We start from the raw sequence: 72,089 nt of genomic DNA, 5'->3' as shown, positions 1-72,089 counted from the left end.
AGCTGTGTACCGTCTTCCCCGAGAGTAGAATTGAACACAACTGAAACGAGAGGTGCCAAATCATCTTCAGACTTTCGTCATTCAGGCAAAATACTCATCGCATTTCCATATCAGTAGTTCTCAAACCAGCGCCCGCAGCATCTGCTAGGAGCTCGTTAGACTTGCAAATTCTCAGGCCCCGCCCTAGAACTGCTTAAACAGAAAGCCCAGCGCGAGCCCAGCCACTGGTGTCTCTACAAGGCTCCCGGGAGATCTTGACGCTCCCGAATGTTTGAGAACTACTGATACGGTAGATACTTTGATTAGATGTGAGTGATTATTACTAATAATAAGCCCAATATATAATTCATAACAGTCTTTTAAAAGTTTGGTGTATATGTCGATATATAACTATGCTTACATTTGAGTATCTATTTATGTGAGACTTGTTGGTTAGCAGTTGGACACAAACGTCTGTGTAATTGAAATCTTTAACAGATGTAAATGAAGGTACCACCTCTGTCGAGGCACAACTGTTCAACACTGACAGTTTAGTTGTGCCTACCTGGGTTTATATAATACGTGTTCAACTTATACAAATAACAGAAGTATAGGTTGGAAAATAGAAAATAATGAGAAAGGAAAACTCTCTAAACAGACAACCATTTTTAATTTTTTTGTTATCTCTCAGACGTTTGTCTCCCATGTAAAAGATTGATGTGTTCTCCCAGGTGAAATCATACTATACGTATGGTCTTCTAATCTGCATTTTTTTTGTTGTTGTTTGTTTTTAGTAAATCTGCATTTTTAACTTAAGACTATGCCATGTATGCCAACAAGACCACACACATACACACACACACACACACACACACACGCACACACAGAGTCATTTTTAATACCTGCATGGCCAAATGCCTATTGGTAGAGCATTAGGTATTTTCAGTTTCTCTTTTTTTCTTTTTAACCATTGTAGAAAACGGAAGTCCCATTAAGCAATGAGTAAAGTGGTGAGGTAAACCTCAGATAAATATCAATATCCTCGGACTTGTGTGGTCAGGACCTCGCTGTTCTGTGTCAGTTTTGTAAAAGTTAGACAACCAGGTATTAGCTGGGCTTCTATCTCTTTACAGGGCCCTCCATTTTGGGAGGGGGGTAGTTTCTTTTAGGTATTCTTTGGGCTTATAATTAAACACGATAGGAAAGACTTTTCTTAGGGAGTACTGATGTGTGGTACATTCCACACAGTCTTGCTATTTTTAAGAGATGTATTTTCAAAATTTAATCAATTTATATTTAAGTTAATTTATTGGTATCTTTCCCTTGATTGGTTGTGATTGCAAACACATGGTTTTAGAAAGATTGTGGACCAGTTTATACCTGTGAGATATGGTAGAACTAACTAGAGAGCATAAGAATTGCACCGTTGGCTTTGGCTGCATGACTGTACAACTGGAGCAAGTCTAAGAATTTCATTTGTAGTACAACCTGTATAGAAGGGTTATGGCTAGAGGAATGTTTTGAGTTTCTCCCAATTTTAAATGCTATGCTACTGTAGCTGTGTAGTTTGTAGCATCTCCATTTTGAAACTTATCTTTTACAGAAACTTTTATGATACCACAATCAATAAAATGTTAAGCTGCCATTGTACCATGGGCACTGTCTTTTCCTTTAACTCTCAGTAAAATGGAGCTATGTTAAAGGATTCTGTCTTTGTTCTTCACTCCAGTTTAGCTTTGGGGAGCTTGGCTATGCTAAAGAGAGATGGATGCCTTGAAACATTACCCAAATCCCTTAACTAGAGTCTTGATTATTCAGATTGTGTTGCTCAGTCCAGATAACGCCTATTCGTGGAAAAGGTGAGAAAACACATCCAGATTGGAAGAATCGAGACAAAAAGCGTTCCCAACAATTTCACGTGGGGGTACATTAACCATCGTGAAAACTTTGCCAATCATATACTTTTGGGCGTGGCTTGTGTCTGCCTAGCCCAGGTAGAGAGTCAATAAATACTTGCTGAACGAGGGAACGGAAGAAAACATTTTCATGACCATTTCAATGGGGCAACCAGGAAAGCTGGTTTAAATGTCAGCTAGAAGGGTATAGAAGAAAGCTTGTAAAACACTTTACAAAAATGTTCACCCTGGCACATATCCTTATTTAAAAAAAAAAAAAAACCTACTAAAAATATTTGTTTTGGGATCTCAGCTCAGGTTGTTAAGATGTTCCAAAAATATGGCATTTATTTTCTGAGGTCCAACTTTTAGTAATAAATATTTGCCAAGGTACATGTAGCCTAAATATCCAACAGCTTATTTAACAAAATAACTTGCCTAGAATAATCAAAAGTTCTCAAAGAACTATTGGTTATGACTAAGGTACGCTATTAAGACTTGACACACATCATATCCCTTTCCAAATCCTTTGAACCCTTAAAGATCTACTTTTTGTATATTTCACATATTTGTAGTTCTTTGCTTTACGTATTCTTCCCTATTTTAAGCAGGAAAAAAAAACAACTCCACTATTTTATTTCTTTTCTTCCCATGCTGTCACCTTAAGATGTAATGTGTTTTTTCTTTGAATAAAGTAGAAAAAGAAAGATCTTATTTCAAACTAATTTGGAAAGGTGTAAATTTTTAAAAATCAAACATTCTTGTAGCAGACAGTGCTGTATTTTACAAATGTTAACTTATTTAATATTCATATGAATTGGGTATGACCATTAGCCTCATTTTGCAGGGGAAATTGAGGCACAGAGAGGTTATATAACTTTCCCAAGGTCACACAGCTCGAAAACAAAAAGTGGAATTCAAACATAGGTAGTTTGGCTATGGTCCATGCTCTTACCCATGCCCTGTACTGTGAAGCTTTTCTGGGATTACTGCTATGTTGGGTCATCCAAGGTCATTGCCTTCACCTTAAAGAATGGGGTGGGGAGGTTCATTTTTGAGTATTTATAGACTAAGAGCTGCAGCAACTGTCTTGATTTTTCATTTTTCTCATATTACAAGTGATGAGCTTAAAAACCTGACATTTGTAAAGAAATAATAATTTTGGAATCGGAGGGGGGTTTTTCTACTGTAAGTGGGAATTTTACAGAAATAAATACATTCACTGAGAGAAAAAGTAGTTTTGTATCTGAATTACAATTACTTTATTTTTCCTAATAGAGGTTGCATCTCAAAGGGACAGTTGGTGATGAACACTTGAACTAGAACTAGGATGGTTGCATACACCTCCCTCTTCTCGTTTTGTTCTTCCCCTTCACCCGACCCTGTGGAAAATACAACTGCCAGGAAGAAAAATATGGGAAAGCAATATTATTAAGTACAGCACAAGTGCTATTTTCATAGGTGCTCATGGTGTTGGGAAGTGTTAGCTTTCTTATTTTTTACATTCTCTATGAAGCATTATTGCCATTTTTCTGAGATGCACGTACTGCAACAGAGTCCAAGATTACTAGGGAAAGAGGTTTTAGTCCCTCCACTTGTTTGAGAGAGGACATTTTGAAAGAAGGGAAAAAGAGTGGGAGCCTCCTAGAGCAGGCCATATCTAAACCTGGTACTCAACCGAACAAAATTTTTTGAGTGAAAGAGTAGGAGTTTTCTGATTTCACTTATTTTTTTTTTTATAGTGAATCTTGTTTAACTTTATTATAGAAGAATGAATAAAAAAGATAACCACCATGAGTTACAGCTTCCCTAACACCAGAATTTGGCAGCTGCCCAAAAAATATCCCCCAAGAAAAAAATCTACCAATTCTATTTTCAAATAAAATCGGTAAGGAAAGATATCACAAAGTGTTGCAATCATAAGGATTTTTTTTTTCCAGAGGAAGTAAGGTTTTACGTAATTCAACTTGCAGACCTCAACACTTTGCAAATTAAGGCAGCAAGAAGTTGGAGGCTTGTCAGTGGGTCAAGTCTTGATCCTCAATATGTAATAAACATACACAAATAATGACAAATATTTTCCGACTACTGATTCTTTTGTCAAATGTTAACAACGATTGTTTCCCGGTTTCAAACTGATCATTGAAGTTAGTTTTGCTTCCTTTTCTTACCTTAGTAAAAATATTCTAAATTTGTATGTAAAATCCCCATATCCTTTTGGTTTCTGACTGAGTATTGACAAATATTGCAAACAAGCAGTTAAATCCTGGCCATTAAAACTTAACGCCGATACTATTTGTATACACATAACCTTCAAGGTTATGTGAGGGCGATTAATTATAATCTTCATTTTTTTCCCTTCACGCTTGAACATGAAGTTGATAAGGAATAAAAATGAGGACAGCCAGCACGATCTGGGACCAAATCACCTGGAGATCCTATTTGGTAATAATCTATTGAGGAGTCATTTACAGGGGAAGCCGATTGCTCCCGTTAATGGTCCTGTCGAGAAGTAGGGGGTCAGGAATGGGGAAGATAGGGGTGGGTGGAGTGGAGAGCAGTACAAAAAGAGACCACAGTGTGCTACGATGTGCTGCTGGTGTTTTCAGATTAAGATGGGGGATTAAGGAATTTTACTCAGCAATTTGAGATGCTTTGTTAGGGACTGAGGAGATTTGAGCTGCTTTGTTCTCAAACCACATGTTAGTGAAAAAGCAAACAGGCACTTAATCCTGACAGACAGCAGAACTTGACATCAATTTGCCCCTTGGGAGGTGACCAGGAGTTCTCTGTGACAGGCTGAAATGGCCAGCCCTTGTTTTCCTGGAGCCTAGTGCCAACATTCCATCCTAACCTGCATTTTTCAGCAGTGTGGCCATAACTTAGACAGTTGGGCTGACCAAGAGTTGTGAGAGATTAGAGACCCGTACATTTTTTTTTCCCCTGAAAACAAAACAAAAAACTGTTTAAATGCAAACAACCTACAAAGTGTCAAAAATTTAAACATATTTCAAACAGTTTTAATATTTTGGCCACTCAGTTTTGAAATGAAATCAAAAAGGCTGAGATTCTTTCCTTTTGAAAATACTGGATAGTTTCCTCTCACAATGAAATCACAGGGCAACATACCAATTTTTGAGCATATACGTGATTGTGAAATAAACATCAATTCTTATGTAGATCTTTGAGAGAAGTTCTGTTGAACAACCAGTTATACTTTAAGGTCATGTCCTTCAAAGTCACTGAAGTAGGACAAAAGCAAACAAAAGGAATAGGAAAGAAACTGACTTTTTGAATTGGATTTGGTACATTAGTAAACTTATGTGTACACAGTTATATAGTCTGGCATATAATGTCAAATTGTGGTAATAAAACTAATTTTGCCATCTTGAGTTTGTGCCACCCTTAATCCATTAACCTAAAATGTACTTTTTAGTAAGCTATTGATTTACTAAACTTTGGCATGTGTGAGAAAACCATTTTAAAATCAAAATTAAAGCTGAAAATTTATAATGCATATTTGAAAACAAATCGTATTACATTAAAAATATTTTTCTGGTTGAATATTTAGATAATCAATAGCTCCTGTACTCTGTAGGATGTAAAAATCTGCTACATCTTAATTAAAAAACAAGATTTGTCACCAGTGCAAGGTTGTTACATTTTCACACTATTTACACACAACAGCTTTGAGCCCAACCACACCTTTGCCTCTTGGGAGGTGACCAAGAGTTCTCTGTGATGGGTTAAATTGGCCAGCTCTTGTTTTCCTGGAACCTAGTGCCAACATTTCCATCCTAACCCGTCTTTCTCAACAGTGTGGCCATAACTTAGACAGTTGGGCTGACCAAGAGTTTTGAGATATTAGAGACCCATACATTTTTTTTTCTAAAAACAGAATAGAAAACCTTTTAAATGCAAACAACCTACAAGCTGCCAAATATTTAAACATATTTGAAACAGGTCTAATTAATATTTTGGCTTCAGACCGCAATATAAAAATCAGGAAAACCTATCTCTTCATTAGCTAGCTACTAACTACTAAACCTACCTCTACACTAACACTGTAGGTGATTTTCTCCATTTTCTATGAATTCAAAATTTTCTTCTTAAATAACCATAGAGTTATTTATTATTCAAATAATCATTCTTTCAGGATCAGCGAGACCCTCTCTATGTTTAGATAGCACCAAACTCATTTTCAAATGACCAGAAATACATGATGATAGAACATCTTGTATAAGAAAATCAGTATTACTTCAGATTACCAGAGAGATGGTTATCTTTGGTTTTGAAGCTTTAATTTGAAGGAAACATACCTTTGCATTGGCCCAAGCAATAAACACATGAAGGCATTTGTATGCTTAGTTGCCAATTCTGAAGACCAGAGGTCATTGCCAGTAATTTGTATGTCCTTAATTACTTATTACAGAAACCAGTGGGAGAGACATCTGAAATTTAAAATGCTTCAAAGAGACACACATTCATTCATTTCATTTAAAACAGTCTACGCTAGCCTGTAGATGCCCTTTGAGTTGTGTTGTTGCTCTGTTTTTATGAAGGTTTACCAAGCAGATTATAACGATCAAATGCAGGGTGAGCTAAAATCAGAAACACAGTATTCATTCATTTAACTCTGTACAGTAGAGCAAATTCAGGGCGACTCAAGGGACACAATGTCTTGTAAAACATATGTACTTAATATAAGGGTCATAAAACTTATTAAATTAAAAGCCAGGTTAAAAATAGGAAGAAAATTTATGCTGCTGTCTAAAATAGCAATAATTTCCCTTTGGCCTTTCCCTTTCAAAGTAATATAGATTCTGGTCAGGAGAAACAAAAAAGTCAACTTATGAAATCTTCATGTTGTCGGACCAAATGCAAATCGCTTTTAACTGCACCATGCATTTTATTGGGCAAGTGATATCGCTGAAAATAGAGGAGCAACAAGATAAGATGTTAAATTCTGAGAATTGTGTTTAGGCTTGAGGGTGGCATTGTTTCTGAGCCTCAACAACAAACCACATTAGTGTTAGCTGGTGTCCAGGAAGAATACAGCTTAATACAGTGTTAGCTGGTGTCCAGGAAGAATAATAGCTTAAGGGATATGAGGACAATAGAAAGAATATTTTTTAAATAGTTCATCTGGCTATGGACAGTAGTATGGTGGAAAGAGGGCACTGCCAGAACATAGACAATCCGTGGTTGTTCAGTGAGGGCGCACAAAATGTCCCTGAACAAAATCTTCTATCTTTGTTCAGGCTAGGTTTGGGTTGTACAAAATCTATGGAAACCAGAAAACTTGAAGTCCGAATTGACCTCCTATTTGTGCTTCACTCTGATGCTTCACTCTGGGCCATACTTGGGTAGAAAATGACGCATCACCCTCACAAACTACTTCAAGGATATGGGACTGAGGGTGGCCTCAGTTTTCTAAGCACTCATATCCCTTTTTAATCCACACAGCTAAACTATATTGAGTTTGCGCAACTGTTTATCCTCAACATGATAGCCATTTTTCTAGTTGGTGATCCTAGGTGTAGCACCTTAGGAATTTGAAACCAAATAAATATCAGTTTTCTTCTACTGTATTCACACAGGAATTTGTTTGGAATTTTGTCTTCACACAAAAGTCTTATGGCTGTTTGTTGAGAAGGAGCCTTGCTTGGTCATGTGTCTGTTTGCTCTAAGATACATTCCTGCCCTTTCCTCGCTCTTTTGTATTCTAGGAGGCTTACCCCTGCAAAGTACATTGCCATGTGTCTTCCACAAAGGTTCTGCAAAAAGAGCTACTGAGTAGGGAGGAGGGGAGAGGCCGATATATCCCAACCTGTAACCCCCTAACCTTCTTTGGAGGTAGTTCTGGTCATGGCTGTATCTCCTCTGAGGTCCCAGAACCTGCCCCCTTCTCTGCGTCCCTTCAATCTAGGAATGGCAGTGGCTTCCTGCTGTTGCCAAACTCTTGATGGTCTCCATTTGGCCTTTCAGTTCTTCTAACGCCTTTGTGACTACTTCCCTAGTTTAAATCCCTCAGTTGAATTGTCTGTTGATGATTCTATTCTCCTGACTGAATCCTGACTAATATAGCAACCAGTATAAGTGCTTTATCACTTACAGGTTATTTGTTCAAAATGTAAGAGATTCTGTTTGTAGTCTTTGGGGGCGGGTGTCTTTATTTGTCCATTGGCCAGTGGGTAAACTGCTGGCTCACAGTGGTCACTTTGGCAATTGGTACTCTTTGGTAGAAGTGGAACAAGCAGATTGGAAGGCAAATTAAGGAGGTGAGAATCATCCAAGGCCCTTACAGGATTTCAAGGGTATGAGAGAAGGCACATTGAAGGGGCCATGTGGACATGCTGTTGACCTTGGCTAACTCCCTTGAGGTGGATAGCACTAAAACTGGAGGCTTCCTACGGCCCTTGAAAAAACTCTTCTAAAACCCCATAATCCATTTTTCGTTTGTCCTTGAAGTCTTCTTTTTTTTTTTTTAAATTCTCAAGTAACTATCCTGCTAGTGTAAAAATAGCCTCATTTGAACAAAGATAGGCCGTATACACGTGCAACTCAGAAGTCCCACTGACTTCTTTCAATCAATAGAGGAATCTACAAAATCATAGAGCAAGTTCTCTCTCTCTCTCTCTCTCTCTCTCTCTCTCTCTCTCTCTCTCTCTCTCTCTCTCCTCTCCCTCTCTCTCCCCACACACCCTCTTTCTCTACTTGGTCATATTCCCTAACAAAGCAAAAAGTTGCTTTCCATGATAAAACTTCATAGGCTGATGTTTGGAATGCGTTTGCCCAAAAGAGTTCTAAATGCTAGGGAAGAAACATACCCAAGCCCCAAACCAAACACTTTGCCTTTCAAAATGCCATCTTGAAGGCTGACATTTGCAAAGACCTTGGGAATATAGCATGTGGGGACTTACATCCTGTTTTCCAGTGACAGCTGGGCCTGGTCCAAACAGCTCTGCCACTGACATTGTCATTGGGTGGCATGAGTGGTACTGGAGGAAAACATTATTTCTGCTTTCAGACTCAGAGCCTTTGGGCATCCATTCACTGTTCAAGGAGCTCACACTGATCTGAGCCATATTTTCATCAGGCTCTTGGTAAGGCTTGAAAGCATGAAAATGGAATGCTCATTTTATTTTATTTTTTTTGAAGTCTTTCTTTTGAACCCACTAATTTTATGAAATTTAAGCACATTGTTCATTGTGTAATTATAGATGAAATATTAGAGAAGTGGACTAATTATACACAATGCACTCAAGCCCAATTAAACTAGCATCTGTGGTGAATGTAAGGGTATTCTCTTTCACTAATAAGAAATACTTTCTGAACAACAGAGAATAAAATCGTTAAATTGGATATGCTGTAGAGATTATAAATATCCTATTAGCATATAAAATGAGGATTAACCTTATTTAATCACTGCATGCCAGATCATCAAAAGTCATATTTAACCCCTGTAATGTTCCTATATCCATTCTGTAAAATAATAATAAAAAACCCACTATTAATAAACATCGCTCACTAGCTACTATTCTCGTGTACTAAATTAAACTGTTGGAGAAACTCAAGTATTTCCTTAATTGCTTAACAAAACAGCAAAAGCATTTTTACCTATTCCTTGTGTTATTACAGTTGATTCAGATGTATGTCATTCTAGGTCATGTCATTATGTTGGAAAGGTGCATCTCCCTGGCTGGGCAAACTAGCCTACTTCAAAATAAGTAAAATATACAATCCATTCCAGCTAGCACCACAAGTGACCTTTTGAAAATGTAAATTAAGTGATTGCACACATCCAGGGTGTGTTCCCAATGAAAATGTATGTGCTTGAGACCTAGTGCCGCCATCGCTTGAGGTATTAATTGACAGACTATGAATCCAGGGATATTTGTGTTTTAATATGGGTCACAGGATGTTCCATTTGAAGATACTGGTGACTCTTGCTTTTGTGATAAATAATCAGGTCTGGGCAGAGCAACCTCTATAGTTCAGCAAGAACAAGAAGTTATCCAAATTCAAGTTGCAGCTGATGAAAAATATTGGTTACGTGCAGTAACAAGAAGTCAGTGACAGCACAGCTGAAGGCAGCAAGTTCATGTATCATTCTCACGGACTGTGGTCTTTCACAGCTGAAGGACAGAAATCAGGGAACAGGGATAGGCGCCTGCCTCACAAGCAACTTTTTGTTGAGATAGATTGAAAGAGTTGAAATCAATCTTGCTTCCTCTTTCTTCCCTCTCTTTTTCTTTGCCCTTCCTTCTTTTTTCCTTCCCTCCCTCCCTTCTTCCCTTGCTTCCCTCCTTCAAAAGTGTTCTTCTTCATATTCCTTCCAAGATTTGAAGGCTGTTTTCCTTTCATTCTTGTGACAATCTTAAGGAGCCTGGAATATAAACATATTTATAAATATTGAGGATGATTGTGGCTATTACAACTTCATATTCCTAAATAGGTACATTTGTTTAAAAAAAAAATCAACATGTATACTTTTTCTTTTAGTGGAGCCTTCTTACTTTGCCTCATTACTCCGAGCAAACATGTTCCACCCAAACTTCTGTGAAAACTCAGATGGAATTGAAAAGAAACTGAGAATAAGCTGGAGTAACAGGTCTGAAGGAGGCAGGGCCATGCACACTGTCCCAGCCCAGGATCAAGGACTGAATCCAGGAATGCAGAAAGGTCTGTGTGGGAAGTTGAAATATGAAAAAACCAACACATCATATACATGACATAATGCAAATTATTTCACAATGCCAAGAAATCAAAATGTATGTGTAAGAGAAACTATAGGGACCTCCTTTTGCGTTCTCAGACCACAGCTCGCTAAGCCAAGGTGTTTTCCTTTTGGCTCAATGCTATTTACTTGGTTCAATTTTTCTCCAGGTTCCTTGGCTTTTAAAGCCACTTGCACAATAAAAAATATATATATTTAGAAAATCTCCTATGGCTCCTTTCTGTTATAGAAAAAGCAATGTGAAGTATATATACCGTGTTACTAATAACAGCTGTCTTGGCCCATTTGAACAAACCAACAATTAAGAGTTTCAACTTTTATTTTTGTTCTCCTTAAACCCAATCGAAAGGTACTCTGCCTTTCAGGAGCCATTTTTACAATTCATGTGAAGAACTGGGTGAGTTAAAGAAAATCTTATGCCTTCAAATTTTCGATGAGGCTGTGGATTTGCCGTGACAATATCACTTTAAAGAGACCTATTTTTTTCTTTTCTTTTTCTTTTTTTTGTACTCCCCAGGTCTAGCTTGCGTAGCAATTTAGCCTGGCCTCAGAATCATTACATTATGGGTAAATGGTTTGGTTGTGACACAGGATCATTTTGACTTCAGAATAGCAGTAGACAGTGTCTAGAAGGGGGAAAAGAAAAGGTCTTTATTGAGATGATCAAAAGGGACATAAAGGCAAAAACTGACTTTCACTGCTACAGGACTGGGGACCAGGCCTCCAGTGTCCTGATTGTAATTCATTGCTTGTTTCTAGGCCCCATGACAGAATTCTTCCATAACAGACAGAAGACTTTGTGAAATTGTAAATGAGTATGACTTCAAGCACTCTGTGGAAATATATCCTCCCCGTACAGCCCGTACATTATTTCTGCTTAGTTATGGTGGCTCACATTTCCCGTAACTATCAGAAAGAACTTAATTCAACTCACACCACATCACTTTAAAATTGTGCAGCTCTCTTAATCAACCTTTTGTATCAGCCACAAATGTGCACTATGACCTAATTTGAAAATGTCTCAAAGTGCTGACTCAAACTGTTAGTGAATAAAGGCGAGTCATTACCATTATGACACTAATGCAATGCAAAATAAAATGAGTTGCATCAGCTGAACATTAGTTTGCAAAAATATTAGTGATTGAAGCCATTTTCTGTTCATATTTTATTTATACGTATATATGTATATATGCATACATATGCATATATTTATTTATTTATTTTGTTGGGTTTTTTTGAAACAGCCTTGCCACACATTTTTAAGTGCAGAGGAAGTCACATTTTTAACACTGACAAAGCTGCCAGATTAAAAGTAGATCATATGTACACCATGATCTCCCCTCTGTAAGATGAAGACATATTCTTTCTGAATTCTTATTAGAGCATTCATTCACATATAAGCAATAACATATGAAAATTATCATCTTCCCTGTACTTTGGTGCCAGATTCCAAGATTTCCAACAGCTCTGGTATTGTTTATTTCTTACTACTTTGTATCACTCACAAATTCTCTGACTTTTGTATTTTGGAATACCAGGATTTGAAATTTATTTCTTTTATGGACCCTCTTCCCCATTCTTTTCACTTGACCCAAAAAAATATATTTTTTGAGATAGGAATGCTGTTTAATAAACATTGGTCATTAATTACTTTTGAACGAAAGAAAGTAGGATACAGGACTAGAAATTATTTAGTCTCACACCAGGGATAATACTTTATGGAATGCAACATAATTTATCTTTTTCTTACACAGTTTAGGTGGTTTTGAAGAAAAATGTATGTGTTTATTTTATGCATATACATTCTAGAGATAGTGTTGGTTTCAACCTATAAACTGATAATTAATACTCGAAAATAATTTAGCATGAATCTTTCCTAAATTAGAGAAATTGTCCCAATGGTCAATCAGAAATACTGCCCTGTGTCACATACTGGGCCTCTTGAATTCTGAAAATTCTGAACATAAACAGTTATGTGTTAGAGATCAAGTTCTTCTGATTTTTATTTATTTAATAGTGAAAACAAGCCAAGCACACAAATACAGAGGAGCTAGGTTGCTCTTTAAAATTTTCAAGAACAAGAAGTTTTGGCTCTCAAGAAATTATTTATCCTGCTTTAGGATAGCTCTATCTCTACCTCTACCTCTACCTCTACGTCTACCTCTACCTCTACCTCTCTCTATATATCACTATAAGTGATAGGTAGAAAACACAGCTAAAAGAAAATGCTGGCTAGCTTAGTTTATTCACTTTTTTGAAAAACAAGTGAAACCTTAAAGCAAGATGTGTAGAAATTTGCTTTGTGATGATTTTAGTATTTTAGTCCATTTTCTATTATGTAATATGTAGCTTGGGCTGTTTTTATGACCTGTGTTTTATTTCCACCTTAAGATAATGCAAATTTTTAAAAAGTAAGTTTAAAAAATTTCAGAACGGACTTGCCAAAAGCAGCATTCGGGAGCACGGGCGCTTCTGAGCACACACACAGACACACTTTCCATTTACCTAAAAAAGAGGATCTCCTTGTTTTAGCTAAAATACAATTGTCTTATTTTTAAGTTTCAGGGGGGAAAAAGGCATGTGGGTGTGATTGCTGCAAATGGATTGCCAGCCTCTTAACAGTTCATCATTCTTAAATGATAGAAGTGTAGCAGCACCCTTCTGAGAAAAATCTTTCCTGTGGATTTCACTTTGTCCATGCCAGGACAAATTGCGTGCTAAGTTGGAATAATTCTGAGATGTAAGACACCTCCACGACTGTCCTTGGAACACTGAGGAGCTGACATTCCTCTTTGGAAGACGAGGGCAGAATGCCCCCTGCCCTCTTAATTGATGATTTACGGTGCTCTCCCCTGGGGCCACAACTGATGATCTGTAAGCTTGTTGAATTTTGAAGCAAATACTAAATATAATCAATATATAAAAATATATATATATAAAAAAAGAGAGAGGAAAAAAATGCAATGAAAATTTATGACCTTAACATTCCTTCAGGGTCAAGCAATTTATCAAATTCTCTCACTTTCTGGTTTCAATTACACAGCCATTGTGGAAGGAACTTATTTTAGCAGGTTCATTTGCCTCAGTGGGGAATACAGGACTTTGGCCTAATGCTTCACCTTTAGTGCTGGCCATTTGAGCCTTAGAACAAATACCAATCATCACTCTTTGGGAAAAAAGAATCTGCATCGGCGTGGCCTATTGGAATGGGGTTTCTGTCAAGGTAAACGGTTGTCGGCAATGACTGTGGTAGAGTGGCGATAAATCCCATTTTATTGCTGAAAAATTCCAGCTTCTCTCCATGCCTGACAGCTCCCCACATTCTCATACCCATTTGGGCAATTTCTGCGCTATGTCCATCTGGTTCTCATTACCTCTCAACCTGCCTGCGTCTGATCCAGAAAAAGTGCAGGTCAGAAGCAGGGGAAAAGAACTGAGGTGATGGACAAAACAGAAAGCAGGGGGGTGGCTCTTGGGGGTCGGAGGAGAGGTGAGGGAACAATAGGAAAGTGGGAATCCCAGCTTAGGCTCGGACCCGTTGCTAGCAAAGGCCCTTTAGATACCTTACAGAGTGACAATGACAAAACCAGGGCCAGGAAGCCAGAGGAACCTGTATCTTTTGATTCAGGTGTTTACAAGGCACCTGCTTTTAGGTGGAGAAGAGAGAGAATGTGGGAGGGATCGGTGAATGGGAGCTGATATAGGGAAGCAGAGAAGGGACAGTCCAATCTATCTCCTCTATTAAGGGCCTTGTATCACAGGGTAGAGGACCTGGTCTAGAAGAGCATCAAGTTAAGTATCAAGCATCACGGAGCTTGGAGCCCTATCTACACAGATGGCGTGTTCTTAAATGTGGGGATAAACCTCTGCTGGAGATGCAATTTGGGTTCAGGAATATAATTTTCTGAAGAAGAAAACTAGGGTCTCCAACAATGGTCTGCAGTCATTTTCCTAAGAAGATTAATATTTAAAGACGAACTTGTCCTAGTCAGCACATTAGGACAGTGCAATGCACAGGTTCATTCATGGAGTGACAGGCCTAGCACTGAGTCACCAGGATATTCAGAACCCGACATATGATCACTTCCAGAATTGCTGTGTGTTTATGCCTGCGGAAAGTTGGCCTCCTTCTCCCAGGCTTCAATCCTATTGATCATAATTGCTCTGACCTAAAATTACCCCTAGTCACCATAAGATGCCTCTCCGGAACAAAAAGAAATAAATATAATAACCCCCTAATAATAGATATAAACAATCAGACAACTTAAATATTAACCTAAATTAGACTAGGTTGGAACTGTATAACTATATACCGTGTTTCCCCGAAAATAAGACCTAACCAGAAAATAAGCCCTAGCATGATTTTTTTCAGGATGACATCCCCTGAACATAAGCCCTAATGCATCTTATTTTGGGGGAAACATGGTATGTATAAATATAAAATTTACTTTGTTAGGATTGTTTTTGTGATGAGGTCATTAAACTTACTACTAAAAATAAAATTATGGAAAGTAATGGTGAAGAGCTGAGAACTTGTACTAAAAAAATTAGAGTGAGATGAATGGTTAGATGGTTGGTAGTTATGTCACCACCTGTTACGAAGGCAAATTTTGTATGCAAATATATTACAACCAGGAAGATTGTGTATTCTTAAATGTGTTGGCGAGCTGTGGCATCGCTGTGATTTGCAGATAGAATCTCTTACACTAGATACGTCTGGGTAGACAGTATGTCTTAGTGCCTTCTGGATCCCAGGGGTGCAGAGTTCATTCCAGGTCTTCAAAATTCACTTTTTGACAGTCAGACCCCTATGTACTTCCATGGATATCTGTTTTTTATTGGTTGAATTTTAATATAAAAATTATGTTAAGTTTTAGTTGCTGAGCCGGACTTCGTAGACAAGAAATACTGGCTTCCAATATTTGAGATTTAATTTCAAAAATTTCAAGCCATGTATGCTGAAAAGAAATTCTATAAAATGTATCTGAGATTGTAAGTGAACTCCACATGGGACATTTATGTGGAGAAATTGTTTATAAAAATTTTAAGTTAAAATAACAATATGATTTGGACTGAAGTAAATTACAGATGATCAAAAAATGGAAGTTGGTTATTTGGCAAATTTAAAAGGAGTGTTTTGGTCAACAAACACAATTCTAAAACAGAATTTCCATGTGTACATATTCAAAGGCATAAACCTTTGCTTAGTATCACATATCTATTAAAAGGGCCATAAATATATGGTATCTCTAATTTGGAAAGTAATTTTAGATTCTTAGCCCAAAAGAATCTCACTTGAACTTTACTTTTGTGGTCTGTACATATCTCAGAGATATGTGATCATTGAAACTCTAAGGGATATTTGTTTCTTTTAATAGCATAGCAGAAAATTAATGGCATGGGGGAGGGTGAGGTGACAGCTTAACTTGATGCTTGAAAGCTGTTTACATATAAATGTGTGCCCAGATTGCAGTGTCCTGTAAAAGAAAGGGAAAATAAAGAAACCAAAGCATTCATATGGCTTTTAGGGAACTTAAGACACGTGGAAGAAAGTGCTTAGAAGGCTATTGAAATATTTACAAAACAAATCATTTACATTTAACTTTTGTATATGTGAAACCCGCAGCCCCTACCAAAAGACAGAACCAACTTTAGCTATAAGAAATATTTCGGCATCAAAATGGTTAATAGTATTATAGCTTCAAAAGAGCCTATTGGCTCACCCTCAAGGATGCCCTGCAGTTGTTGTTAAAGCCATCAGATGAAGCTAGCCTTCTCAGCTAGCCTTTAGATTTGTCTGCTAACAGTAAAAATAGTGTAATAAATCGGTAACATATGTTACCAGGCAAGGAAAAGTGATATAAATAAAGAGACTAGGAGACCCAAACCAAGTACAATGTGAAAAGAATTTAACTTTCAATCTATGCGTTGGCTAATTACCATTTGAAAAGTAATTTGAAAGTGTTACCGTTATTTGCTTATATTCTTCCTCATTTTTCTTTTTTTCTCTTCAGATTGCATTCTTACCCAAATACTCTTCGTGATTGCCTGTTTTGCGGCTTTGGGGTAAGTCCCAGTTTTCCACAACCTTAAGAAAAAAAAAATGCATAACATAAAAGATGCCAAAAAGACTTATGTATCCTGATGTGCGGGTTTTGTGAAATATACATGGGGTTTGTTGGGGGCGGGTGGGCGGGTAATGAAATAAAGAGAAAGGGTTTGTTTCTGCAAGGATCAAGAGTGTGCGAACGTGTGCATTGCAAACGAGGCTCCCCTCAGGAAAGCCACCTCTGGAATGGAAATGACAAAGCTTGGAACACACAATCAATTATTTTCACTAGCATTTAAAATATAGAAAACAAAATCTGCTTTGGGAATTGACTGAATATTTTATTTAGCTTTTTTATTGAGACATCCTTTGAAAAATGGCATAATATAAATAGTTTTACAAAGCAACAATATAATCAATCTCTAAACTAGAATATAAATCAAGGATTTCATTAACTGCTGGTAGCCAATTTAAATTGTAGTCTTGTCCATAATATCTATCTATCTATGTATGTCCAAGTTATATTAAAAACCTTTAAATGGCTTTGTAATATCAGCTACATCTAGCTATTATAATAATTAATGGTACTGTTTTATAAATCAATACGTGCATTCTTGATAAATTCATCTCCAGTTAATGGTGTAATTTAAATAAAAAATTAATGTAATAAAAGACATACAGAAACGGGCAGGAAATCTTTAAAGGTTAAGAGACAAATTTGTCTAAATTCATTTTTAACCTGTTTTGAAAAAGTTTATATTTAAAATCAGCTGAGAGTTACCTTGTTTCTATAAAACAAATCTTGTCGTGTCCACTTGTATCTAGTATTGAATTTGTAAGATTTTCTTTTTTCAACTGCTAAGTTTTAATTACATACTTATGATACTGTGGGATATTTTACTACTGTTATACTCTTGCAATTATTGAATATGCCTTAGAAAAACAGGAACAAAACAAATTAAAAACCTCCAGCCAGTAATTTACTTTTAATACATGAATGAAATGTAAATGCTTTATTTTTTTATATCTATAAATGAACTCTTCTGAAAGTCTCCAAAGCTATATACAAATTTTATTTAAGGGGAAAAAGAACTGATTAGTTCAGCGAATTTGCATGTGTAAGAGCCCCACGTTTTTACTGCTTTCACTGAATGAACACCCTAGGAATTTTAGAAAGAAAAGAAAAATGCATTGAAGAGTCCAAAATATATTTTAACGCTGCACACGGGTGGAGAAACATTCTACAAGGAGAAGGGTATATTATTGTTCTAATTCTAAAAATACATACCAAAGGCATATTAAGGAATAACAAGATTTAGAAACATAACTTGAATGTTGTGTGTTATCAAATACAGTCTTCAATCCTTCCAAATAAAATTTCATTGGGTTTACAGAGTAAGCACTTTACACAAAATATCTTTCAGAATTATGCAGACCAGTCTGCCCTGCCATTCCCGGTGACATGGTGCAGAAATGTTACTTTAATCCACTGAGCTTTTTCTGACATTTTTTCTTAACATTGCTGAGCCTTATTTAGAGCAGCAAAGGAGCCGTGTGCAGTTTCCTTTGACACTGATGGGTGTTTCAAAATGAGAGAGAGAGAGAGAGAGAGAGAGAGAGAGAGAGAGAGAGAGAGAGAGAGAGAGAGAGAGAAGAGCTTTGCTGCCAGTCACTTCATCAATAGAGCTACACGGGCAATTACTGTTTGTTAAAAGTTTACATTTGAAATGAAGCTGAATTTTAAAGCTGGCTCATCCTTTTAGAAGAGCTGCTGCTTGGAAGAGGAGGGAAGAGAATGAATATTCGTGATTACATGTTAAAGTGCACTCAAGTACTGGAACCATTTAAAATGTATTGTGTTTTTAGACGAAACCTACAGCAAAACCACTCCTAAGAGGCTTAATTTAGGTTTTATAGGAGAAACATAAAAAAGATGAGGTTACAGCAACACGCTGAAATATGGGGTACATTTTAAATATCTTCATTTAAAAACGTATGTTTATTTTCCCTCCTGGGATCACTAACGTGTGTCTTGACAGGGAAAGCAAGGGCATGCTACATTCTTAAAATTATCTGTTAAAGGGATCACATTCCAAGACAGGTTTGAGCATTTTTATTACTCAGATAACCTCTTAATTATGTCACTGCCTTCCACTTGTTAATCAGGGACATTCAACATGGTGAACCAGAGAGTGGTCGCCTTTAGAAGATTCCATTATCATTAAGAATTAGAAACTCATTTTATTGCCATCAGCATATTATTGCATGTATGATTTTAGCACTGTTAAAACTTATTTACCTGCTTGAAATACAAAACACCTAAAAAAAGGTCTTGATGCTTATAACAATGTTAATTACTTCAAACTGTGCAGCTCCCGAAAAGCTTTAAAGGATAATTTCACTTTTCCTGTCTTCCTCTTTCTGCCTCCCCCACCGCTCATGCAATTCCTATTTGAACCAATTTTAGGTTTCTTCTGCAGCCACTAGCATGAGAGATACTGAGGGACTCTTTCAGAGAGCAAGGTGTAAGTGGAGTAAATAAAATCATGTTTCACTGTTGCTTTATCAACCCTCCTAGGTAGTTTTCCTGCCAGCTAACCTGCGCCGTTAAAACCCATAAAATTATGCAATAGTGACTTCTTTGGAGGTTCTCTAATCAGATAATGGCCAGTGTTTAGGAGGGAAGGGCCCACGGCTATGTTACTGGCACTTACCACTGGGGTTGGTCATTACTTGTCTGGTAGAGACCAATAAACAGCTGATTACGATCCTATAAGGAGCCAATATTTTACATTTATCATGGTTGTTTTTTTTCTTTTCTTTTCAACTTCTTCTAACAGCAAGTATTTGTCAAGAAGATCTATGAGGAATAACCTCACAGGCCCCTTAAAAATAAGAATCTTCCTAGCATGAAATGATGCCTTTTGTGGAGTGGTGAGAATGATTTTGGTTTTTATAAGAGCCAAGGTTTGATTACTTTAAAGTCCATTTCTTTCAGATGTGGACACTCCCGGACACTACCCCTCACTCTCCTGTCCCCTTCTCTCCTCTATGACAGGTTCAGAGTGCAACCAAGGAGTTTTAAAGTGCAAATATTTATATTTGAGCTCTGGCACTAACAGAGTCATTTTGCTTCCTCTGTTCGCCTGTGATAACTGATGCTTCATACCTGGAACTACGTTTCATTTATCTTTTTACACATGCAGATACTATATAAATAAAAGATAGTTTATGGAAAGGAACTGTCCATTTGAAATAATAATCCCAAATTTGACTATATATATAATATATTAAATATATATATTATATATATTATATATATTATATATATTATATATATGTATATATATATATAATATATATAATCATTGAAGGCTTAAAGAGTCAGAGATACAGATTTCTACACTTTCAAAGAAAACTTGATTGCAACCAGGAAGTTTGTGCATTTTTGAAGGCATACTGAATTGCAGTGCCTGAATGGGTTAATAAGGCGAAGAATAAAAAGAAGGGAGAAGAGAAAAAGGTATGAATTTTACATGTGCTTTAAACTAATGTATTCAACCACATGTTTAGACTTCTTGTTATAATTTTATTGACTTTCTCTTTATATCGGAATATAATTTTTAATAGCTAATAGCAAATTGCAAAACAGCGAGTTTTCTCAAGTGCCTTTTCTTCCCCGAGATCCTCATCTTAGAATGATCAGCGGTTTATCAGAAGAACTGGACCCTGATTTCACAGCCTCATACAAAGCCAGGCCGTTCTTGAACCAAACAAACAAAGGGGGTGTAAGTGATTTCATTTATTTTGATAATCCTCCTCCTGCACGGGAGCATTTTGCTGTCTTTGTCAAAGTGAATGACAACAATTTGGCCAACTCTCTCTGAGCTGCACTCAACAGTGACAGGCAAATTATCAGAGGCCCTGCACTTCTTATTATCAGAGGAGAAGCCATCAGGGGGATGCACGGAGGATACCTCTCCCTTGTCACTATTTGTCAGTGGGACAAGGGCCACTGCTATGGGTAGCTGACAGGTAATTTCAACAATAACAATTACTCCTATTACTGGTGTCATAAACAATTCGCCCAAGGCATGACAATAGCAAAGCTTTATAATTCAATGCCATATAAATAAATGCCAGCAGGTAACAAGTAATTTAGCTCCAATCAAGCTTTCACCCCGGCATTAATATTGTTATTGCAAGAAAATGGAAAATTGAAAAAATTCAATATGTTAATGAATTAAGAGAGGTTCAAGGGCTAGACAGGAGGGGTTGAAAACGGGAAACCAAAATTATTATGGTATCATATTTGGTGCCATCCTGGGGGCTAAATGGCAGTACAATTACTTTAAGCAAAGAAAGGGAACCAGGAGTGCTGTTGCCTTAGACGTCAGACCTGGGGAAAATGGGACATGGCTTTTCAAATTCTACCTCTCTCCAATTTCTGAAGAGTATAAGTAGAAATATGAGAATGCGTATGTAATGTAGCATTTCACTGGCTTTTTTTTTTTCACCTGAAATATTTCATGTGAAACAGAGGCATGAGTATCAAAGGAACATGTCCAGCTGTTTAAGAAAATTGCATCAGCACCTGCTTCCTTTACATTAAGTCTCATAATAAAACTGTTTCAGTAAGGCCTATTTTTATCTGTGGTGAAGGTAAAGCTGAAAATCCCTCTTTGCTTTCCAGCTGTCTACCTTTTGGAAGTGGACTAGACGATAGAGTCCTATCTTCCTCTATCAAACTTCCTGATCAAACGAATTTGCAATTTTAGTGTTTGTCCAGCGAGACAATGTGCCATCTCAGTGACAGCAGTGAAAGAATTTGAAAATCTCTAATTAGGAAAACTGCAGAGCAATTAACGCATGTCAAATTTCACTTCATCAAGTGCCACTCTAATTTTCCCTCTAAAAATTAATGGATTTTTTTTTTCTTTTGGTATGTGTGTGTGTCCCCTTAAGGCAATGTTGATTCAAATCTGCTCAAGATGCAGTGTTGCACAGCTAAGCATCTTCTTGATTACAATCCGCCACACTTCTAACTGTGCTCATTCTCACTGCCACGGATACTTTGTCAACAGTCAAATTACACCACGCTGATAACAATGCATAATGGTGTTTCCTCCTCCGAGGCCCCTGGCAAGAGATGGGGTTCATAAAATGTGATGTTTTCTTCTCTACTGTTCCTAAAGGAAGTTTGTATGACCAGGTCACTAGTTAGGTGTTAATTTTTTTGAGATTAACTTGTTAATTTCAAGAAAAGGAATGAAATGATAGAATATGAAAATACCTCATTGAAAAAAAAAATCAGAGAAAGAATGAGGAATTGAGAATATCTGTGGCCAAAGTTTTGCTTAAACACTTTGTTCAGAGACATTTTCAAGAGCACAATTCTTGGTTAAATACCAGGTTTTTTTTCTTCTTTACTTATGGCCTATAAACATTGGAAGCCTCTCTTGAACAGACAGTATTTAGATTGTGAGAGAAGTTTGTTTAACTGCCATATTTGCCAGAATCCTCAAAACATCACAGGACACAGAAGATAAATGACTTTTTTTTTTTTTTTTTTTTAGGTCAGGATTGTATAATCCAGATAAATGTTGATTCATTTTAACTATTTTTTATCCTCGTTGCGTGTTGCCGATCAGTGTGCCTGAGTTGTCAGCACATGTGGGAAATATTTCTCACTGAAAAATGAAAGAAAGGAACACACAGTGATTAGAAGATGATTTTACGTTCAGCCTTTTTAGAGGTCATTCAGATTTGATATTTCTAAAACCTGATCAGATCCAGAACAAAAACGAGGAAATTGAACAAAATGCTAAATGTATCTCTTTGCAGATTCTTCAGGGAGACCATTCACATGGATTGACATCCCAATGTTCTCATAATGTAAGTATATTTTTGCTTATACGTTTTCTTTAATCATAGTTATTCAGTAGAAAAAACCCTAAATTCATGCAATATATCTACTTCACTTTTTAAAAATTCACAGGTTGAGTCCAGCTTTTCATTCACCAACAACTAACTCAAAAATCTCAGACTTGATATTTTGAGGTTTGCATTTCCAAATATTAAAAATCTCTTCCTTCTCTGATGGCCCCACCCTAGTTCTTAAGCAGTCTTATTTCAGACAAAAGAAAATGACATCTCCCTTTCAACTGGCAAATGTTAGAGTCTCTCAAAACCGATTGGGGGCTCGCTGGAAGTTTTGCAATTAGATTCACACAAATTGAATTATTTTCATTCTTCCCAAACATCATTCTTTGAAATCTATAAATGTAACAATATTGGGTTTAGAGTTTTGTGTAGCTTGTTTGCAAATAAAGGTATCTTGATAAAAACCAAGCCCTGCATTACTTTGGAAAAACAAAACCCTGGAACAATCTCATGCTAAAACATTACAGAAGGATTGTAAAGGGAAATTTAAAGGGAGAAAACGTGATTATATAATGCAATCCAGCAGTAATCAATTTTACCTTCAATATCTTGCTTTTGTTTTCAAAATGCTAAATAAACAATACATAATGCATCCCTCATCAGCCAAACCATGGAGGCTCTGTGCTCAAATAACAGGAAACATATTCAATTTTCCTAACAGAAGACAGTTCATTAAGCTGTGCCACATCAAATAAAACTTTAATTTCTCCAGCATCAGAGTCGCAATGAAAGCAATTGAAGAAGATGAGCCATATGGTACTTCTATCAGCAAACACATATTGCTCATTCCCCCAAAGTTTTCTAATTCTGCTCCCCAGACCTGTGTAATATAGATAATGTGCTCCGAGAGCAGCAACCATGAGCTATCTAGTGTACACTTCTAATACTGTATTTAATGGGAAATAATGAATCATAAAAGCCTAGAGAAGACGGCTTTTGCTAACCTAAATCTCAGCTGTAATTTCATTGTTCTGTGCCTAAGATGCTGTTTGCCCTTTCCAAACAACAGCAGTTGAACATAATTATGCTGCTTCGAACCTGGGCTTGAAAAAACATCCTTAATATAACCAAGTTTCTATTAACTCCTGAAATTCTGAATTTAATGACTCGCCAATGCGAGTTGGGATAACGAGTATGTGTCATTTTAAAACCCAAATAAGTATTTTCTCCTTCTCTTTGGCCAGACTGCTCAATGCATTTCTGTTCCCTCCTCCACCCTCTTCTGTGCGCCCCCCTCCCCGCCCATGCAACAGGAGTGGCATGATTAAAAATGAGGAGATTTTCTTGTTATTAGCAAATTTGACATTTGCCTGATGAAAGGCACATAAAATGTGAAAGCTGCACAGTATTCAGAAGAAATGTCTCCACTCCAATCCAAGCTAGCGAGATGAAATAATTTAGGTAAAGGAAATGCAAAGATCCTCGTACCTCTCTACTGCAGAATGCTAGGATTGTATTATAAATGAAAGAACCAAATATTGCTGAGCTTTTAGAGCGATAGTATTTGACACATGTGCAGTGTATAGTGTTTCTTCTCTCACCTTAACTGCTTTGATTATTAATCTAAACATAATACATATGCTCAAATGCGGCAATTTCTGTGTCATGGGTCCAGCCTCTGTCTGGGAAGACCTTGGGGCTGGGGCTTAACTCCTATTTAGGAATTATTTAAAAATTTTAAAAATGGTCCTTTGGCCCCCCGCCCCAAACACGTTGGTGATTTTAGTTTTTCCATTTTAAAGCTCATCAAATCAATATTTTACCAACACAATGCTAATTTAAAACACCATCAAATAACACTGCAGATACATATTGAAAACATATTTTAATGGTTTTGTTTGTTTTGGCATCATATGAACCAAGGACGATTAAATTAAAAAGAGACTTTTAAAAGTTAGAGATTGCCTTTTTAAAGCTTATTAAAATCAGCATGTTACATGCCTGTCTCTGAATTAGCTCTCTGCACACTTGATTGCCATCATTAAAACTCATTGTTTGGGTGTTGCTCTGTGATGGTTCAGACCCTTCCTCAAAGCCAATTCTTAGTAGTTATTAACTTGAAATCTTTTTCCATTGAAACTTAAAAAAAAAAAAGAGGAAAAAAAAGAAAAAAAAATTCATTCTAGCCTGTGGAAGAAACAGTCACCAAAACGTGAAATAGCACAGCGAGACAGCAACATTAAACCAGGAAAAGACCAACAGGTAAAATAACTATAGTAACATCTAAAAAAACACTTAGAAAAAAAAAAATCACAACAACACAGAAGCAGTCCATTGATTATATTTCATGAATGCCTTAAAACAAATGTTTAAACAGTTTTCTGAAACAGTGCAGAAAACCTGGGCATGCTCCATTGGGCCTGCAGTGACAATGGTCTATTGCAATGTAAAACACGCTGGAGGATAAAAAAGGTGCTTTTTGTTACCATTTTATCAAAGCTGTTCATCTTCGAACTGCAGGCAGCATTTTGCTGGAATTGCAGATATTTCTCTGTCCAGGCTCCTTTGTTTGTGCATCTCATTTGCATATATTTATCTCCAGCTGAGGGTGCTTTCTGCTCATTAAGGCCTCCCTTCACATTATTTCATAAGCCAGCTGCTAAGAGGGATTTCACCTGTGGTGACTGAGAAAAGAAGGGTGAAAAACTAAATTCTTCATAAAAAAAGGAAATCTTCTGAGTCTCTTCCCCTATAAATGGGCACCATTTGTGTTAAACAGCCTCTTGTCATGATAGATGCCTCCAGAGGTCAGGGGTTAAAGTTGATTTGAAGGTCAGCAGTAAAACAACAGACAAACCAGACGCCAAACTGGTTCCTTAGCTGTCGGTGGGAGCTGTGGTACAAACAGGTCTTGAACCTTTTTCAACCTCTAATAAAACAGGGGATGAATCTGAAGTGGATCAACCAGGCCCCTGAGGCAGCAGCACAGAAAAACACAAATAATATCAATATCAGGCAGCCACAGGAAACAATGGGGCATTTCTCCGTGCTACATGCATGCTGCTATTGTTTCAAGGGCTAGGGAATTAATTCCACTTATTTATTTAAGGCGTGTCAACTCACTGCCTAAACCTGTTTCAGTGTCAAGATGAATAAAACTTTTATGGCTCATAAAATAGAGCCATTCATCTCAATGTTCTTTGTGGTGCGTGTATTTTTTTTTCTTTTTTTTTTTTCTGGCATACTGAGCTAGGCCTCTGCTCCTAAATGGTTACATCTGAACCCACTGTTGCTATGATCCGCACCATATTAGAGAAAAAAATTATTTCACTGGCAAATGGATCTCAACAGAAATGACATAGGAAAGCATTTTAGCTGCAATGTAATAGTCCCCAAATTCCTTCTAAATACTACTCATGCGGTTGCATCTGTTTTGAGCATGCATTATTTATAAAGCAGAAGTTTTGTTATTTTAGAGAAAAGCAAAGTTCAAAAATGATAGCAATAAAAAGATGAGTTTCCTAGCATATTATCTATTTCATTTTACTTTGGAAACGCTACCTTGTTAGGGTAGCCCTTTCGCACACGTCATTTTTTTGCCCAAGTTTTCACAGTTATACGGTCAGCTTGCTCTGATGTGCTAATCAACTACCTTCTTTAGCTCCACTGATCTAAATTTTAGGTTTAATTTTAAACATAAGATGGCAAACATGAATGGGAAAGAAAATACACTTAAGTGCATTTTGTATTATGAAGTTTTTTAAAGTTTAGTTGCAGAATTAATTTTACTTTTGATTTCTTACTGGTGATTTTAATAATATACTGCTTATAAACAAGTAACACTTATGAAGTGCCACTCACAGTGCTAAGCACCTTCATTTTCTCATGCAATTACTCGTGATGCTTCGACCCAAGTTACAAAAACCTATGTAGAATGGGATGTAATAATAACACTCTTCATTACCTAGAACATATCTTAGTTAAAACAAAAAGTTCCCATCAAACAAATATCACCAATCTAGCAGATGCTTTAACAGGTAACATCATGAGGACATGATTGCTTTATATTAAAATGAGCTCAAGGAAAGAATTTGATACTTCACAAATTCTCCAATCACAGCGTACAGCATGTACATCACAGCTCTTTTTGCTCTATTGCAATGTAAATTGATTCATGGAGGACTCACTTACTGAGGTGTCCAGTTGCTTTGCTTTTCAGAGTTCTGCAATGAATAGTGTAGCTTTTACTCGTGATGCTAGGTTATTTCTAATTTAGTCAGTTGGTATGTCAGACTTTCCCCCACAAACTCAAGTTTTTCCAGCAAGTAGATGATTTGAGAACGCCTCAAACAGGAGTTGTGTTTTCACATTTTGCCAGTGCACACAGATGCGGCCCTGGGGAAGAGGGGTTCAGTTTATGGGTGTCAACTGCTGCTCAAGACTGAATTACGCTTTACTTTCCATTTGATCTGGTGCATGTGCCAATCTCTTTGCCTAGGGGTGGCCCATTTACCAAGCAGTCCTGTTTGAAAATGGAATTGCTTTCAAGTGGGCCACCAGGCCCTGAGAAAAATATTTCAGCTGAAAATTGATTGGGATTTAGTAATCTGTGGCAATGTGTTCTCATTTAAGTATGGAGCAGGAGATATTTTTTCTTCTATAACCAATTACAGTTTAAAAAATGCAAGACGCCTTGCTTCACACAAGGAGCTCAACTTGTGGTTGAAGACATTTCCCAACTTATTAAATGTTGTTTATATCCTCATCTTTATAAACCCTCTGCCTTCCCAAAGCATTTTATAGCTCCCTCTGTATCTGACTTATCAATTTTCTCTTGGGCCTTCCACATTAAATGTAACCTCATTCCCACCCCCAAGCCTAGAACCTCTAAGTAACTGGACTAAAGCAAAAACACCGTTTACTCTCTGCCAAGTCTGCACCCAAGTCTCTCATTTTTCTTTTACTCTAATCTAATCACTGATTCTTAAACTTGGCCAAATAGTTAAAAATGTTAAGTGCTAGCAGAGCCTTTTACCTCCCCCTCATATCTGTCTCTGTTTATGGAATGGGCCCAGTTTCCTCCTCTTCTCCTTCAGCCCGGGGTCTTCAGGTCAGAACACTGTAAATACACACAGCACTGGCCCAACCCATAAATCTGAGCAAAGGGCAGGCTTATATATTCAGATAAGCGCAGTGCGGGCGGGAGCATGGAAGGGTGGAGGCATAGCAGAATCGGACGCTCCACAGCCGTGTTCAGAAAAAGAGAACAAAAATGGCCAAGAGCCTTCAGTGGGGAAGGAAAAAAGATTTTAGTCTTGAAACATCCCTCCTAATTTCTAATGGACGAGGTTGGCACTACTTCCTCTTCATTTTTCTTTCTTTCTTTTTTTTTTTTCTTTTCACTTTTTCCACATTGCTTATACTCACATCCTTACTGAACATATTGTCTTGCAGGCAATCAAATTAAACAATAAATTTCATTTATTTGCAATGTCTTTTTTACTCTTAAGTGCATTTGTTTGTGTTTTGAACTTTGTGTATGTGGTGTGTGTGTGTGTGTGTGTGTGTGTGTGTATGTGTGTGTGATGTGATGTGAATTGGAGTCATTTTGCCAGAAATTCTTCTGTACTGCAGGTTTTCAAACCCGATGTCTTTGACTAAATAACCATATTGTTAGTTACCACATTGAATCCCAAAGAAAAATATGTCTGAAAGAGTTGGGAATGACCAAGTGATAAATACATGATTCTATATCTTTCAGCCTTCAAGGCTTCTATATTATTCCCAAGTCCAAGTCTTTTCTGTAGGATTTTTAGATCTCAAAATTATCTGTGACTCCTGAAAGACCATCCCTCTTTGGAGATGTCCCCTTGTGGACACGGATATTGTCACAATGGAAGAACCTGAGCAAGGTAACCATGGCTGGGACATACTTTCTATCACTCCTCTGTCCTGATTCTTCTTTAGATGCAATATATCACCTCACAAATTTGCCTTAGTCGTTTAAGATGCTAGGAGCATGTGGAACTTGATATATTTTCAATCAATATTTTATATTTTATTATATATACATATATGTAATTTTTATCTGATTTCTTTAGGTTTTTCTTTTGGCTAATAGAAACTGAATTTTTTTAAAAAAGGCCAGCTCATGTTCCTCAAAAGAACTTCTTTTCTTGAGTTGAAAAATTATTGAAAATTCCATGTAGGTAAGAGAATTTAATGGGAAAAAATTGCCAAGACAGTAATTGGGCTGGCAGCTCACAGCATTTTATACACTCTAGCCTCACCTTGGACAAATTCTTTAAATGGTAATAACAATAATAATAATTATTACTATTGAGCCCTTATTTTTGGAAAGCAATGTATTAGGTGATATATACATATACATATATATGTATATATATATATATATACATACATATATATATATATATATATATACATGTATGCATATATATAAATTTTAATCCTTACAACAATGTGGCAAATGAAGTGTTATGGTCTCCACTTATAAGTGAAATACTCTGGTTTAAAATTGAAGAAACTTAGCCTAGAACAAACATGTAAGTCCAGAATTTGCACATGAGTCTGGCCCTAGAGTTTTCTCTTCTTAGCTGCCTCTTATGGCCTCAATTTCTATGCTCAGGATGAGGGTCTTGGGTGGAACGGTGTCTATTTCGTGGTGGTATTCCATGTCTGGGCTGATTTTCTCCAGCCTGCCCCACCTCTCTTGAAGCCTAGTTGTGGCATTGTCGGAGGCTCCCTGGCATCTTGACCTGGCTCTCATAGGCCTCCTGGCCCACATGTCTAAGACTGGACTCCTTGATTTCTCACCCAATCTGTTTCTCCTCTGTGATCCACATAGTGTTTCACGTAGTGTTTCCTGGGAGCACGCTCTACTCCAGTCTGTAGTTCAAGCTAAAGGCTTTCCAGCTGCCTCGACTCTCTCCTGTGTCACTCACCATCAGCCAGCCTGGTCGTGTAGTGACATGTGCAGGGGGCATTACTGTTCCCCTACCTGGGTTTGAATCCTGGCTCCCCTGTCTATGAGCTGTGTGTGGCATCGGAGAAGTTACTTTCCTCCTTGGTGCCTTGATTTTTCTCATATGGAAAATGGAGTCTGAAATACCACTTACTTCATCAGGTAGCCTAGTTCAGATTTTTGATATTGCTTGACTGAACTGTTAAAATAGCCTTCAGAATGACCCCAGATAGCAACTCAAACCCACAGGAATAAATGAAAAGAACCAAAAGTGGTAAATAAGAATGTCAACATAACAAATATTAAAAAAGAAATAGCCTTCAGGTTGGTTTCTCTGTGGCCAGGCTCTCCCTTCTGTAACCCAGCCTCCTCACTTCACCAGAGTTGCCATTATAAAATAATAAGCAGGATACTCTCCTGCTTAAAAATCTTTAAGACTTCCTATTGCTCTCAAATCTAGCTGTTGAGTCAGGCCAAAACCTCAGAATGCCCTACCAACTGGCCTTTCCAGGTGCATTTTCCACCGTGGCCCCCTAAGCAATTTGCACTCTGGCAGCAAAAGATTATACCTGTGATATTCTTTTATGCCTTCAGACTTTTGCCCGTGTTGTGCCCTCTACCAGGAACCCCTTTCCTTTCTATTTCCATCTCATGAAGTGCACTTACCTTGCATGGCTCAGTTCAAAAGTCACCTATTTTTTAGGGCAACATAAATTGAGCCGGTCACTTGTAGAGCATATCCCTCTGTTTGAGAACCTAACATATTCCATGACCATTAGATGCACTGTAATTATGTGTCTACCCATAGGCTATGGACTCCTGTGGGCAGACAGTGTGTCTGTTTCAACTTGATATCTTTTGTTCTAAAGGCTCACGTATAGTGGGAGCCCCCAAATTTAGATTAATATAGAAAATACCATTCTCACTCCTAAAAAATGGCTTAAAGTAAGTGTGAATGAAGTGCCTATAATGCTGTTTACTTGTTGAATTAATTCTTGTTATGTTAGGATGATAAAGACAGTAAACTTGTAGCAAAATTAAATTAAAAACTCAGGTGCAATTATATTGTTCTTCTCCAGGATGAAGCCATAATGTCTTTACCTAGTACACATGACACATGTTACATTTTTGTGACACCTTAAGAAAATCTGCTAATGGAAATTCTTTAGAACATCAGTGAATTCTCTATATTTGATGCAATGTGTCATTAGAAAAGGATCCAGTTTCGGTCTTATCTGTTTTTACTCTAAGCATGATATTTCATGGGAGGCAGTAAGTATATTAGTGATTATGAGCATAGGCTCTGGAGCCAGAATGCCTGGGCACTGCCACTAACAAGCTGTGTAACTGTTGGGAACAATTTTCTTGGGGCCTGTTCTCTCTTCTGTAATATGGGCATCATAGTACGTGTACCACAGAGAGTGGTTGTGAAGATCCAGTGAGTTAAAGCATCTAAGCACTTAGATGAGTGCTTGACTTATAGTAGCTACTCAAGGAATGTGCCCTATTATTTGGTTGGTGTTTACAAGCGAGGCCTTGGATTCCTGGGACAAAGACGGGGAGGCAAGGTGTTCATCGTCAAAGAACAGTGAAGTGAGATGGAAGAAGCTTGAGAAGTTGTGAGAGTTGGCCCATTTACCTGCACAAGAACTAGTTATCCATTCAGACATCAGTCTAACACTTAAGCAATTTAGCATTTCATTTCATCATTTAACACATGGGGCTAAATCTAGGAACAAACCCTAGTTTTAACTTAGCAATTAGGATGATTGGCTCCAGAATTGTTCTACCTGGGTTCGAATCCCAGCTTCATGAAGCACTGGTTGTGGGACCTTGGGTAAGTGTTTTCATTCCTATAATTTTAAGTTTTCTCATCCAGCAAACAAGGAAAAAAGGAAAAACTTACCTTCTGCCTGTTGTAAGAATTAAATGAAAACAACATCGCTTGACGTGCTTATCGCCGTGCCTGTCACATGGTGAGTGGTTAGTATGTGCTAACTACTGTTTTCTTGTTGAAAGTGTTGTTGGAATATTTTTACTCTATGAGGTACTTTGTTAATATATTTTATTGTGAAATACATCATACCTATAGAAGAGTGTAAAAAGATTTATGTAGATTTAAAAAAACGAGGTGAACACCTGTATACTCACAACTGCAGATTAAAAAATAAAACACTGCCAGTTCCTCAGAGTCCCCGGAAAGCCTTCTTGAGAACATCCCTGTACCTCCCCTCAAGAGGTTACTGCTCTCCCCAACTTCAGATAATCATATACTTTCTTTACTTCATCATTTTAGTTCTTATGAATGTACCACTTAACACTATGTTATGAGTGTGTGTATATATATATAGTGAGGGTGCCAAAAAATGTATCCATATTTTAAGAAAGGAAAAAACTATTAAAATGGTAAACTGAATATATACTGATAACAAAAGATGAATACAAGTCACATTTGACTTCTGCAGTTACAAGAGGTGCTCAAAGTGGTTACCATCAGTGTCCAGACACTTCTGATTACGGCGAACTACTGCTTGAGCAACGTTGACCAAAGTGTCCACTTGTATATAGTTTTTTGGCATTCCTGGTAGATATCCTATGTCTTGTTTTTTGCATTCAACAGATGCAACTGTATTGATGTGCGTAGCTCTAGTTCATTCAGTTTGATTTCTGTATAGCATTTTATTATATCAACACACTGCAATTGATTTTGTTATATTCTTTTTCTATTGATGGGCATCTGGACCATTGCTGATTGGTTGCTACTATTACAAACACTACTGCATAGAGCGTTTATGTACATGTACACGTGAAAGACTGGAAGATTCTTCAGGAAGTGAAGCCTAGGAGTGGTGCTGCTCAGTTGTAGTTTATGTACATATTCATATTTATTAAGTAATGAATGGTAAACTCTTTTCTAAGTAGCAGCATTTGAAGGAGTTTTTGACATACATATTTTGGGTCCTCATAAAAATTACTCTATGGAGTAGTCAGTCTCAGATTTTATAGTTTTAATATAAAATCCAAATGATCCCTTTCTCTTGGTCTTCACACTCTTGGTCTTCATACCATTTCCATTGCATTTTGTGCTTCTACCTTTCATGCTTTATTTACTGCATCTTTTCTTCTAGATCGTCAGCTTCGTGAGTACAGTGGATATGTCTTTCTGACTTACCATTCTTTCCTCAGTCCTTGGAACACAGTAGGTACTTAATAAACACTTGTTGAATGACTAAATTGTTTGGAAAATACAAAGACAAAGGAAGATCCATGTGAAGTAACTGAAGCTTCAGAATTCAGAGGAAAATATCATGGCTTCTAGGTTTATTCGAACCATCTAATAAGGAATCACATTTTCTTTTCAAAACAAATAACTATTTTGTTTTATCATGTACCAAATACTAGTCACAAATATTTCAGGCAACAGGAAAAAAAATGTTGCCAGATATGGCAAGCCCTGGAAATTTATAATTTGGTGACTTCATAAAGATCTAATCATGCCAACATTACGTTTCCAAGCATTATTTTATGAAGCACTCCATTTATAGGGAATCTCATAGCCAGAATTTATTGTTTGTTTAGATGTTTCCAGTGCCCTCATCACTGAGGTCCCTGGTTGCATGTGTAGTAGATTAAGAGATACAATAAACTGAAAAGACTAGACCAAGCAACACATACTAGATCTAGGCCAAACTAAATAAATATGTCTATCTCTAAGTGCTGGAGTTCAACAAGAACAAAAACAAATTCTTACAGATAAAATAAGTAAAATTTTCATAAGAAAGGTACTTCAGCCTTAATTTGTTCTGAGTTTGTCCAGGTTGTTTAATCTATCAGCTAGTGTTCATAATTATTTTATACCTTCCAATTATATTTTGAAAATAATATGGGCCACAAGGAAGCACAACCAAGAAGTTAAAAGTAAAATTTCCCAAGGTGTGAATTAAGGTCAAGGCATGAATTTCCAACTCAGAACAAATGATTCTAAAATCCCGTTTGAATCTACTATTAATGAAATCGACAAATGTGAAACAGAACTAAATGCAATTCCTCCTAGTGTCAGATTAAAAACCAAATTCCCTGGGTTGAGTTTCTAGTTGTATGATGGTGGATGAATTGCTCAGTTTCATTGTGCCTTTGTTTTCTCACCTGTAACGTGTGGACCGCGATAGTATCCATCTCATTGGGTTGCTGTTGATGTGTGTTAAGTTCTGAGAACAGTGAAAGGCACACGATGAGTGCAATATACATATTAGCTGTAATTATTGTTAAAAAGTGAAACAAAACACCTTTTGTATGGTCTCATCTTTTTTCTTGACAACAGAACACCTTTGTCCATCTCTATAGCTTTAGTCTTTCAGTCTTTCACACTCATTCTTCGCTTAGGTTTCTCCTTTCAAATGGGAATGCTTCTCTTGCTTGTTGTTGGCCAAATCTGATCCCTTTTGACTTACCACTTATAAGTTAGAACGCGACAATATGCTCTGTACCCATCTGACCCCCATCGCTTCCCATCGCAGCACTAGCTGCACTGTTTTGTACCTGCCTTTTTGTGTTCATGTTGCCGGGTGATCTGCAAGCTTCTGAGGTCAGGGACTGGAGCTTTCGTTTTGGCAATTCCTGCACCCAGTACGGATGAAGCCTGTTATGTGGTAACGGGGTCAATACATATTTATGGAATAAATAAATGAATAAAGCCTAAAATTGACAAGGGACAATGATAATTAGGGACACCATAAATCTTCATTTTATAGCTGGTACAACACTGTTCCCAAAGAATTTAGAGAGAGCAGACCTAAATCAGACAATAAATGTGTGATGGTTTATAAGAATTAGAATGGGTGAGGTGAGATTCAGAGACTATTAAACCTAGGAAAGACTTCTTCAATAGATAGGTAATATACCAAAATGATTCAGCCTCGAAACTGATGAGGTATAAAATCCTGCTTTTGACTAAAAAGTTCATTAAACTAATGAAAGTTGCGGGAGGAGAACTTGTCTCAAAGTGACTCAAAACGAGCCAACAGTGTGATGGAAACTGGTTGAAATTTTATTATCAACTGCTATTTATTGAACACCTACTATTTATTGGGCATTTTCATTAGATGCTTTAAATTTATAACCTCATTTAATTTAATTCTCACAACGTCTCTATGAAGTAGGTAATATTAGCCCTACTTTGTGAACCAGGAGACTGAGGCTCAGGGAGATTAAACAACATACCTGAGGCACACAGGTTGGAAGAGACAGCACTGAGTGGGTGATTCCAAAGGCCACCAATCAAAGGAGGGGCAGCTTCATTTATTCTGCAGAATCACATCCTGGGAGAAAGATTGTCTTCATTCTGAGTGCCCATTTTAAGATGGCTGTAGACATACTAGAGCACATTCTGAGTGGGGGAGGCTGATGATTTCACGGTGATGATCACATCCTTGTGTTCTCAGATTTTTGAGTCAACTGAGGAACACACAAAGAAGTCAGGCAGAAACATGAGCTGTGGTTAAATAAACATGCAACTCCCATACCCCCAACCCAAGCACTAAGTGTAGCTGCTAGAACCACCGGCTTTTGAAGGGGTTGAGCCTGCCCAGTGAGTTCACCAGAGGGAGAAAGTCCCACTCTGAAGACAAGCAGGTCTGAAGTAGAAGGCCCTGTGTGGACTTAGCTACCCATGTCCAGTGATGTCTCCTGAATTCATCAATCAGGCGAGCCAGTGCGGCTCTAAATCTCCTCAGAGAAACAAAACCAGGGAATGAAGCCCTTGTCCTTACCACTGGCCAAAATGTTAATTGACATGTAATGGACCCAGTTGGGTGAAAAGACTGGTCTGATGGTTAATTTTATGTGTTCACCTGGCTAGGCTGTGGTGCCCAGTTGTTTGGTCAAACACAGTCTAGATGCTGCTCTGAAGGTATTTTTTAGATTAATATTTAAATCAGTAGACTCTGAATAAAGCAGGTTACCCTCCATAATGTGAGTGGTCCCCATCCAAGCATGTGAAATCCTTAAGAGCAATGACTGAGGTTGTTTGAACAAACTCAGCACTGCAACATGAGCTCTTACCTACATATGTGGAATGCCAGCCTGCCTTACAGCTTTCGGACTTGCTAGTCCATACACTGTGAACCATCTCTCTCTCTCTCTCCAAATATATATATATATGTGTGTGTATATATACACACACATATATATATGTGTGTGTATATATATATATATATATATATATATATATATATATATATTAGAAAACTGTTCCCAAAGAATTTAGAGAGAGCAGACCTCAATCAGACAATAAATGTATGATAGTTTATGGGAATTGGTGGGGGGCGGGGAATTGAGGTGAGATATTCAAAGACAACTGAACCTAGGAAGGATATATATATATACATATATATATGCCAGGGGTGCCAAAAAAATGCATACACGTGACTTGCATTCATCTTTTGTTATCAGTATATAATAAGTACTACAATTTTAATATAGTTTTTTCCTTTCTTAAAGTGTGTATACATTTTTTTGGCAGCTTTGTATATATAAGCTTCTATTGGTTCTGTTTCTCTGAGGAACCCTACTAATACACCCAGGGAATGATGAACCTGCAGCTGAGAAGTTAGGGTGGTGGCCATAAATGCTGTCTTTGCATATCTGGTGGATTCCCATAGGGCAGCGTATTGGGCTTAATCAATGTGTCTCGTAAGTGTGGATGATCTTGAGATGCTCTGAGCATATAAAAATTGTTTAAATAGAGCCTGATGGCCCTTGTTAGTGGTGCTATAGAAAAGACGCTCATGCTATGAGAAAGCTGACTCAGATGGCTGGCTGCTAGGGGTACTTCAAACTATTTTGAGGGCAGTGACATTATCTTATGCCTCTGTTAAATAATTATTATAATGTGATTTTTTTTCACTTTTTGGCATTTGTGAAGTTCTTTCATGTGTATTAATTTATTGGTTTTCCCATAGTGCCTAGCATACAACCATGCAATTACGGAATTAAGAGTGTAAGAATGGCAAATAAAGAGCCAAATTTCAACTTCAAATTAACCTGTATTTCTTTATTTTCTTCAAAATGCTTTGTCCATGTGTATTTCTTTTTAAAGTACTCATTTTGTGTGACCAGCATATTTGCAATGTCCTATTATTACTTGGTTATTTAATTATAAATTAAAATGCATAACTCACAGGATTTTTGAACCAGAACTAAACAAGAAATTAAAATACAAACAAGAAAATAACCTAATTTGTAAATGACATTTCTCCAAAGTCAATTATCTTATTTTCATAGGAAACACAATTGGAAGGAGGAATCTGTTAAATTCATCCAAAAGAAAAAAAGAGTTATTGGAATATAAGAAGTACTGCCTCTTTAAATGTGAATGAACAACAGCTTTATCGCTTCTAAAGAAGAGGATTTTGTTTTCAGTTTTTCTCTTCCAGTAAAAAATCTTAACTGCCTCCTGCCTGGCAAATGGACATGGGCTTGAACCTGAGAGTTGAGACCACATAAACAGCTGCTCTGGAAACTTTGAGGCAATTCTCTCCCCCTTTCCTTTGAGCACGATTATATGCTCTCCCATTTTCTCCTAGAATTAGCCTGTCAACATTCTTGCTCTTGCCTGTGTCAATATAGCCGTCAGGTCACACCCAGCTGCTTAAGTTTGCACTGTGAGGAAGAGAAGCGTCTTTTTGGAGCCCTGACACCAGTCTCCTGTTCAGATCACCTTGCAGGGCAGAGAAACAAGAACCTGAGCAGAAGATGTCACAGGAAGGCAGAGGCTGAGGGTATTAACAAGACTTGATATTTCATGTTGAAGATGACTCTAGCAAAGTCTAGGATAGCACTGAGGTTGACAGACGCCATCTATTTGGAAGGCGCGTTCAGCCCTGCAGCACTGCAAAGAAGGATCTTTGGTGCGGAGCCAGGATTCCCTCAGACATAGTTTTTTACAGCACAGGTTGGTCCAAGTGTGATCCCTGGACCTGCACTGCAGCATCAGCACCATTTGGGAACTTGTCAGAAGTGCAAATTCTCAGGACCCACCCCAGACCGGCTGAATCTGAACCTCTAAGAATGGGGCCCAGCAATCAGTTTAACAAGACTTCAGGGGATTCTGGTGCACACTCCAGTTTGAGAACTCCTGGTTTATAAACTCCTGGTTTATAGCATTTCAGTTCCTCACAAACCCAGATATGTGAGCATTTGGGGTTTTTAAAATAAGACGAAAATCACCATCAAAACATTGTGTGTGTGTGTGTGTGTGTGTGTGTGTGTGTGTGTGTGTGTGTGTTTGGGGACAGCAGTGATAATCGGAAAGACCGGTTCAGAGATCTCTGGGCTCCTGACTGCAGTGACGGAGAAAACAAGGGATGTCTAAGGATGGTCTTCATAGGTTTGTAGACCTGCATTCCTCCCTCTGGATCCTCAGGGCTTTGTAGAGCAAGGATGGGCCAGTCTAGGCCTTGGCACCGTATGGCCTCAGGGTGTCCAGGCTGAGGGCAAGACCGGCAGCCTGTCCCTGCTTGGTTGGGACTGGGTGGACTGTATATTCCTGTCCCTTCCATCAGGAAAAACTGGGCTGGAGACCAGAGCAGGAGTCTCAGAACCACCTCTATGGAGCTGTGTGAACTTGGGCAAGTGCTATCCTCTCTGGGCCATCTGTGAGAGAGTTGTCAGATGAGTAACTTTTTTAGGGAGGGGAACCATGGTGGTGCTGACCTCATGGGCCTTCTCACTCCCCTCATTTCCTATTGTGCACTGAGGACTTCAACAGACGGTATCTTTCCACCAGGGATTTCTCCTCCCAGAAAAAAAAAGTTTATAAAATGAGTGATTTCTAGGTTCACTTCCAGCTCTAAAAATTGACAGTCAGACCTTGGCTCAGTGTCCTAACTTTGAAGCCTCGTGGTGATAGGTTTTATACATTGTTGGGCTGGAGCCCTTCTCTGAAGATTTGTTTTCTGGTGGTGGGCTTAGCAACTCCTTTTTTTTTTTTTTTCCTTCATCTATTTTCTTTTACAAAGAACAAATGCCCCCAAGTACAATTTGCACTGAGATTACTAGACTCTCAACTTAAACATTACCGAAAGCTATAATTTAGAAATTCTTTTATCTACCCCAAGCTAATAGTTTTGCATGTCTTTATATTGTTTTCATCTGTTTCCTCAAGCCCCCTCCCCATTCAGTTATTGTCTCTGGAATATGTACAGGCTTGTTTAATTTTAGTGCTGAATTTGGGATATGGAAAAGATTAGTCTTAATTATACGACTTATTTATTGAAATGTAGTATTTTTATGTGGACCTTCTGTGCTACAGGAGCAGTGTGCACTTCTGTGAGGACGCTGCAGTATGTTGCTGAGACGAGGATCCTGTCAAATACCATCTGAATCTAAAGAAATACCGGAATGATCTATTTCCAGCATCTCCAGACCAAGTTCTCAAATCCTCTCTTCAACATGAAGCATTCACCCTAGCCTGGTAGCCATCCAGTTCAGTGCTATTTTTCTCCAACTCAGTGAAACCCGTTAGGACCCTTCTTCTGCTGCTGCTACCTCTTTGTTGAGGGTCTCACTAAGTTCCTTATAACCACTGTTTTGAACTCTGTCTCTGGTTGGTTGCTTGCCTCCATTTCATTTAGTTCTTTTGCTAGAGTTTTCTCCTGTTCTTTCATTTGGGACATATTTTTTTCTTTGTTTGTTTCCTTATTTTAATTGCCTCCCTGTGTTTGTTTCTATGTATGAGGTAGATCTTCTATGCCTTCCAGTGTTGGCCAGGTGGCCTTATATAGTAGGTGCCCTGTGGGGCCCTGGCATAGTTTCCCTGGTCACATGCTCTGTGTGCTTCAAGAGTGTCCCTTGTGTGAGTTGTGTGTGCTTTTCTCTTATAGTTGAGACTTTGTTGCTATTGGCACATCAGTGGGTGGGATTGACCCCCAGGCTGACTGGCTGTAAGGTTTGGCCATATCCATAGCTTATGAGCTTCTGTGTGGGGGGGTTACCCCACTGAGTGGGAACCACCCCAGCAGGCTCTGGTGCCTGTTGAGACCACCCGATTGAGGGGCTAATTGTGTGATGCTCTGCTGTGGTCTGAAGCCAACCTCCAGGTATGTTGGTTCTGGGGCTTCTTGTGAGGGGCTCCAGTGCTGGCCCAGGTCACCCACTGCCTATGACCGAACAGGAACTACCTGGTAGAATCTACAAAGAGATCCGTGGGTTTTCACTACCTGTGCTAAACCAGGAGGCATGTGGGATAGGCCACGCTGTGAACTGAGTATGGCTGCCACCAGTACCAGGCCTGGGGTAGCTCTGCAAAAAGCCAAAGGACACTCCAAGGCCTGATGCCACCTGTCAGCTTCCTTAAAGTTCAACTACTGATAAAGCCTCATACAGTATGCAAGTTGGATGAGGCAGGTATTAGGGCCCCACTAGGGTGGGAACATTTGTGGACAGCAAGTTAATGTAGACTCTGGTCTGGTGCCAGTTCTGAGCCTGGAGTGACTCAGCAAAAGTCTCAGAGCACACCTGGGGCCTGTGGAGTCCGATAATCTTCCAAGAAAGAGTGCAATGTGGGTTTGGCTGGCTGCTCTTGGAGAAAGCCTTTGGCATTGGGAGAGTTAGGTGGGGTGGGGTTCCAGTGAATCAGCAGGGTGGAGCCCTAGAGCTCACCAGACCAATCAGATTCAGATTTAGCCTGTGGGGGCGGGCTCAACATATTAAAGATGGCGCCTGCCTGCTGGCTACATGGGAGGAGGACCCCTCACAGGGAGAATGGGACTGTCCTTGAGCCCTGACCTCAAAGCCACACACCTCAGTCTGCTCCCCGTGTGCCTCTGATGCCCCCAAGTCACTGTCCCTCCGCCAGAGCTCAAGGTGAGTGCCTGCATGCAAGTGAGTCTGTGCGCGGACCCTTTAAGAGGATGCCTGGGTTTCCTGCAGCCTCCTGTCCCACCCAGGTGGTCAAAATTCCCACTGTTTTTCACAGCCAGAAGTTGTGGAGGCTTTTCTTCCCAGGAACGATATTCTGGGCTGGAGAGCCTGGAGTGGGGTTGAGATCCTTCGCTCCTTCAGCGGGGGTCGTGTTGAGGTATTCCTCCCAATTTTCATCCACCACAAAGAGGTTTGGGACTAGCCCATTTCTCATGACTGCCCCTCTTACCAGTCTCAACGTGGCTTCGTCTTTGCATCCTTAGTTATAAAGCTTCTGTGCAGCCAGACTTCAGATGGTTCTCTAGGTTGATTGTTCTATAATTTAGTTGCAATTTTAATACGTTCATGGGAGGGAGCAGGTACAGTGTTTATGTACTTTGCCATGTTGGGTTTCCTCCCCACTAGGTCCCTTCTAAAATAATCACCACAGGGCCTAACAACGATTTCGCTCTCAGGGAGATTATCTGTATTGATGTGGGTTGAGCTGATGGGGCATCATTTCTCTTGTTGGCCTGGTGATTACAATCCTGTCCCTCAAACTGCACCAGGTCAAACAGCAGCTCAAATGACTTTTTAAAAAGCTATAATGCCAGTAAAAAAATTGAAAATAAATCCCTGGTCAAGCGAAACCAAGAAGAAAAATATTCTATCTCAGTGAATTTCTCACTTTGTCAATAAAATGATCAACCTCAACTTTTTCCATATTTCTTTGTGCCATCTGGCAAGTCAGGAGTTGGAAGTTTGTAGATTTGGATGTTGTCATAAGGCCCAGACACCACATGCTGCTTTGTCATGGGAGCAGGACCAGTTACGTGATTTGTGGGGCTCAGTGCCAAATGAAAATGTGAGGACCCATTGTTAAAAAATTATTTTAGATTTCAAGATGGTGACAGCAAAGCCATAAAGCAAGCACAGAGCTCTTTGGAGCTTGATGCTCTGTCTAGCTGCACAGTCACATGTTTATGAGGGTGGCCCTGGTTCAAGGAGAGAGCCAGTTCAGGATGGGTTCGTTTCCTTCTCTTTGTTTCTTCAGCCCGAGTCACTTAGGTTTGTATCAGAGGACTGCATTCAATTGTCCCAGCCCAAATAACTGCCTCCTTCCTTTCCACATTTGAGACTATCTCTACGCAACATGTATATTGTGGTGCCAAGTCGCTTACATTGCCAATGAGTCCTCAAAATCCTGATGAAAGTCATCAGAGGGGGGACTTGGAGAGACAGCCTCTCGGCTCCCCATCAAGGCTGCTCTGCTCACCCTGAGGTAATCGGTTTGCAGATCTTCAACTCCATCTCCAACTATGGAGTTGTGTCTCCCTTTGAGTCTGACAAAATCCTTTATAATTCCCTTAAATGTTCCAGGCCTTTTTAGCTTTCTCAAATAATTGTTATCAATGCTTGCCAAATGCCTTAGATCTTTCCCTCCTTGTCTTTACTGTAAATACTTTCCTTACTCTTCAGCAGCAGTATTATGACTATTCATAGTAGCAAAATCTCTACACCTTTCTGGTTTTCTTTATTCTGATGTTCTCAAAAAATTCCAAGTCTCACTCCATTGGTATTTATGTAATTGTTTTAATAAAATGATTTTTTTTTATAAAGGAAGCCCAATACCTATTCATAGTCTCTCCTATAAAAGGTTATCTGTCATCCCCACTCCCAATGGTATTACTGGTTTCCGATCATACAAAAAAGATGGGTTTTTGTTACATTTCAAACAGGGAATCACAGTTGGCCTAATGATAACTTTTCCAAAAATGGGAGCATTTGAAAATTGCTGTCTCTAAACCAAAGTGCTACATACCCTCTAAACTGGAGGTCATCAGAGGAGAGGTGTGAGAGGCATTTTTATAGAATATTGCTGCCAATGGTAGTCACCACTGGGCAATGAAGTTTACAGACATTAGCAAATAGATAGTCTAAAATAATTTAAAAAATCAAGTTCTGGAATTCTGAATTATCTTGCCAAAATAAAATTGGCAGATGCATTGAACATGCAAATAAAATGCCACGGCTGTGCGACCACTTGTCTGGGGGTATACTTGGAATTTCCATTTCTTCAAGTGGGGTTTATCTCTCTCTGGGCCTTAGTTCCTCTTGCTGACAGGCTGAGTGTGAGGGTGGCTGCAGTCCCAGGCAGAAGAGTCAGAAGACCTGGGTCGCCTTCTCTACTTTCTTTGCCCATTAATTCCTATGAGACTTTGGCCAGATGACGTTGATTGCCACATTTTCAAAATGATAACTGTGTCTGTCAAAATGGACCTTTTTTTTTTTTCTTTGTAGGGAAGTGAGTTACATGGGCAGAGGAAATATCTGTGAGAGCATTTACAGATATTTGAAAGAAAGTGTTCTTCCTTCAACTGTGATCTCCCCCCTCTAGATCTTCTTATTGGATTTCTCACCACTTCTCTGTTCTTTTGAAGTATCAGACAGTAGGAGTCTCAGCTTTGAATGTGTTCTCAATGTGTAAGCAATTGTGGACTTAGGTTTTGGATCCATGGCTTCTTGGATTAAAAGTTTCCTCGAAGCCTGAGGGTGAGTTCTTTGTCAATTAACCCACCTCGTTTTTGTTGCAATTCTGTGTTAAGCATTCTAGCTAGCACCTTGACTTACTCTTCTTGTTGAGTGTGGTTCTTTTGTTTCTTGAAGTGTTCTAGGGGTGGGCCTCTATGTGGAAGTAAAAAAGTAAACTGATGGAGTTGAGGCCACTTGTGTTTCATGTAGATCGTTTTCTTATGCTTAACAATTATTATGCAACTTCTGTTCTGATAACAACATTGTTATTCTTCCTTTTAATGAAATGATATTGGAAGGAAGTTGCCCTTTCCGCATGGCTGTAAGTTAACAAGCAGCCTCCTATCCTTCTTTTGGTTTCCCCAGAACATCAATGCTCTTCAGAACTCTGCAGATTTCCTTCTGCCAGACTTTCCGTCACTCCCTTATGCGACCAAATACATTTTGCTAACGTGGGGCAGTTTCAGTTTGTCTTGCCAGAAAATAAATCTTTATTTCAAAGCTTCCTAGCTTTTCATCCTTCCCATGTTACTCTAAACACATGTTCACTGGGTTTCCATAAGCTCATCAAATAATTTCTTACAGACTCTTTCCACTTTATAAGAAGGTTCCCTCCTGTCTTCCTTGACATCTCTTTCGTAAGCCCTTTTCCGACATACTCAAATCCTTACTTCCTGGGAGAAAGAATTGTTTAGTGAAAAGAACACAGGAGTTGGAGTTTTTAATGTCAGTATTACCTATTTCTGCAATTCATTGTGAAAAGTGAAGTCATCTCTCAGCCCCAGTTTCAGTGACGCAAATGGAAATAATACAAGGCACTTTCCCCACAGAGGTATTGGGAGGTTACTTGAGATGATACATGTTAAAGTTGTTTGTGGATATTTTTACTTCAGTATGTTGGTTTTATTCTCATTTTTACTTTGACAGATTTTCCCATGTCATGCAAATAACACGTAGCCTATTTATATTATAGTGTAAATTTAATTATTGACTCACAAAACATGTATTTACTTTCTTCTGACATTAATAGTTGGTACCAAGCCAGGTTTGACCTTTTTTTTTTTTTAACCCAAGGAATTTGGAGTCAGAAATAAAAGGAAAAATTATAAGGCAGAGACTTAAGTATAGTTCAAATCCTAAAGTATGCTAATTAACACATCTGTTTGCCTTTGGAACATCTGGGGAAGCAACTACATATTAATTCTCTTAAAAATGATTTATTTAAACATTTATTGAAGATTCAGGTGTGTGATTTTAATTGCACAATTAATTAATTATTGGTGAGGTCCTTTTATTTTTTCCTAGTAATCAACATAATAAAACACTGTAAATTATGGCAGAAAAGAAAATTAATCAATGTAACTTTAGTTTTCATTTTTATTCTGAAAGTCTGTTTAAACAATTTATTTTTGATGTTAACTAGGTTTTCCGTCCTTCCTTCCTTCCTTCCTTCCTTCCTTCCTTCCTTCCTTCCTTCCTTCCTTTGGTTTATATAAACAAAACACAATAATGAGAACAATGTTATGTGGGAGAAGTTAATCTAAAAGTGTGTAAGCTGTGAAAAGATGAAAACAAGGGAATGAATAGCAAAAACTCATCTGAACTATGTCTATAAAGTAACCAGGTAAACAGAAAAAAAAGCTGATAGTGTGTGTGTGTGTGTGTGTGTGTGTGTGTGTGTGTGTGTGTTTATCAACAATCTGGCACATTCATGCCCAAAGAAGGGTTCATTCCTTCCAGCATTTTTTTGATTGAATGTGATTCTCTTAGTTATTATTTCTTATCTTTTGAGATTAGCTATTTTTTTCTTGATTTTTATTAGACTTTGAGTAAGCTTATCAATTTTTAGTTAATAAAATGTGAGCTTGATGTTCTTATAATCTGGTCAGTGGTAAATGTTGTCACCCAAAGAGAACCATTTGAAAAAGCACATCTCCCCCTCTTCCAATGTACTGGTACCTGAATATTCTTCGTTAGTCTCTCCTTTGGGTGAAGACTTCAAAAGTTTCTGGTAAAATGCAAATATGCTCTTGGGAAAAGTATATCATGCAAACATACTTACCCATTGATAATTTTACTTAAATGGGTATCTGGCAGTAAAAGAATGGGACACGGATACAGTAAGTGTGGAACTTCAGGGAGTTCAGGAGGTAGGGACATGGCCCTCTAGTTAGAGCCAATTCCTTGATCTTTGGTTGGGGGACAGTCTAGGGCTTGTGTCTCTCTGTGGGAGGAAGCAGACAGGAGGACAGGGCACTAGGGACAAACCTCACCTTTCACAACGTGGCTTAGAATGACGGTAAACTGAATAAAAATGTGTGTTCCAGTTGTGGCTAGAGCAGGTATGTAGTTTTAAGGCAGAGCTTTGGAACCATGCAGTTCTACCTCCCCTGCTGATTAGCTGCATAACTGAAGCTGTTTTCTCATCTGCCAGATAGTTATGGTAATACCCAATTTGTTGGGTTCCAATGATGACTAAAGGGGATAATATTTATAAAGTACTCAGTGCTTATCCTGTACTCAATAAGCATCAACAAGGTATTTATCTACATGGGTACCTATATCGATATCTAATTCTGTGTCTCTTAATATGCCTTCAATTGCATGTAACAGAAAAATCTGATTCAAACTTAACCATAAGGACTTGAACCATAAGGGACTTACTAGCTCACATAAATAGACAGCAAAGGTAGGCAGGCCTTGGGGTTGGTTTGTTTTAGTGAGTTGAGTAATATTGCCATGGCTCACGTAAACTTCCTTCTCTTCTCCTTCCTTTCTGGTGTTAACTTTATCCCAAGGCTGGCATCTCTTTCTGGTTGGGAGATGGCCTTAAACACTTCCTGTATCTACATATTTTCTGCTCTGGGAAGCCTCTCAAAAGAGTGAGAAATCTCTTTTCCCAGAGCTCCCTCTGTCTTTAAGACAGATCTAACCGATCTAACTTGGTTTATACTCGACCTAGACCCAAAACGTGTGACCAGGGAAAAGACTGTATTGATGACTTGAGGCCTGAGTCACAAGCTTCAACTTGACGTCAGCTTCCTCGAAAACACTGGAGTTGTGCAGGGGAGATGTGGATATTCAAGAAAAGAGGCATAGATGATGAGGAGGCAACCATGGTGTCAATTGCAGTGTTAATTACATTGAAAGCACTGCCAGCAAATCTAATGACTGGAGAAAGTTATTTTCCCTATAGACTGTTTTCAAGAAGACAGGCGGTCTCAGCGATCCTTTAGTCTTTGAGAAGCATCATCGCAGATCTTGTTACACTGGATCTGTTCCTAATGCTACACTGGATCTCTTCCCATCACATAGCTCTGTCTCTGCAGAGCTTCTTGCATTGTCACTTTCTAATGTTCCATCTGGGAAGTTGAGTGTCAGAGAATGCAAGGAATTCCTTCAAAGTCACACCACTAGTGAATGGCACTCCCAGAACTGGAACTCCTTCCTCAGCCTAGTGCGTTGTCCATCATGCAAAGCACCAGTGGACAACCCAGTTAGAAATCTTGTAAGAAAACGAATGATTGTGGTCATGTCTATGAATATTCATTTCAACATTGTTTTTCAATGACAAATTCCTAGAAGCAACTTAAATGCACACCAAAGGGGAAGTAGTAAAACGTATTATATTTGTAAAATTAAAAACAATAATGTAGACTTATGTGTGATGAGAAGTTTTATATAAATGTTCACCATGCTACAGGTTATGGGAAGAAAGCTCTGATTAGAAGAATATGGCATTATGCTCGTGTGTGTGTATGTGTGTGTGTGTGTGTGTGTGTGTGTGTGTGTAGTATGCCTACATATACACTTAAATTTCTTTAAGAATACTAAAGAAACTTAGACAATAGTTACCTTAGGGAAGGGAATTGGGGATCTGATTGAGACAAAGACATTTTCAGTAATTGATTTTTAAAACTGTCATATATACTACATTTTCACTTAACTTGGGTATAATCCAAGGCTTACTATTTCTTAGCATTGTGACCTTAGGCAAGTCACTGCATTCCTCTGAGACCCAGTTTCCTCCTCTGTAAAGTGAAGATGGTAGTGTTTATCCTGCAAGATTGTTATGCAGATTAACTGAAAAAAAGTTCGGTGAAAGTGATTTCCAAGCTCCCAAGGGTCATCCAATTGCTAGTGATTACTATGCTACATTTTTCTTGTCTATTACTTTCCTCTTGCCTATTATTTTTCTCCACCCTCCAACTCCCATCCCCCATCTTAGGGCTTCAGAGATTGATCCCTTTATTATTGAAAGGTAAATAATCTTCTTAGAGTTTCTGGTCAGACAGGCGCCCTGACAAAGAAGAGAGATTGAGGATTGAGAAATTCAGGTAAAGTCTGTTTTGGGAGTCTACCAGTGTTTTTTCACAACTTGATGAGCATTTTAATTATGGATTTGCTTTTCCTCTGTCCTAGCCCAATTATGGAATTGGGATTCAAAAATCCTCCCTCTATCCTCACCTGTCTAGAAAAGATGGAAGAGTCTAACTCCATTTCATTTCACGTATTTGTTCAGCCAGTAGTTATTGAGTACTGACTGTGTGGCTGGGTGATCAGGACAATTCTCCTGTCCCCTGGAGTGTACAGTAGAGCAGACTCAGCAAATATTTATTAACTAGTGTGCACAATACGCAGCATATATTTTAAATACAGGATAAACAGAGCAATTATACCCAATGACTCCTATGGATGCAGTTACAATAATACCCACGAATGCCATTTCTAGTTCTCCATTGCTAACACGAACACAAAGTTCCTATCTGCTTAGGGTTTGTATGTACACATCACCCATCCTGGACATAGTTTACAAAATTCAGCAATGGTCAGGGGTCTGGTAGGAGCCAGAAATGTGGGTCTTCCAAGTGTTTCATCATACTTTCTAACCTGGGTCTGTAAGCTTCATCCTTGGCATCTCCGGGTATGAGCAGAGGGCTGTGAAAGTTAAGAGGTGAAGCAGAGCAAGTAGAGACCCCATGGAGACAAGAAAGACATCAGCATTTTTGATGAGAACTTGGGAGGAGCAACCAACTTAGGATCTTCTTTCATAAAAAGACTATGATTCATATGCAGCGACGTTTTTCCCTCACCAACACTTCCCCACTCACCCTCCCCCATAAACTTTCCTACTCACAACAGAACTTCACTACTAGAGAGCTTGAAGTCAAATAATTTAGGTCTGAAAAAAGAAACCTCTTGTTAGAACATAGGCATGATTGACAATTAGCCAGGATTCCAAGGAGAAAAAAATGGGAGGCCCAGGCAAGGTAAACGCATTTATGTTTATATAGCGTGTGACGTGTTTTGAAGTTTTCCCCAAGGAGAAAGGCCCTCTCTCCTACTTCAAAAGCCATTTTCATGTTTTTGAAATTACTAGAAATTATGGGCTAAACCCCCTTCACACGTAATTTATTTCACCCAGTATCTCATATTTTGTGATAACATGCAAATACCATATGTTGCACTTTCTCTTTATGGATGGAGGAGGGAAGGAGGGAGAACTGGCAGAATTATCACTAGGCACTGCAAAACCTTCCAGTGAAATCCACATTTACCCTGGTGACGTTTACTAGTTATGGCAGAGCTGATCAAGTGCAGATTTTCCTGCTGCTGAGGCAAAATTGCAAGCTGCTCATAATGCCATCAGATGCTGCTGGGTTTTCAGCCAATAAGAACTTTGGGAATGCTTCTCTGTCTCCCTGTTTTCTATTGCAGCTGAGTCCCCATGCTACTGTTGGCCCACACTCTACCATGTTGGAACTTGATTGACCAGCACTTTCCTAAATAAATGTCTCTCCATCATCTTATGGGTTCCAAGTACTCCAACCAGAAATCCTAATGTATTCCCAGGGCCTTCATTTTTATGTTTCCTAACAGGTATTTATTTTTCTAAATGAAATGATCAATATTTAGGAGTATATATTATTCATAAGACTGAGAGAGGGAGGGGAAAAAAACACACATCTTGTATTCTGCTATTCTGTTTCATCTGAGACAAAATGGTTTATGCCAGGCCAAGTGAGTCAAAAACACAAAGCTATTATTCAACTCGTAGCTGCTTCAATCATTTCTCTACCAACAATGGTGAAAAGATGTGATTTTACAAGCAAACAGGAAGAAAAACCTTGAACACACCCTGGGAGCGTGTTTAAGGAGTTGATTTATGTTTCATGCTGAGTCTTACACCTGCAGTTCAAGCAAAACCAACTTGGCTGCCCCAAAGAGTCTGGTTTATTAGGTATCAAGGAGTCGCAAGAAGCCATGTAATTAAAACCGTAATTAACTGGAAAAGGAAAGTGCCACCTGAGTTTTGAGAGGCTGTCAATTTTATTTCCATTACAGCCCTCCTGGTTCTCCTCTTGGGCCCCCCCCTTTTTTTTCCTTTTGCTCGATAAGAAAAGAATATACACATACACACTACATAGGTATATATATTTTAATGTATTACAATATGTATGAAGGGCTACTTCTTATGGAAAAGGTCACAAAGTTATTACTTGTTTCGGGTTTCCTAGAACCACTTCTCCATGGAAGGAACATTGTAGAAATGTACTGCACAACACTGCAGCCGCCAGTCACATGTGGCTATTGAGCACTTGAATTCTGGGTAGTCTGAATTAAGATACACATCAGATTTTAAAGAAGTACAAAACACGAATGTGAAATATCTCAGTGACACTTTCAACGTTGATGATTTGTCACATGATATTATTTTGGATATATTGGGTTATATAAAAACATGTTACTCTTTTACTTCACCTGTTTCTTGTTACTTTTTTGAGAGTGGCTACCAGAAAATCGAGAATTACGTTTGTGGCTCACGTATTTCTATTGGGCAGTGCCGTTCGAGAGGCTGGGGACTGGGTTTCCCTCTGAATTGTGAAAGGAAACATTGGAAATATCTTTTCTTGCTTGTCCTTTCTGCCATCCCGGGGGCTGTGAGGGCCGCTGGCTTAGAGAAATGGGAATATTTGGTGGCCCTCTGCAAGGGCACTTGACCGAGTTTTTAAGGCACATGTTTGTGATTGCTGGGTTGTTCAACTCAATTTCTCAATAAAGGGCTCAAAGGGAGATGTGTGGGCAGCACAAGTGGACTTCAGGGGTCCTTCTCTGGCTGCCCCTTGGCCAACAGAGGCTCAAATGCACCATGAAATATGTTAGCACCCGAACAAGCAGTGCTAGAAACTGCAAATGAAGGTACTGAAAGAGAGTTCAAAACCAACACATGGGCCTTAATTTGTGAATTAAAGTGCTGATAAAACAATCTTTTGGAAAAGGTCAATCCATTTACATTAGATTCTGTAAATATCCGCTTCACATTATTATACCATCTTTCTGAACTACATCCTTTGAGGGTAATAAAGAGGATTTGTAATAAAGACACAGTTATATAATAGTTTTGAAAGTGGCTAGGGATGGAACCTTTTTGGTGCTTTCTCTCAAAAACAGGCAAATTTAAAAAAAAAAGTCTTAGCTTTCCCCTTTTCCTTGTTAATGTTTTTTGGGGTGTGGGCAGGTAGCAGAGATACACAGTTTGGACACATTCAAAAAGGAATGCAACATCTTGTTTCCTTGCTACCAATATAATAGTGACAAACCTATTGACGAAAATTGCCCAAGGAAGTTAAAAGACTGAAATCACCTTACTTTGGGCAGAAAGGGAAAAAAAAACACGTCTCTTTTTAACCTGAATCTTCCCCCCACCTCTGCTGCAGTTGCACATTTTAAAAGTTGCATTTGTTACAAGGTAAGGGTCTCTGGAATCTTCCAGTTCAGAACAGAAATATGTTGGTGGGTAATTTTGGGAAGTGAGCCTGAGGTACCCAGAGCAGATGACACACGGGGCTTAGGTCCTGATTCAGCTACAAGTCAGCGGGGCACCCCAGGACCATCTGCGTTCTATAAATTACAGTAACGCCGGCACATGCGGCTTGTAAATCACTGGTGAACAGGCTTCACCTTGTGACACACGACATGAACCCTGTTGTATATTCCAATAAACTCCCATAAACCATCTGATATAAACTCCGGATTATGTTTCTTTAGGGGCTGGAATACTTAGACTTTCTTTGCTGGTCTGATTTCCCTTCAACATGTGAATTGAATACACACCGTGTTACTTCTCTTTCCCATGCTCTAGGCATTTTGCTATTTTTCAAGTCCAGAATTTTACTTAGTGGCTGACATGTACAATTTGGTGAACTTTAAAGGGCCAATCTTTTTTTGCTTTCGCCTTCTTTAATAAACTTGTTTCTTTCAACACGACTGTGAATGTCAAAGTCTTGTGGTTACTCCATGAGGAAAATACGATTTATAAACAGCAAATTAATGGCCAAATTGTCAGTAACCTACTTCACTGAATATAAATAAACGCATATCATAAAGGGTCGTATCGTTAATATGGCTTTGCTGTGTTCTGGCAACCTACACGGCTGCCTTCTATAATCAGTGTGTGAGTGTGTGTGTGTGTGTGTGTGTGTGTGTGTGTAGGAGCATGAGGAGGAAGAAAAATTGCAGTTGGATAGCATTCAATTCCATTTATGACTCCTGCATAACTGGTGCCCCGCAACTGTGTTTGGTTACCCAATTCATGGAGTCCCTCCTCTATTTTTAGGTAAATCCTTTCTGAAGAGTCATTTCTTAAGGCTTGTGATAGCTGATTGGCTGGCCCACAGGTCAGAGAAAGTGGCAGAGAAATATCCAAACATGAGTCCTTCACAAGACAGATGCTAAGCTTTGGGCCTATTAGAAAAGATGGTAAGACATTTTTCCTTCTTTCTCTTTTTCATTTTTTTTTTAAAGTACCACCAGCAAAAAAATATAAATTTTTATGTTTCATGATGAAAGTACTTCGTCTCTTAAGAAAGTTTCTTCCAGTTCAGTGTCTTTGAGGCAACATACAATTAATCCCTGTGTGTCACTTTTCATACATGTACAGGTGTAAGCAAAAAGGATAGGTCATTATTACTTTGTGTGGAACTTAAACTGGACATATAATGATTTTTAAAAATTGAATAGCTTCTTAAGGAGCTGAAGGATGAGATAATTCAGAATTAATTTTATTGGTCTGATGTATCCTACTCAAATTTAGCCAAAGGTTGTGTTAAATTTCCATGTTCATTGTCTGAAAAATGCATTAACTAGTCTTTTCTAGAGTAGCCCTCAAGCCTACATAAAGAAAACACGGTGCTATTTTTATTTATGACTGATTCAACATTTACACAGTGTAAATATACTCGATAGAAATTAGATAAATTTCTTCAAAGTTATGGGAGTTCATTAAGATATAAACGTACTAACTGTACATAAAGTTTAAATGTTCAAGTTGTGCTGAGAAAATGCTCCTATAGCTGAATACAGTTGTCTTAGTGGAAAAGAGGTAAATTTAAATTTTGCTAAGATACTCAGCAGCATTACTGTGAATTCAAAAACATAACTTTCAGAAACTTCTAAATACATAGTACCATTCATCAATTAATGCAGTTTATCCTGTAATTTTAGGGATGTATTGATGCTGGCAAAAATATTTGCAAATAACTTAGAAAATTTCATGGCATATTACACATCTCAAAGGATTTCATTCAGTGTTTCTTTTTCAACTGCAATCAATAATTTCTTTTAAAACTCTTAAAATATTGAGATAGAATATAGGTAAAAGATTGTTGGAAATTCTCAAAAGAAGGATTTAAGAAAACAAATATGAACAAAGATGAACTTTGTAGCATTACGTTATTTTCTTTCATTCACATAATTTTTGAACAAGTTCTGCCTGTTTTCTATTACACCTAAATAGTTCTCATTTTTATTCAACATCAAGAGATATTAATGTGGGTGCATCAAATCAGAGTCTGGGTTCTTTGAACCTATCAAACCATTTTTTCCCCAAATATTTGGGGTTTGATAAAACCCAAAATGCATGCTAGAAGCACTTTTTCCATTAATTATTAAACCCATGTGCATTTTGAGGAAAATTTGATCCATATGGGTTCTGGTTCATTTGTGCTTTACTCATCAAAATACTTTTTCTTAAAGTTCATGTCCAAGAAATCTTTTGAGCCCCGTTAAGTTTTTTGAGCTTTGCCAAGAACAAACAGAGTTAAACACCGAAAGATTCAAGTTGGTTTGTAACCCAATACCTATGAAGCATTAATGGTTCTAAACTTGGATTAAACACATGTTCTCATCCTTAATGGTTGGAGGTACCTCCAGAGGGATGCTTGAGGCCTGATACAGAAAGCAAAAGTCAGACATATGTCAACAACGGCACCAGAAAATCCCAAGTGCATCACAATTCATAAAAAGATTACTTTGATTATATACGTTTTGAGTGCATACTCAAATATGCAGAGATGTTCCATAGAATTTGAACAGGAAAAAGGCATTCCAAGTAGGTAATAAAATATGTATTGTTATCTAAAATGTGAAATCCTAGTATTTGGGTAATGATTCTTAAATATTGGGCCTTGGATATAAACAAATAATTATAGGAAACATGCAATTGACTTTTGATAGGAAAAAATAGGAATGTGGGCAATGATTTTTTTTTTTTTTACCTCTTTCCTTTCAAATGTCTAATTAAGAAGTGAGGTTTTTTTTGTTTGTTTGTTTGTTTTGGTTTTGTTTTGCTTTTTGTTTTGTTGTTATTGTGTGATTTTTGTTTGTTTGTTTGTTTTTGTCTTGTCTTTTGACATTTTCTCACCTGGAACCAACGGGCCAAGTCAAAATAAAGCCATAAGTATACATAGAAGATTAGCACCAGTCTTTGATTAGACTGGATTGTCAGTCTCAAAAATTCCAGAGGGGAATATAGTCAAAAAATGATTATAAATAAAATAATATACTGTTTTTACAGGTCAGGGAAAATAAAATCTAAGGCTGCTATAATCGGGGTTATATTAAAAAAGAATCCTCATCTTTTAGAGATTTCTGCTGAAATACGTGTAGACATGACATGATCTCTGGGATTTACTGCAAAATTCAGTGGGAGTTAAGGATATGTGTGGAAGTACAGGTAAAGCAAGATGATTGTCAATGCTAGGAGCTGGACATGTTGGTGTGTATTATATCATTGTGATTCCTTTAGTTGATGCACCGACACCTCCTATGCCTACCACACATGTTTTGGGTCCACCCTCGTCGTTGTGGCAGCGACCCCTGGAGCAGAACCTGCCTTAGCTGTCCCATGTATCTCTCCTGCCACGTGCAACATCTGCAGGAACCTCTAATGTCACCTCTGATGCATGAACAAATTTGAAAGTATGAGGAAGTTACCACTCCATGGGAAAATCCTTTACTAATGGGGGACAGAAACTGCTGGCCAATTCTGAGATGCATCTTACATGGTGACTCAGAGGGCTCCCAGTGGAACCCCCAGTGTCACCAGCTGATCACGTTCCTTTCGATGCGTCTTTGCTCCTTCCCTGTTACACTCTTTTTGGTCTTTCTCTCCTCTTCCTTAGAAGTATTTCCTAGAAGAAACTTCCTGCATCATTTCCTTTGGTAATTTAAAAATATACATAATACATAATAATATAGATATTTTCTAAATAGCATAAGCCCTTGTCTCAAGCTAACAAGGCTATTGATGGTCAGACTTTTTCATAGTAGAAAGTTTTTCCTTAAGTTTTTGCTCTCTTTATAGATAATGGAATCTAGATTTTATTTAAAAATACACGAATAAACTCTTCTTTAACAGTTGGAATTTTATATTGTTACTGTTTTATGAATGAAAGCCTTATTTTGATTAATCACTCATAATTCTCTGTTGACAAAAATATGCCTCATAGAAGGAGTTAGAAGAAGTGTTCCTTCCTCTTCCAGTTTTGGAAGAGTTTGTAAAGAATTCGTTCAGTTCTTTCTTAGGCAGATCAGTCTAATGGAAGTGGAGGAAAGTCTGAACGATATGGTTATAGGACACTTATTTCTTATTACTAATGTCAGGCTTGTAAATATTTGTACATGCATCCTATTTTTCCTACCATATTTTAAGGGCATTCTTCTATTAAACACAGATTTTTGAGCATCTGCTATGTAATAGACATGATGGAAGGGACTGCAGGTAGAACAGTGAACAATATAACACCTGCCTTGTTGGAGTTTATAGTCCAGTGATGAGGAAGGACAAGAAGCAAGTAAACAACAAACAAACAAATACTGATTGTTGGCAGGGATGATACCTTAGACATCTCAGTAGCACCATCTCCTTAATATCTGGTGTAAGGTCTTAAATTTATTCAGCACACAATAAAGGTGGAATAATTTATTTTGGTATGATTACTGTTCTCTAACATGGTTGGGAAGATTAGGTTATCCACACAGAGTAATGGGAGAATTATACAAGACAAAAAATAATTTTATAGCTCTCCTACTCCAGTAGGGGAAAGGAATATGTGGAGTTTGAAAACCTAGTTCTCACAGCCTGATGTATAAAGGCAGAACCACCCCCCCTAAAACAATACATCTTATGCACAAAGGTGCCCATTGTACATATTTATGTCTCTTACACCAGCATTTCTCAAACTGTCACACGCAGAAAAATCACCTGGGGATATTTTTTAAGTGCAGATTTTGATTCCACAGGCCTGAGGGATTATAAGATTCTCCATGTCTGGTAAACTTCCAGGTGGTGCATATACTGTGTGTCCACAGACCCTACTTTGAGTGGCGAGGCTTTAGATCCCCTCCCCCTTGGTCCAAAAGCATAGGACCACGAGATAGCTGATGAATAAGATAGGAAAAATTTTCTTCAGATTTTCAGAAGTAACTGACTTGCTGCGAACTGTCTATTAATAGGAAGGCCTAGAAAAATCATCAGAGTCTGCATACAACCCACAGTATCCTCTGAAAAAACCAGCAGAGAGGGAATAAGGGAACTCTTATCTTCCTGAATGATGTCATTTATGCTGAAACTTAATTATAAGCGAACATCCATCTTTCCTGTCAAACAATGTGGTGTACATAGGCCAAATCATTTTTAATGTAAATATAAATGGTTCTTGTGTGTAGCCGCTGGGAAGATGGTTAATGCGGGGAGGGAAGAGGAGGATGGAAAGCTAATTCTACTTTGTAAAGGGAAAATTGCCTCAGTGCCTTGAGATTCTGTACCTATTAGGAAAAACAAAACAAAACATAAACGTCGGTGATAAGAAATTGGCTTGCTAGTGTCCAAAATGCAAGGATTTTGCCTTGAAAAATTTTACTTCATTTCTGCTTTCCAATCAGATATTTAACTTAGAAATATGTGCTTTTCTTATCAGCATGATGCTTTATATATATATATAGATATATATATGTATATATATATATGGTTGAGTTTTCTGGCACATTTTTCTTCCCACAAACAGTTCTCTAGAGTTTTATAGATAAAGAAGTTTAAGTAAACGACCAATTTGGTAAAAAACAAAAATTATTCATCGAAATCAGTATATTATGTTGTGAAACCGGAAAATATATAAACTGTAAGCTCCTCTTATTGGTACATAAACTCACGTATTTGGGACTGTTGCACAATTAAAATCGTCCAGTTTCAAATACTCATAAAGTACAAGATAACTGTGAATCTTTGATGGGAAAAAATAGACAAGCAGAGTCACATGGTATATTGGGCTTAGGTCTGGCAGGGAGCTGATTCTAGGGAAGTAAGTAAGGGTGTGCATATTGACCATCTGGTGCAACTGGGAGGCAAAGTAGCTGTAGTCTTTTGTATATGCATGTATGTGGTACGGTTTTTACACATATTAGGCAAAAATATATTAGACAATTTTGGAACAGAGTGCTAAAGTCAACATTTATTAACATTTATTTTTATTCCTGCTAATGTGCTTGGTACTGTATTAGGTAATATGAAGGCTATACAAAGGTATAGGGGCATCATTCCTACATTCAGGAAACTACAAGCAAACCCTGGTATGTACCCTAAAAAAATCACTAATGTTATAAGGTGGTGTTCACCTCAAAGCGGGGTGGGAAGAAAGAGAGAGAAAGAGAGAATTCACTTCTGTCTATGATGCCTAAAGGACTTTCTAGAGAATAGGTGTTTAGGAGGTTGGAGATTAGACCTGAATCATCCTGCTTAAACCAGGACAGCACAGGCCTGCCTCAATCCCCAGGCTTTAGAGGACCACACTCTGACTTTCTTCTGTCGTGCCCTCCCCATGGGGCAAGGTTCTATGGGGCCAAGTGCATGTGCCACATAGATCCCACGTCCTCTCTTCCAACCATAATCTGGGTACCTGGGACTCTTGAATTGCCTATTTCCATGACTTGGGACTGGTTTGCATGGCTGTGTGGGTGGTGGATACCTCATTGCTACCGTGCACACAAGGCCACCTCCCTGTCCTTCATCTGCAGTGCCAGCACACATGAGCCCCTAAGGCTACCTTAGGCTAAGCACACCCAAGACGCTTTCTGATGGGTTCTGTGAGACCACTTGGAGGGAGCTGTGTGTCATGACCAGACAGGTCACACAAAGGGTATTGTGTTGCCCGGGGCATACTTAGGCTTCCTTTTTTATATCAAACTACTTCTATGTTCTGATGGAAAATCGGAATCAGAACTCAACCTTCGGACCCTCGACCTTAGCCCAGTATTTTTTCCCTGTTTCACATTTTCTTTACTGTATATTTTCATTTTCTCCTCAAAATTCAATTTTTAGTTTTTTCTTAGAATAGGTACTAAGGCAGGAAAAAGAACTGGAATAATTGTCTTTCCACCAAGTCTGGCCATTTCTTTCAAACCCTTTACACCACTTCTTCTTCCCCTCTTAGTTTGGAGAGAATCAGAGAGGGGAGAAGTGAGAGGGAAAGAGAATGGGAGAAAGAGGAGCAAAGAGAAAAGTTTCCTCTGAAATTGGTTGGATCTGCCAAGGAGTAGAGTAGAACTGCTTGATGGAGCAGGAAAGAGAGAAAGATCTATCTATCTATCTATTTATCATCTATCTATCTATCTATCTATCTATCTATCTATCTATCTATCTATCTATCTATCTATCTATCTATCTATCTATCTATCATCTACATCTATCTGTCTGTCTATCTATCTATCTATCTATCTATCTATCTATCTATCTATCTATCTATCTATCTATCTATCTATCTATCTACCTATCATCTACATCTATCTGTCTGTCTATCTATCTATCATCTACATCTATCTATCATCTATGTATTATCTATCATCTATCTATTTACTATCTATATCTATCTATCGATTTGTCTACCTACCTACCTACTATCTATCTAGCTCTTCATTCTTGCTTTCTTTAGCCTCCAGAGAGCTGACCTAGAATTAAGATAATCTCCTTCTTAATCCAGTGCCTGGAGCAGAAACCAGTGGCAGCAATTTATACTTCATGCTGGGTACATGTTGTCTAACTTGGTTTTGGGGTTTGGGAAAAAAAATAAACTTCAATGACTTTCTGGATCTGACTCTCTGAAGAAAAAGCTCCAATTGTTTCCACAGTGGCCCTGTTGCTGGCACTAGTGCCCACATCACTGCCAGCCACAAATGAGCTGGTGAGGAGGTGAGGAGGTGGGGCAGGTCGGCTTCCTTTGTGTTCTATTTGTTAGGTTTTTGTAATTAAGGGTTGTGTGTCAGAAGCTACTGTTTTGGTTTTTATTACCCTATTTTTGTATATGTTGGGTCTCTAGTTGAAAATGTCTTTCTTCTTCTTATGAATCCACAAACCCAAAGTTAATATTCTCTTCAGAGGCTGGGCTTTCTCTAGCACTATCAAGCTGCCCTTGTGATAGGAGACATAATTTGGACCAAATGATCCAGGTACAATTCAAGAATGTATTAGTCAAGACCTCTTAGACCTCAGAGCACGTAATATTAGTTCTAAAAGTAGGAAGTTAAAGCCTTTTCAATGCATCCTTTTTACGGGGAGTATCAAGAGCAAATGAATTGCATCAGGTAGCCCACAAAAGTTGACCACCTTTAAAAAGTTACTTAGGCTTGAGATGAATTAAAAAATATGCATAGGATGTGGCCACTGCCCATAAAGGGGGGCGGGGGAGATGCAGGAAGAGCTGCCATAGATAAACAACCCAAAACGAAAGTGTGTTTTTCTCTAGGTGGAAAAATGAAATGTTGGCGTAGTTCTGGGAGATTTTGAAGGGAAATGTGTGATCTGCATCTTTATTCAAATAAAACATTTTCCTAGCTGGTGTTATTCCGAACATAGTTCTGAGAACCATTAATATGTGTGCTATGGAAAAAAATATTAGTGGCTGAATGAATGGAAAGGTAAGCATGCTATTGTATTTCACAGAATCTAAATAAATAACAACAACAAAAAAAAACACAAAAAAAATTCGTTTGATCGTAAGATGCACCATTATTATATGTACTAGTAAGGAAGAAAAAGCACTGCTAATTAAATTGTCATGCCATTGATTTGGAAGATGTAGCCCAGTTCCACTGATATTAAATTGTAAAAAACAAATGTGAGTCTTAGACTTGATGACATTCAATGTATCTTCTCTTTTAAGAATGTACAACACATTTTAATAGCTCTGAGAAATCCCACAGAAAAGAAATACGTTTAATGTAGCTTTCCCCCAATTTTGTAACACGAAATGCTTTTATTGGGCAAATATCTTAGTGAACTCATGCACGAAAACATATGTGATAAATTATTGAAACTCAACTTGTTGCATCTTTGGCCACGACAGCTTCTTCCAGTTGTGTTCCAAGTTCTTTTGATATGACCCTACTAATCTTTGGAAACTTTCTTGCTTTATGGTATATCGAGAATTTCTGATCTCATTTCCTACATTTCTTGTCCCATTCCTGGAATCAGCCATTTTAAATATAGTGCAGTCCATATGATTTTTAAAAATGTTCTAATTCTTTCTTGAGTTCTATTACCTCATTTGTTGATGTTTGCCCGGTCTCCGAGAGAAAGGGAAAAAACCTTCTGCTCAAGGGAGATGTTCTGGGGGAAACTCTAGGCAAAACTCACTATTTAGATATTGCCTTAGTCTGTTTGGGTTTCTATAACAAAAACATCATAGACTGGGTGGCTTATACAGCAAACATTTATTTTTCACAGTTCTGGAGACTGAGAAAACCAAGATCAAAGTACATGCAGATTCAGTGTCTGGTGAGAACCAGCCTCCTGGTTCCTAGATAGCTATCTTCTCACTGTGTTCTCAATGGTAGAAGGGGACTGAGAGAGGTCTCTGTTATAAGGGCACTAATCACTTCCCCAAAGCCCTACCACCAAATGCCATCAGTATGGGGATTAGGCTTCAATATATGAATTTGGGGGTGGGGAACACAAACACTCAGCCCATAACAGATATGAAAACTTTTGTCTCAAACAAAACACTGCATGGAACCTCTGGTCTTGGTGTGTTGGGCTGTCCCACGTGAGTCTTATATGCTCCTTATGTATAGAGGAAGGCTGACTTAATGGCCTTACCAGTGCCTCTATTTTTCAGGATCCTAATCTGAGCAGAAGTTAGAGATGCCTCCTTGAATGTGGAAGAAATTCCATCCCCAGCATACCACATTAGCCTCAGAGAAGAGTAGAGAGAGAGGCCCAAAGAATAACAGCCAAATGTATTTTTAATGATTTTAAGGGGAGTGTGCCACAGGCACTCATGAGATATAAGCATCTTTTCCAGGCACAATGGAGGTTTCTCCACCCCAGTCCTACCCTCCACACTTACTCCCTGCTCGGTGATGGAATACACCCAGTATTGCTATTGGTCTGGATCCACATCAGCGTTTTTCCTCTTTGGAGTTGGAGCGGGGAGGAAAGTGGCAAGTTGAGAGGGAGTGGATGGAAGGAAGTTTAAGTTGACCTTTGCCTATTATCAAAAGGAAGTCGGACTAACTGGGAAATAATTTAGCAGTGGGAATAAGTCATGTCCTCCTCTGTTTCAGAAGTCTGTGCTTCCTTCTCTATATGAATCCTCTGCCCCCTCACCTCACACCTCAGGCTCTCCAGTGACCTTCCACCTTTGGACGTTCCTAGTGCTCTGAGTTCTAAGCATCATGGGGTGGGTACCTTTCTAACTCCAGGCACCTATTTGTCGTTTGTCTTCTTTCACTTACACATATTCGTGTTTCTGTCAAAAAAAAAATACAAATTTACTTCTTCTCATGACACTTCCAATAAAAGTATTAGCTGCTTAATGCAAAGGCTGACTGCTTCTTCCTTTTTGACTGCCCTCAGGACCTAGTATGGAACATTCCACATATTATTAGCTAATAAGTGATGTTGATTGATGGGATTTACAGGTAAATATGCATCAATTTCTAAATAATAAGGTGAAAAACTTTGCTTCCATTAAATTTCACCTACAGAACTCAACAACAATAATGATTCTGAAAGGAAATAATTATTTGAAGGGAGAAACAAGGTACAGATTTGAGCTAAAAAAAAAAAAAGTAGTATATGGACATAAAAGAACATGCGAAACACTGATGGCCACATCTAAGATTAAAGTACTAGGTTGTATGTATTCCTGAGAGCCCAGATCAGTAAACTATAGGCCATGGCCATTTGGCCAGTCCCCAGGGTTTTTTTAAAAAAGATTTTTATAAAAAATATGGCTAACGTACAATATTATATTAGTTTCAGGTGTACAGTGTAGTTATTCAACATTTATATACCTGAAGAAGTGATCACCATGATAAGTCCAGCAACCATCTGACACCATACTATGCTATCACAATATTATTGACTATATTCCCTATGCTGTACATTACAACCTCGTGACTTATTTGTTTTACACCTGAAAATTTGAACCTCTTGTTCCTCTTCACTGCCCTTTTTAAATTTTTGAATTACAGCTGACATTCAATATATTTTACATTAATTTCAGGTGTACAGCACAGTGGTTAGACATTTATATAATGTAGAAGTGATCACCCTCACTAGTCTAGTACCCACCTGGCACTATACATAGTTATTGCCATGTTATTGACTACATTCCTTGTGCTTTACTTTACATCCCCATGACTATTTTTTAACTACCAGTTTGTACTTTTTAATGCCTTCACCTTTTTCACTCTGCCCCCAAATGTCTCCCATCTATCACCCTGATAAATCTAGTACCAATATAACACCATACATAATTATTACAATATTATTGACTATATTCCTTATGCTATACCCTACATCCCATGACTACTTTGTAATAACCAATTTGTACTTCTTAATCCCTTCCTCTTTTTTACCCACCCTACCCAAACCCTCTCCTATCTGGCAACCAACAAAATGTCCTGTGTCTGTAAGTTTGTTTCTGATTTGTTTGTTTATTCATTTTGTTCTTTAGATTCCACATATAAGTGAAATGACTTTGCATCTGTCTTTCTCTGTCTGACACTCCACTCAATAAAATACCCTCTAGGTCCAACCATGACACTACAGATTGAAAGAACTGAGTCCCTTCCCTGACTGAGCAATATTCCATTGTATATATGTACCACCTCCTCTTTATCCATTCATCCATTCAGGGACACCCAGGTTGCCTCCATATCTTGGCCATTGTAAACAATGCTGCAATGAACATATGGATGCACACGTCCCCTCAAAGTAACATTTTGGGTTTCTTTGGATGAATAACCAGAAGTGGGATTACTGGGTCCTTCTTTGTCTCTTGTTATAGCTTTTGTTTTAAAGTTTATTTTGTCTGGTATAAGTATTGCTACTTCAGAGTATTTTTTGTTTTTGTTTGTTTGTTTGTTTGTTTCTATTTTCATGAAATACCTTTTTTCATCTCTTTACTTTCAGTATGTGTGTGTCTTCTGATCTGAAGTGAATCTCTTGTAGGCAGCATATGTAAGGGTCTTGTTTTCTTATCCATTCAGCCCTCCCATGTGTTTTGATTGGAGTATTTAATCCATTTGTACTAAAAGTAATTGTTGATAAATATGTGGTTATTGCCATTTTATTATTCATATTTTTAATCTCTTTTTAATTCATCCTAAGAGAGTCCCTTTAAGATTCTTCGTAATTCTGGTTTGCTGTTGATGAACTCCTTTAGTTTTTTCTTGTCAGGAAAGCTCTTTATCTGTCCTTTGATTCTAAATAATAGCTTTGTTGGGTAGAGTAATCTTGGTTGTAGGTCCTTGCTTTTCATCACTTTGAATATTTTGTGCCAATCCCTTCTGGCCTGCAAAGTTTCTGTTGAGAAATCAGCTGACAGTCTTAAGGGAGTTCCCTTGTAGGTAACTAACTGCTTATCTCTTGCTGCTTTTAAGATTCACACTTTGTCTTTAAACTTTGGCATTTTAATTATGATGCGCCTTGGTGTAGGCCTCTTTGGGTTCATCTTGTTTGGGACTCTCTGTGCTTCCAGAGCTTGTATATTTATTTCCTTCACCAGGTTAGGAAAGTTTTCTGTCATTATTTCCTCAAATAGGTTTTCAATTCCTTGCTCTCTCTCTTTTGCTTCTGGTACCTCTATGATGCAAATGTTGTTACACTTGATGTTGTCCCAGAGGCCCCTTAAACTATTCTCATTTTTTTTAATTCTTTCTTTTTGCTCTTCTGATTGGATGTTTTCTGTTACCTTATCTTCTAAATCACTGATTCTATTCTCTGCTTCATCTAATCTATTGTTGATTCCTTCTAAAGTATCCTTCATTTCAGTTATTGTATTCTTTTTTTCTGACTGGTTCTTTTTTCTGTTTTCTGTTTCCATTTTCATGTTTCCTATCTCTTTGTTGAAGTTCTCCCTGAAATTACTGAGCATCCTTATAACCAGTGTTTTGAACTCTGCATTGGGTAGATTGCTTGTCTCCATTTTGTTTAGTTTTTTTTTTTTTTTTCCCCCTGGAACTTTGTTCTGTTCTTTTATTTGGGACATGTTTCTTTGTCTCCTCATTTTGACTGCCTCCTTGTGTTTGATTCTGTATATTATGTAGAGCTGCTATGTCTTCCAGTCTTAGGTGAGCGGCCTTATTTAATAGTTGTGCTCTGAGGCTGAGTGGCACAGCCTTCCTGATCACTTGAGCTGGATACTCCAGATGTGTCCCTTGTGTGGGTTGTGTGTGCTATCCTGTTGCAGTTGAGCCTTGGTTACTGTTTGCACATCAATAGCAGGGATTAACTCTTGAGTTGATTGGTTGTGTGGATTGGCTGTGACTATAATGGAGCAGCAGTTGAGGAGGGGCTGACCCTATGGAGCAGGATTTGCTTTGGCAGGCCTCTGGTGCCCGCCCAGTGTGCCCTTTGAGTGTGTCATCCCTAGAAGTGGCCAGGTGATGCACTGGCTGGATCCAAAGCTGGTCAGTAGGCATGCCAGCCCGGGGCCTCCTGGCAGGGGCCCCACTGCAGGCAAAGTTCAGCTGTAGCCTGTGTCCTGCCCATGGCCTCCTGCATGAGCCACAAAAGCAATCCACAGATGGCTGCCAGTCACACTTGGCTTGGAGGTCCCTTGAGAGGCTATAACCAGCTATTAGTAGTGCTGGGCTTAGGGCTGCTCAGCCAGAGGTATGGGACATGCTGAAGCCAGATATTGCTTGTTTGGCTTTTGTGCACCTTTGAGAAATTTTATGAAAGTCTGCAGCATGAGCCAAGACAATCTGTTTTTATGGAAGAGCCACTGGAAATGGGTTGGGTGGGCCCAAAAGTTGGTGGGGCAAGGAATCAGGGCAAATGAACAGTGTTAGCTAGGTTGATGGAGACTCAGATATGTCCTTAGTTGTAGGGCTTCAATTCAGCTAGATTTCAAGTTATCCTCAATAATAGTTGTTCTGTAGTTTAGTTGTAATTTTGATATGGTGGTGAGAGGAGGTAAGCACCTTGTTTACCTACTCCAGCATCTTGACTGGCTCTCGGCCTGTCTCCAGCTTTTATACGCAAAATTTTATTGAAACAGAGACATTCTCATTTGTTTGCATATTGCTTATGGCTGCTTTCATGCTACAATGGCAAAATTGAACCGTTGCAACAGATACCTCATGGCCTTCACAGCCAAATCAACCATTTGGCTCTTTACAGAAAAAGTTTGCTGATCTCTGCCCTAGAGCAAGGACACTTGCCTAGAACTAATGCTGGAGGAAGTTTTCACTGTCTGGAATTTACTTCTTTTCTGTCCCTGCTGCCTACTTTCAATGCCAAGAAGAGAGTATAATGATACTTCATGGGCTCTCCCTTCGCTCCTGGAAAATCAAACATTGTGTAAAAGAAAAAAAGAAGGAAGGGGAAGAAGTTCATAGTAGAACCTTTGCATCCCTTGAGAACTCAGACTATTGGCCCTGGTTCCCTGGCAAGTGGCATATGAAGGTGATTCTAGAATAATATATTCAATATTTCTTCCTTTTCTCTGGAAATAGCTTTTTAGGTATATCGAAGCTCATACCCATTGTACATATATCTCATTAAAGGTTATATTGCTTTAAAATGAGCTTCTGGTTGAGATAATAGTATTGGATCAAGATTTAGTTTATATTGAAATGGTGTGATTGGAATATCCTAGTCTGAGGAAGCAAGGAAAAGGCCAAATGTGCTTACATTAGATGTAATTTAGTAAAAATGGAAAGTTCAGGTGTTTCTGGCATAGAGAGAACATTTATAGCATTTGGACTTTTCACATTCATCTTTTAAAGTTCCAAGTTACAACATTTTCTTTTCTTGGCCCCTTAAAAATAATGGATAATTTTGCTCTGTACCATAGCTTGAAATATTTTGGTATATGCTAATTCAGAAGATAAAATTTCTTTTGGAAATGCTCACTTTAGTCTGCATGTCAGAAATGGAAAGTCTGCTGGCTGGAATTCTAAAATCACAAGTATCATTGGGTTCATATCATTAAATTGTTTTGAGAACCTAATTCAGAGGTCTGGAAGTAGTAACCATGCATTCAGAATATCAGCCTCAGTATGTGTTACGATTTAATGAGTCTCTCCATCTGCCCCATACTTTTTTAAAATCAGCATTAAACATGTGATCTAATAAGCATTAAAAGTAATGACAGTTGAATAGTCATGCTCACCCTTCATCGTGGGAGGATTACATTTTTGGGGACTGTTAAAAAGATCTATTTCAGTATCAATTGTCCACCAAAATTTGGCTCCATCTATTTCTAGTCAGTTGATAGGATATTTCCTTGCTTCCTTTATGTTAGAAATGGCTTTTGCTCTGACGGCTGAAATGTAAGAGGAAGTTTTGACTGTCACTTCTGGTTGTGGGCTTTAAGAACTTGCACATGAACCTCTCCTATCACCTCCTTTTTTCCTTGCCTTCAGCAATCAGCAACATTTCATAAAGTGTGGGCTGTGCGCATCTGAGTTCCAGAGTGGGGTGTTGTAGAAGTGAACCCTCAGTCAACCTGTACCAGATATGTAGTCAGAGCAAGAAAGACACCTTTGTGTTTTAACCCACTGGGATATGTGGTTTCTTTTGTTACTGCAGCATTACCTGGCCCTTCCTGATTGATTCAGTATGTCTGGGATGGCTTTAAAAACTGATATGAATTCTCCACAGTGAGAGTCAGTTCTATGGAGAAACAACAAATTATTTTCCAAAGAGACTTATATGAATGTCTGGCATGGCATTTTAGTCAATGATTTTATATTAGTGTGCCTCTGGAATTCAATACACACTTCATACTATCTGCTTACTTTTGTTGTTCTTGTTACCTATTTATGTTATTCCCAAGGAAGAAGACATTTGAAGGAATGCCTTAGACATTGAATGTGTAAAAGGCAGTCCAGCTCTCAATCAGCATCCCTTGGAGAAAGCAACCCTAAGGAAGAATTGAATCGTATTAAGCCTGGGGGAAATGCAACTGGAGAGTAACAAGCTATAAGCAAATTGGATTGCCTTCAACATAACGTAACGTAACGTAACATAACATAACATAACATAACATAACATAACATAACATAACATAACATAACATAAATATGGGTTAGTGCTCCACTTCAAGTTTTTATTGTAAGAGCTACAGCTATGAATGAAGAAGTAGCTGAGACTAAGGTTTAGCCAGAAAAACACATTTTTGTGTATGCCAGACCACTTAATCCATTTCAGCACTCATTTTTAATACCAGGGATTATAACTGTTAACAATTTATCACCTTTTAAAACTTGGAATGACTAAGACTCTTCCCATATTCTTACAAATCATGTACTTGAACAGTTTTAATTGTAGTAGTCTTAGAGATATCTTTCTTTTCTCTTCTTCTGTTTAGTGGGCAAGGATCTCTTCCAAAGGTCTTCTGTTAGGCTTAGACACTTTCAGACCTTTGAGAAAGCAGCTGCCCAAGGAAACAAGCCACTTAAAGTGGTCAGTGTAGGTTTATGCCTTCATAGAACAAAACAATGTTCTTTGCCCATTGTTCCAGCTATAGCCACATGCACATATTAACAGCAATAATAAAATATTGCTCCATTATCCCCAAAGCTTCGGTCTCTGATGAGATAAAAGCTTTTTTCCCAGAGGGGTTGGTTAGTGTATGGGGGTGGGAGATTGGAAAGGAAGGAATACATTAACCTCATGGTTCTGATAGAAATGGCCTCTTCTGTTATGAAGAAAATGCACATGTTAAACATGTGTGACTAGCAAAATCATAAGAGATCGGTTACCTTCTCACTCTACTTATCTCAGTTTAGAGGACTAGTAAGTGGTTAGAAAGCTGCAGACTGCTCAATGAGAAATGGGTCTTGAAAGATGTACAATGAGTTAGATTTAAAAAAAGAGTTGAAGTAAGTAAGTCCATTGAGTTATTGAGTGAGTAGAAACTCAGACTACATCCCAGATCGCTACTGTGTTCCTTGTGAAATCTGTGTACTAGTCTCTTCTTGTCAGGTCCTTGAATGGAGCTATTACTTCTGGCTTATTTTTCTTTATTACCTTCTTTACTGATGGATATATGCAACATGCATGTCAGCGATGAAGCAGAATAACAAAATGAACAGTTGCGAACTCACCACCCAATTTTAGAAGCATAAACATCATTGTAATTACTTATACACTCCTCCCACATCTCACACCTCTACCTTCACCCAGCCTGGGGATGACTGTGTGTTGAACATTGCTTATTTTACTAAAAATCATTTTAACACATGCACAGACATGGAGATCCATATAGAGTATTGCTTGATTTTGATGTTTTTTTTTAGCTTTATAAAAGTGACGCACCTTGCATAGTCTGCTGGGACTTGCTATTTTTACTCAATATTCTAAGATGCACCCATGTTGTTTGTGAAAGTCTAGTCCATTTAATTTTACTGCTTTATAATTTTCCATTAGAATTTGTTCGTCTGTTTTCCTGTTGATACGCATTTGAGTGGTTTTCCAGTTTTTTGGTTTTTCTTTCTGTTGTGAACAGAACTGCTATGAATGTTTTTGTTTGTCTCCTGGGGAATATGGGATAAAGTTTCTCTGAGTATTACCCTGGACTGTAGTTTAGGTAAATATTCAACTTTATAACATAGTACCACATTTTTTCCCAAAGTGGTTGAACCAGTTTTCTTCACTATCACCAATATATATGGATAAAATTTCCCATAGATCCATATCTTACGATCTTTGTTATTTTATTTTTTTTTTGAATTAAAATTTATTGGGGTGACAATGGTTAGTAAAGTTACATAGGTTTCAGGTGTACAATTCTGTATTACATCATCTATATCTCACATTGTGTCTTCACCACCCAGAGTCAGTTCTCTTTCCCTCACCATATATTAGACCCTGTTTACCCTCTTCTATAGCCCTCCTCCCCCCTTACCCTCTTGTAACCCCTAAACTATTGTCTATGTCTATGAGTTTTTGTTCCTTCATTTGTTTGTCTTGTTCTTTTGTTGTTTTCAGTTTTATATACCCCATATCTGAAAACATTTATCCATAAATACATGTGTGCTCCAATGTTCATTGCCGCTTTATTTATAGTGGCCAAGACATGGAAACAACCAAAATGTCCTTCGATAGATGAATGGATAAGGAAGTTGTAGTATATATACAACAATGGAATACTATGCGGTGGTAAGAAAAGATGAAATAGTACCATTTGTGACAACATGGATGGATCTTGAGATTATAATGCTAAGCGAAATAAGTCAGACAGAAAAAGTAGAGAATCTTTGTTATTTTAAGACGTCTTAATTTATGCCAATCTAGTGTATAAACGGTGTCACATTGTGGTCCTAATTTGCATCTCCATGATTGGTAATGAGTTTGAGCATCTTGGCAAATATTTATTAGCAATTTGTGTCACGCCTGCTTCCTCCCTCCCCTTTTTTAAAACTAGCAAAGTAACTATATATTCAGTTCTCATTAGGAAGGAAGGAGAAGTCAGTTGATTAAAGTCTTTTGTAATTAAATCCCCAATTGGTAGATGATAGATGATGAAAAACTAAAATGAGTGCAGTAGCTTCTCTCTGTGAAAGCAGAGCTGTGTGCTAGAGTGCCTTTGGGAATTCCTTAAATCCTATACTTTTATAATAATGTGTACCTAATAAGGAACAGTGAATTATATCTATAAGTAATGATATATGGTAATTGGAGATTGTCTGTATTCTTACATAGATTACTCAGTATTTTGTGTTTGTAAGCAACACAAACCCACTTTGGCTAACTTAAGCCCCAAAACACTACTCATAGTCATTTTATTCACAATAGCAAAAAACTGGAATAACTGAAGTGTCCATCAACAGGAGAAGGGATGAGACAATTGTTGGCAGTTTTAGCATCTGTGTGATGGCCCCACTGAGATTGTACCTGATCCCAAAAGAAAGGGAGGCATGAATGCAGGAATGAAAACAACAGATTCCAAACACCTCGACTCACTGGGCTCCTTCTTAGGTAGAAAGACTGAAAAGAGTTACTGATTTCCAAAGAAGACAAATGGAGTCTGAATGGAAAAAAATGTGTTTTTAACATCATCTTTCATGGCAAAATATTACTGGATTATTTTTCTAACTGCACAGCATTCCTTTTGGTTGAGGTTTTCTAGGCCAAGCTGAAGGCCAGTAAGATATGTTAATTTGTGCTAAGATGTGAAGATGGTAATGATTTGGCCCAGAGAAGGAGTATGCCCCAACTGCAGTGCTCACTCGGACCTGGTGGTATATTGGTGACCTAGATGTTCATGAGCAATTTCACGTCCCCATCCTAGTAACTGTGAGCCACTGGGAAAGGAACAATGTCTCCACTCACTAGTATTTCTTTGGGCCCTGTCACTGGCAGGGACCATCTCTAAATGTTATCTTTCTATGAAAGTTTGAGATTAGTACCAATTTTAAGTGAACATTAAATCCTAAATCTAAGCAACTCAGATACAGAGTACCTTGGTCCTAGAGAGCCCCAAGAAACCTAGGTGGTAGGAGGGACTGAAGTTGTGTATTCCATTTACTTACACACATAGCAATGAAGGGAAGGGTAGCACCATTTTGAAATCCCAAGGAGGTGTGACCCACACAAGGTGATACGTAGTTAGTTACTTTGCTCTAACATTTATGTTCAGAAGAAGACATCAAAATACATGAGAAAAAGTTAAGATATATATGTAATAATAGAATTTTAAATATGAGCAGTGTCAGTAATAATGACAGTAGCTCCCCTATGTGTCCTATTTCCGACCCTCATAACAACCCTTTCAGTAGGTTTCTTACTTGTTTTTTACAGGTGAGAAAGCTGACGTTCTGATCAGTTAAGTAACTTATATAAGGTAACAAGTGATATTGCTGAGATGATGTCACATTTGGAATTATAATTGGAGTTATGAACAGAACGAATTTCAGTGCACATTTGACTTTCTACTGCAAAGAGAGAACCAGTATTTGATAATACACAGCATTTGATAACTGTGCCGGATATTCCTGTGCAGGATTATATCAATATACCCTGATAGTAATTGTTTGTGAAGCAATTAGGATTGGAACAGTTTATTTTGAATTGGTAAAGGAAAGTTGTGGAGCACTGGATGATTTCTCTCCATGATTAATACCTTTTGACATTTAGCCTCCCGCTTGTGAAATGGCTTTCGCAAACTCCCTCTTTCCTCCTTTTTAAGCGGTATGGAGAAGTAGGGGAATGCTCAGATGAAGCCTGCCTTTTGGCTGGGTACAAAACAAGAGGGGCTGGAAAATGTCACTTTGTTTGGTGGAAGAGAGTTGTATGTTCAGATCTGTTGTGACCTCTAGTCTTGGGGCAGCACAAGATTTGACCCATTTGGATAGTAGCGTCGTAACATTGTATTATATATAACTTTCTCACTTAAGCAAAAGGTCTCGATTTAATAAACATTTAATCCTCTCATATAAGAGAATCTTATAACGCACAACAGAACATGATCCTTTTCAGCCTTAGTTTATTATTTGTTGGCCAACTACACTCTCACCTGAGTCAGCAGGCCTAGGTGTGTGCCTCCGCTGGTTATTCGCCGCGGACTCCAGCTTGGTGTTGTGCAGCCGTTATCGTTCAGCTCTCTCTCTAATCAGCAGGCTTGCACAGCTTGATCTTCCCTTTAATTTAGAATTTGTCTTCTTTCTTGGCTGCTGGCTGTCTTTGGAAGGGAACGAGCATTCTCAGTGAGTAAATTTAACTCCCCAACCCTCGCCCTCTTCCCACCCCAGCAATCATTAGTCAGAACATCTGTTCACCCTGCGTTTAGAGCATGATAGAGCTCACACTGGGAGTTTTGGTTAGGATCCTTTCAACATCAATTATTTTCTAGACTGAAAGCTCCTAAAAAGAAAGAACTATGCCCTACACTCAACTGTAATTCTGATATTGAGCCTAAGGACTGGTACCCATTAGGGCCAAAGAAATATTTGTTCAATTGCATTGAATATTTACATGTGAGACATGAACTCAAGATGGTTGGTAGACAAGGGGAATCAGAAAGCCAGATTTTGTCATAGAGATTTATGTCATAAATCATCCTTCCTTGAAAAATAACCCAAAACATGTTAATGACTTTATTCTTATTGCATCATTCTTCTTATACATTTGTCTTTTTAACTCTGAGGCAGTAGTGAGAGTTAGGCTCTTGAGCCAGACAGACTTGGGACGGATCCCAACATGGCTGCTTCCTAGTTTGGTACTTTTGGGCAAGTTACTTAAACATTCCAAGCCTCAATGTTTTCATCTCTAAAATGGGCACAAATAATCACAATAACCTTAGTTTAGTATTTTGAGATGATATTGGTAAAGTATAT

The 72,089-nt window shown here is 38.2% G+C and overlaps 1 long non-coding RNA gene across 1 annotated transcript; it reads left to right on the top strand.

Moving 5' to 3' along the window:
• Nucleotides 1-20,044: 20,044 nt before the first annotated feature.
• LOC117032675 (uncharacterized) lies at nucleotides 20,045-38,954 on the top strand. Its single transcript, XR_004424793.1, has 3 exons — nucleotides 20,045-20,451; nucleotides 22,508-22,558; nucleotides 38,842-38,954. It is a non-coding gene; the product is annotated as an uncharacterized LOC117032675 (long non-coding RNA).
• The last annotated feature ends 33,135 nt before the right edge of the window (nucleotides 38,955-72,089 follow it).

The sequence above is a fragment of the Rhinolophus ferrumequinum genome, chromosome 13, assembly GCF_004115265.2.
Source record: "Rhinolophus ferrumequinum isolate MPI-CBG mRhiFer1 chromosome 13, mRhiFer1_v1.p, whole genome shotgun sequence".
NCBI lineage: Eukaryota > Metazoa > Chordata > Mammalia > Chiroptera > Rhinolophidae > Rhinolophus > Rhinolophus ferrumequinum.
The sequence above is the reverse complement of the archived record's forward strand: the minus strand, read 5'-3'. Positions and strand labels throughout refer to the sequence as shown.